This window comes from Theobroma cacao, chromosome 9, assembly GCF_053813885.1.
Source record: "Theobroma cacao isolate CCN51 chromosome 9, ASM5381388v1, whole genome shotgun sequence".
In the NCBI taxonomy this organism is placed as follows: Eukaryota; Viridiplantae; Streptophyta; class Magnoliopsida; order Malvales; family Malvaceae; genus Theobroma; species Theobroma cacao.
Genome location: NC_142647.1, coordinates 33,846,868 through 33,918,956, shown reverse-complemented (window position 1 = coordinate 33,918,956; position 72,089 = coordinate 33,846,868). Strand labels below are relative to the sequence as shown.

The window sequence follows — 72,089 nt, the reverse complement described above, 5'->3', positions numbered from 1 at the left end:
ATGTTTGTTTACTCGTTGGGATTTTATAATCTCACTACCCTCATTTTCACCCATTTCAGGCTCAGAATAGACTATAGATAGCTGATATCTTCGAGGATTACAATTAGATTTGCATCATCTAAAAACTGTAGGTTCATTTCTTTTGATACTTTTAGTCATTCGTGGGCCCATGTGTCACTGTAAATTAAATTTTATACTTTGGTTATCTGTATTACAGTATGTATGAATTTATTTAGCTTTTAAGTTACAAAAATTATTTACCGGTAACTCAATAAATATTGTTTTATAAGAAAATAGAAAATTTTATTGAATATTTTTGTTATATTCAAATAGATATAGTTTCGCTTTAAATGAATATTTTAGATATCTAAATTTATTTTTGATTATGAAATATGTGTTTTCCACTCGTATACTACATTTTTAACTGGTTTCAAGATTTGTGAGGAAAAATGACCAAAATGCCCTTGTGAGACAAAAATTATTTTTCTATTGGTTTGATTTGGAAATAGTTTATAACCTATCAAAACATGTTATTTTACAACTGTTGATCACAGGGGAGGTGAGAAAACTGATATTAAAGCCTTGCGAGGTTCCAATCGACATTCCAAGCGATGAATGTTTATCGCGACATCGCGACGGTTGTCACAAGCTCGAAAAGAGTATCGGGTCGTGACAATTAAGTTGGTATTAGAGCTTTTGGTTTTAAAAGATTAGAACTTTTGAGTTTAAAGTTATTTTAAAATTTACAGTGTCAGTGTGGCCTTAAGTTAAGTTAGGTTAGATTGAATAGAATGCATGCATCTACATATAGAAACTTACCTACTCTTGTGATGCATGAATGATTAAGTAATTATTACTTGGTTGCGTATAGGTTTTGAGGTGCATTGGTGACATACACACCATGTCTAGAAGAGGCAGTAGTCCCGATACCCCTCATAGTACTAGTGAGGGATCATTAGATTCCACTGCTAGAAGCCAATGGCGCCCTGATCCAGGTAATTTGAAAAGTGGTCCATCCCGAATTCCTATTAATAGAATTCCTCCGAACTTAGCAGAATGGTTTCGTAATAAGGAAAGCTTTGAGAGTAGCGAGAGTCTTGAAAGTGAGGATAGCTCCAATACTCTAGAAACTGTCAGAAATTTTCTTTTGAAACAACCTGAAGAGTACCATAGCGAATGGACGAGGGAGGAAATTGCAAGGGGATATATTTGTTCTAGGAAAAGAGTGTCAGTTGTTCAACACTATCCTCCAAGCTGTGGGATGAATGTAAATGAACAACAAGAAAAGAATAAGGAGAAAGTAACTGTTGCAAATTATCCCCTTAGGAAGGTGAACGTTGTACGACATTTTCCTCCCAGTTGTGGAAGAAATGTTGCATCGGTGAGTTATGAGGAATGTAGGAGAATACAACAAGCTTGGATTGAGGAGCAAAGGAGAAAATCATAAGAGGAGGAGAATCCAAAAAAGGATCTTAAGAAGGACTTGGAGTAGAATCTTCCGATAAGATCAGATTAAGATGATGATCCCAATGACATGTAATATTTTCGTAGGATTTTGTACTACTTTAACTCTAGGTAGACGTAAAATAAAGGAGATAATAGTTATCTATACAAAGAAGTTAATAGTTTGGTTTTTAAAGTGTATGACTAGAATGGATTATAAAGTAGCTGTTTAAATGACTGGATGTGTATGGGAATTTTTTTGTATGACAAAGATAAATTGGTAAGATAATTATTGAGGAAGGGTATAGGAGGAAGCAATAAGGTTATCAATAACATTCGAAATGGATAATGTGATTAAGTTGATGATTGTAATTTAAGCATGAAAGGGATTACTCAGTGATGCCATGACACTATGAGGTAATAATTGGGCACAAATATAGCCCAATGAAGTTAAATTATGGAGTATGAGGAATATGAAATTTTGATCTAGTAAGGATTGCGAGAATAAAGTGAGGAGGAAGCTGAGCTATTTTCGTAGTTAATTATTTCGACAGTTAATAAAATTATTGGAGTACAAGACAAGGAAGATAATTAGATAGGGATGACAATAAATTTGAGGAAAGCTGTAGACAGTAAGCAACTTATGTGTGAGGTGGTATATGTGTTATGAATTTATTACACCGTATAGAAAGGATGTTTTGAGGTGGGATTTTATGAAAGATGATGGAAGTCAAAAGATGACATGAGTTGAAAGTATAAACTTGGCTTAGTGTGTATGACAAGCAAAGAGAAGGTACTTGAAATACCCCATACTTTGATATGGTGATAAATAAAGTTGATCGAATGCAAATTGAGGTCAATTAAAATGTTTAGAAGTGATAAAAGACGAAAGGAGTAGTTTAGGATAAAATATTTCACAAGTGAGAAAATAATAATAAAATAATAATAATTTTATCGGAGGAGAATTTGTGAGATAAAAGGTGATTTGGAAGTCAAGTGAGGCATAATAAGGTATTTTGGGTACCAAGGAGACAAGATAAAATTTTTAGAATAAAATAATATTTTATTAATAAAATAATATTAAAATATTAATATTTAGCCGGATGTCGAAGTCAATCAAGAAGAAGGATCATATGGTTGATCCAAGTGGGGTAGAAGATGATAAGCCCGACTCTATAAAAATATTTATCATGACATACATGTGATGGATAGCATGTTTGCATGCTAGGAGAGTCCCGAAAAATTTACAAAAGTCGGTATTGTACCTAGAGGTACAATAAAGTTGATTTAAGCCTCGAACTAGATCAAATAGAGAATTTAAAATGAAATTAAGAATTTTAAAGTCCCAGAATGGTTTAATATGGTGATTCGGAGTTCGAGGATCAATTTGGAGTCAAACCAAAATTTTCGCTATCTAGGGGCAAAATGGTCATTTGCCACTTGGAGACAAAATGGAAATTTTAGAAAAGATTTTTTTGGCCCCATTTGACTTATTGGAGTAAGATTTGAGGTTTAGAAGTGAAAAATTTTAATTTCGGTATAATTTGGAGTAAAAGGGTAAAATGGTAATTTTGCCACCCTAGGGGCAAAATTGTAATTTTCCACCACCAGGACATTTTTTCAGCACATGGTCTTCCTTTATCCTCATTTTGACCATTGACTAATTGTGTGGTGGAGATAAAAAAGATTAAAATTTTTAAAGTTTTAAAAACGGGCTAATGACATGATGCCACGTGTCATGCCTTTATTAATTTATTATTTTCCTTTTTAAAAGGCAGAAAAATCAGCTCATCTTCCACCCCATGGCCGGCCAAACCAGCAAGAAGAGAGAGAAAATAAAAACAAAACCCTAGAGAGAGAAAATAAAAAAAGTGTGAATTTTCAAGGAAATTAAGTGAAAAAGGTGAGATTTTTTCTATTAAGCTTGAGTTTTCTTATTCCCAAGCATTTCTCTTTATTTTCCATGATTAAATTACATGTTTTCATGATGAATTGATGGCTGATCAAATGGGTTAGGAGAGAGAAAGTTGTTAGATTAATTTGATTTTAAGTTATGTTAGTGTTTTTAGTTAGTTTAGCATATTTAGGAACAAAACAACAAGAAAAGAATTTATTTTCCTCCATTACCATTATTGGCCAAATTTTCTAGGAGAATATTGACTGATGATCTTGATGTTTATTTGAGGAATTATGATGAATAATGATGAATTATGAGCCTAGAAAAATAATGGAAATTTTCGAAGCAAAAATATGAATTTTTACCCACTAAGGGTATTTTCGTAATTTACTATCGAGACTGATAAATTGAATCTCATTCACAGTCACTAAGGTAATTTAAGTATAATTGGAGTGTAGAAAGTGAGAAGAATTAATTTGGAGTTAAATTGGAGATAATAGGTCGAATTAGGTCAGCACCGCATTTAAGCGGTAGTCGGATAAGTTGTATATCATATCATGCATATATACCGAGCCTGAATTGATTTTATAATGGTCAAGCATTGATGTGGTGAATTGTGTATTGTATATTGTGGATAGGTGGTGAGCAAAGTACACTGGTAAAAGTACAGAGATTGTGCTTGGAGACTGGGATTAGGAGTACATCGACTCCTAGAACTGTGAGTAAACTTATTATCGTCTTAATTATCTAGAGTAGTTTTATACAATTGTGTGATTTCATGGAAAATGGGTTTAAATGGTAAATTACTATGTTTTAAGAGAAATTGTAATTTTATAAAATGATTTTATAAATTTTCTAGAAAATCGAATATTGGTTTTGAAAATAGAGTAATTGGAGACTGCTAGTTTGTGTTGCAAATTTATGATTTTGAATTGAATGGCTTATGATAATAAATGAGCATGAATGGCTAAACTAATTTTAGTGTTAGAATTATTTATACTGTGTATTCAGCCTTGAGAGGCTAGGTTGCGATAAATTGCCATGTCATGCTAGAATGAATTTTATTGATTGGTGGATTATATATTAATTATTTATTGCAGAGGGGGTTCCGTGGACCAGCCTATTAGAGGGGCACGGTAAACTCCATTATATTATTACCTCGAACGGAGAAGCGCGTAGGGTATCTCCTGGGGTAAAGCTTAGGGTTCACTTCACGCCAAACCACCACGTGAAGGGAAACTCAGCCAACGCCAATGAACGACTGTATTTTTCTCAAACTAAAATATATTTTAAGTGTATACAAAATTTTAACAGCCTTGGCGGACTCGGTTAGATGCCCTGCGTAAGGTATCACCGAGTATGAGTTTTGGCACGAGCCAAAGTTTTAAGAAATTCATAAGCCAAATTGATTACTCGATTTTTATGGATTGATTTTATTTGGTTGAAATGAGTTGAAAGGTAATGAAATTACAGTATGATGATTTATTTTAATTGTCTCCATTTACTCAACTTTAGATAGTTTAGATGGTATCTGTTTACTCATTGGGATTTTATAATCTCACCACCCTCATTTCCTCACATTTCAGGCTCGAGGAATTTCATAGTTAGCTGACTTTGACAAGGACCTTCATTTGGACTCGAATCGGTAAAAGCTGTAGGTTTCCAGCTTCCGATGCATTTTGGATAGATGTGGGCCCACGTGTCACTGTAAAAGAAATTTTATACTTTGGTTATTTGCTTTATAGTATATATAAATATAATTAACTTTTACGCTATTAAGAATTATGTACCTACAGTTTTATGAAAATTATTTTATAAGAAAATAGTTTATTTTATTGAATATTTTATTATATTCAAATGGTCAAATTTTCACTTCAAATGAACGTTTTAGATATTTAATTTGTTTTTAAATCATTAAATATATATTTTTTGCTTACCTATTATATTTTTAGCAAGTTTCGAGATTTTTGACAAAAATGACGAAAATGCCCTTGTGAGCCAGAAAACAATATGTTATGTTCTGATTTGAAAATGATTTGTAATCCCTTGAATTTTGATATTTGATAACTATTGCTCACTGGGGAAGTGCGAAAGTTGATACAAGAGCCTTGCGAGGTTTCGATCGACATTTGGGGTGAAGAATGTTTGTCGAGGCCTTGCGGCGGTTGTCACGGGCCCGATGGGGAGTTTCGGGTCGTGACAATTTAGATTGGTATCAGAGCATGGTTTAAAGATCAGATATTTTGATTTTAAAGCTTTAAATTTTAAAGTTTTTGATTTTAAGGTTGTTTTAAGAAATCTACACTGACACTGCGTGGCCCCAAGTCCAGTTAAGTTAAGATAAGTTAAGTTAAGTTAAGTTAGGTTAGATTTAATAGAATGTATGCATCTACATATAGAAATGTACCTACTTTTGAGATGCATAAATAATTAAACAATTACTATTTGATTGCATATAGGTTTTGAAGTGCACTAGTGACATACACACCATGTCTAAAAGAGGTGGTAGTCTCGATACCTCTCATAGTGATAGCGAGGGATCTCTAGATTCTACGGCTAGGAGCAAATGACACCCTGATTCAGGTGATTCGGAAGGTGGTCCATCCCGAATTCCTAATAATAGAATTCCTTTGAACTTAGTAGATTGGGTTCATAATAAGGAAAGCTTTGAGAGCGGCCAGAATTTTGAAAGTGAGAGTAGCTCCAATATTCTAAAAACTGAAATAGATTTCATTTTGAAACAATCCAAAGAGTACCATAGAGAACATACGAGGAAGGCAATTGCAAGGGGAGATATTCGTCTTAGGAAGGGGGTGAATGTTGTACGCCATTTTCCTTCTAGATGTGGAAGAAATGCTGCACTGGTGAGTGCCGAGGAAATTAGGAGAAGACAACAAGCCTGGATTGAAAAGCAAAGAAAAAAATCTCAAGAGGAGGAAAACCCGGAAGAGGATCTTTAGGAGGACTCGGAGTAGAATCTTTCGATAAGATCAGATTAAGATGATGATCCCAAGGACATGTAATATTTTTGTAGGATTTTACACTACCTTAACTCTAAGTAGATGTTGTGTAAAAGAGATAATAATGATCTGTACAAAGAAGTAAAAATAGTTTGGCTTTTAAAAGTATATGACTAGAATGTATTATAAAGTGGCTGTTTAAGTAACTGAAGGTATATAGGAATCTTTAGTATGATAGGGATAAATTGGTAGTATAACTATTGAAGAAGGTTATAGAAGGAAGCAACAAGGTTATAAAGGACATTCGGAATGGATAATGTGATTACGTTAATGATTGTAATTTAACCATGAAGGGGATTATTCAGTGATGTTATGACACTATGAGGTAATAGTTGGGCACAAATATAACCCAATGAAGTTAAATTATGGAATATGGGGAATATAAAATTTTGATTCAGTAAGGATTGCGAGAATAAAGTGAGGAGAAAGCTGAGCTGTTTTCGTAGTTAATTATACCGAAAATCAATAAAATTATTGGAGTATAAGACAAAGAAGATAATTAGATAGGGATGACAATAAATTTGAGAAAAGTTGTAAATAGTGAGCAACTTATGTGTGGAGTGGTATATGTATCATGAATTTATTACACTGTATGAAAAGGATGTTTTGAGGTGGAATTTTATGAAGGTTGATAAAAGTCAAAAGATGACATGAGATGAAAGTATTAATCTGGCTTAGTGTGTATGACAAGAAAATAGAAGGTACCTATACTTATGGAACTCATGATATATATCTAGAAGGGAAACCACTGGTTGAGAATGATTGATGTGGTGACTTTGAATGCAGACAAATAGCTTTGATAAGAAAATTTCCAATAGCTACAGTACTTTAGCATTGATTGTTCAACGCTGTAATGCTTCGAATACCTCACGCTTATGATGCATGAGTAAGATGGGAGTGACACGATAATGAGCTTACAAATTGAATTTTGGTTGTTGGTCATTATGTTTTGTTATCTGGGAGTCTTAAATATTCTGGAGAATGTTTACCCAAATGAATTGAAAAACTTCTTTATTGCCTTGTATATAGGCATATAATTAAAAGAAAAAAATTGAAAGATTCTTGAAATGACTATATTGAGATGAGATACCAAATAATGAAAGTGTGAAGGAAGAATTACGAGATTGGTATAGGAAATCAGTTTATATATAATATCATTACGAGAATTTGTAATATCTATTTTGATAGAGTAAAATGACAAGAGTTAGGAACAACATGAGGCCAATTGTGTGACACCCTAGAAACCTATGAAGATGAGTTAGGGATTGAATGGATGAGTATGTATTTATATATCTTTAAGAGTAAGTGTTTTAGGAATACATAAACATCTTTGAAAAGAGATTCTAATCATACACAGCAAGTATGAAACGTAAAATTTTTAAAACTTGCTGAGAAGCCTAACGGCTAAATCACAAGTTAAGGGATCACATGCTGTGAGACATAAGTTTAAGATAGATATTCCTAAGGAAATACTCAAGAGAAGTTTTACTCTGGATCTTGTTAAAGCAAGCACTAAGTTATGTGATTATAAAGAAGAAGCTGTAAGCTGAGAGTGATATTAGAATTAATATTGAAAAATACTTAAGGAGAATCTAGTTTTAAGTTTTACAATTTCAAGTACAATTTATAAATTGATTAAGGAAGAATGATGTTATGTTCATATGAAAGAGTGGAACAAAAGATGATAGAAGTTGACCTTGAAAATGAAGTCAGATAATGAAACTTTCTTAATATATTATGGAAATTGGAATTCAAAATTTGTGTTTACGTTAAAAAGTACTTAAGAAGAACTTTGTTTCAAGCCTTGCAGTTCCAAGTACAAACTACAGATTGGTCTAAGGAGAATGATGTCACATTAGTATGGAATAATAGAACAAAAGATGATTGAAGATAATTTGGATAATGAAGCCAATAATGAAAACTTCCTAAGGTAGTATGGAAATTGGAATTTGGAAATGCTTAAGGCATGCACGATTCGAATGAGTCTAAGTTTTAAGTGATTCATTAAAGTCGAAATGCGACAAGAATGTAAGGTATATATTAGAGGTATGAAAAAAATAATTGAGAAATAAAGATGACTTTTAGAAATTGTGGTATTGCATAAGATGAATGAATCAAGGTTGAGAAATTTGGCAAGGAGCAAATTAATAAAATGATGATTAGGTATACATAAGTAAGTATAATATGTGATCAAAATCGGTATAATTGAGATGAAGTTATGGTTCAAATTTAATAAGGGTGATAAAGGCATGCTTAGTGACTCAATATAAGAGATCATGATTGTGAAAGGTATTGCTGATCTAGCTCCAAAGGATGATAATTGACATAAATGAAGCATTTAAATTGAACTGAAGGTGAACGAGGTGAATAAATTGAATGTCCCTATAGAAGGAGAAAAGGAATAGGATCATAGAAGGAGATTGATAACGCAACATCGACGTGAATTCGAGGACGAATTTTATTTAAGTGAGGGATATTGGGATACCCCATATTTTGAAATAGTGATTAATAAAGTTGATCGGATCCAAATTGAGGTCAATTATAATGTTTAAAAGTGATGAAAGATGAAAGGAATAGTTTAGGATAAAATATTTCGCACGCGAGAAATAATAATAAAATAATAATATTTTTATCGAAAGAGAATTTGTGAGATAAAAGGTGATTCAAAAGTCAATTGAGGCATAATAAGGTATTTTAAGTACCAAGGAGACAAAAGGAAATTTTTAGAATAAAATAATATTTTATTAATAAAATAATATTAAAATATTAATATTTAACCGGATGTCGAAATCAAAATCAGTCATGAATAAGGATCATATGGTTGATCCAAGTGGGGGAGAAGAAATACAAATAAAGTTTTGGAGATGAGCGACAAAAGTAAAATATGCGATTTTGCTAAGTCGAGCCAACACGGATAAGTAAATATTTAAATATTATGGTAATACCGCATTGAAGTGTAATTATGATATTTTGGTGATACATGTACAGAGGAAGGAAGATAGATGAAAATTGAAATTTTTAGAGGTATTAAAAGGATCGAATTTAAAATATAAAGATTAAAGGATTATGTAGTGGAATTAATGGAAGAAATAAAATAAACAAATAGTGAAATAATAATATAAGTATATATATAAAGAAGACCAACATAGGTAGCCGCCCATGTGGTTAATAAAAAGAGTCAAAAAACTCTTTAATTTATTTGATGGAAGGAGGTCGGCCATGTGGAATAAAAATGAAGAAGGAAAGAAAGATGGGGGGGTCGGCCAAATTGGAAGATTCATGAATCAAAAACTAAGTAAATAACAAAGTAAAGAAGAAGGGAGAAAAGTCATTTGTGAGGGAGAACAAAAGAAAAACAAAAGAACAAAGGAAAGAAAAAAGAGAGAAGCAGTCGAACGGTGAGGAAGAAAAAAGGAAGAAAAAAAAGGCTGAAAAAGCTGAGTTGAGGGGGGCGATTTTGCTACAAATTTTGGAGGAGGAAAGAATTGATTTTGAGGAAGGAAGGAGCAGCTTTGGGTGCTGATTTTTGAGGCTTTAATTGCTTATTTTTAAGGCTGAAAGGTGCAGTTTTGGTTACTTATTCTGAAGGCTGAAAGTTGCAATTTTTGTTGCTAATTTTTGTAGCTTTGGCTGTTGATTTTTGGAGGGAGAATAGAGCAGCGTAGTTGCTGATTTTTAGGAGAAATAGAGCAGCTTGGCTGTTGATTTTGATGTGTATATGAGCAGCTCCAACTACTGAAAATTTCTTGGTTGAAAGAACAAGAAATTGTTGTCGAGGGTGAGAAGGAGAGAGAGAAGAAGTTATGGACAACTTTTGTACATGAGAAAGGAAAAAAAATAAGACAAGCAAGGAGCAGCTGATTGGCGGGAGAGAGGAAAAAGAGAGAAAAGAAAAGAAAAGAAAAGAAAAGAAGAGAAAAGAAAAGAAAAGAAAAAAAAAATATATATATATCTACATATATGCATAAAAATGGACATGACCCAATAAGGAAAGAATGGGCATGGCCCAATTAGAAAGAGATGGGAAGAGTCCATGAAAAAGGGTCCAAAAACAACAAAGGAAGAAAAGTCCAAAAGAGAAGGAAGGTGGAAACTTGAGCCAACCTAGCCTAATTTGGTAAAATTGCTTTACTCTTCTCCATGGCTTATTGTGAAATTGGACTGTTTAGAGGCTAGCTCACTTTATTTAATTATACATTAGTTATTTGGTGATATGAAGTAAATTTAAGTTGCTTAGAAGGTTGAAATAGGCACTTAATATCATAAATAAGTTACCGGTGTTAACAATCTAAAGAATTATGTGAGCAAAGGATGTAATTAATTTTAGTAAAAATATATTAAGAAGTGAATTAAGTGAATGGATTTATGATAGAATGAGAAAGAGAAGTGGAATTCATGCACTAAGTACATTGGGTTTAAATTGTTGCTAGGAAAGTTTATTGTGGAAGCGTGCTGAACGAAGTATGTGACTGGAAAATAGGAATAATTATACGTGTACGAATTAATAGCGACGTAGAAATCCCGCTTTTGTGAAGTGAGTAACCTTATTATCATTTTAATTATCTAAAGTGGTCTTTTTATTCGATTTTGTGAATTTTATGGAAAATGTGTTTAAATGAAATGATTTTATAAATTGTCTTGAAATTGAATGATGACTTTGAAAATAGAGTAATTGGAGACCACTTGATATGTTGTAAATTTATGGTTTTAATTGATTGGCTTATGGCAATATTGGCATGAATGGTTGAATTGCTAAATGTGCTGAAAATGAATGAATTATTGATTTTCCTTGAGAGGCTATAAAATAAAATAATTACCATGTCATGCTATTGCAACTTTTATTGTATGGTGGGTTTAGCTTGCTGCAGTGGGCGGGTTCTGTGGACCAGCCTATTAGAGGGGCACAGAATCCAGTTTTATTCGTACCTCAGTCGGAGAGGTGCGTAAGGTATCTCCGGAGGTATGGTTAGAGTTCACGTCACGCCGAACCACCTCGTGATGATGAACTCCGCTAACGCCAAGGAACGGTTGTGTTTTCAAAACGAAAAAATAAATAAGTTTTACGTGTATACAAAATTTTTAACAGTTTTGGCGGGCTCGAGTGTACGCCTCTGATCAAGGTGTCATCAAGTACTATTTGATGGCATGAGCCAAATGTTTATGAAAGTCATAAGCCTTAATGAGAAATTAAATGAAATACAACCGTTTGCATGGGTTGGGATAAATTTTCAAGTTGTGAAATACGTAATGTGATGGGATATTTTGATTGTCTCCTTTTACTCGGCTTTAGCTGATTTAAATGATGTTTGTTTACTCAATAGGATTTTATAATCTCACCACCCTCCTTTCCACCCATTTCAGGCTCAGAATAGACTATAGATAGCTGATATTGTCGAGGACTACAATTAGACTTGCATCATCCAAAAACTGTAGGTTCATTTCTTTTGATACTTTTAGTCATTCGTGGGCCCACGTGTCACTGTAAATTAAATTTTATACTTTGGTTATCTGTATTACAGTATGTATGAATTTATTTAGCTTTTAAGCTACAAAAATTATTTACCGGTACTTTATAAATATTGTTTTATAAGAAAATAGAAAATTTTATTGAATATTTTTGTTATTTTCAAATGGATATAGTTTCGCTCTAAATGAATGTTTTAGACATCTAAATTTATTTTTGATTATGAAATATGTGTTTTCCACTCGTATACTACATTTTTAACTGGTTTCATGATTTGTGAGGAAAAATAACAAAAATGCTCTTGTGAGACAAAAATTATTTTTCTATTGTTTTGATTTGGAAATAGTTTATAACCTATCAAAACATGTTATTTTACAACTGTTGATCACAGGGGAGGTGAGAAAACTGATATTAAAGCCTTGCGAGGTTCCGATCGGCATTCCAGGCGATGAATGTCTATCTGGACATCGTGGCTGTTGTCATGGGCTCGAGGAGAGTACCGGGTCATGACACCTTAAGCAACAATTTTTAGCTACTACACGCTCTTAGATTTCCTGTTCATCCTATTGATCAGTCATTGTATTTATTGGAGCAGCACCTTGTTGATTTTCTTGTCGAAGTTTGCAAAATGTTCTCTCAATTTCTGGATCACACGAGATAATCTCCAACTAATTTGCTTTTCTCATACAACTACCAAATACACTTGCAAAACAAAGAAACAAAACTTCAATTAAGACTAATCTGTAAAATTTTAATATTAACAAATAATAAAGAAAACAAAATCCCTAGCAATAGTGCCAAAACTTGTTGTCGATTTTAAACATGCAAATACACGTATTGAACAAGTAATATAGATAGTAAGTTTAGATTATTGTTCCCACAAGGATTTGTTTCTAAAGTTTCACGAAGTGCTAAAATTATATAACTAATTAATCTTATTTAAGCAATCCAAAAATTGAAAAGTTAAATTAAAGACGAAATTAAAATAAACACTAAATTAACTAGCAAAAATTAAATATGTTGAGAAAAGTAGTAGATTAAAGACCTAGGATCATGGGTTCATTCAACACTTCATCTGATACTAACTTTTCTTGTTATTTATCTTTCCTAGGTAGTTTTACTACCCTAGAATACAAAGCTATGGACAAGTATCCATCGAGATGCTTGCACATACACCTAACTTAATTAGTTTACTATATGTTTATAGGAATTAAGCAAATTAAGTTCATTAAGCAAGTGTCCTAATTTGGCTATGTATCTCAATTTGCGTATGTCTACCCGAATCGTAAATCAGATCACCTAAGTGACGTGAATATATACTATTCAAATCTTAGTCCAACGTAAAATCTCTCTGTCAAGGTTTCAATTAAATTCATGAATCAATTAATTGTTGATCAGGCAATTAAAGGCATTAAGTGTCACGACCTGGAACTCCCATCGAGCCCGTGACAACCGCCGCAACGTCCCGATAGGCACTCATTACCCCAAATATCGATCGAAACCTCGCAAGGCTTAGCAACAGCTTCCGCATCTCCCCGGTGAGCGAAGTTATTAAATCTCACATTTCAAGAAATTATAAGTCATTTCCAAATCAAAACAATAAAATATTACTTTCTGGCTCACAGGGGCACTTTCGTCATTTTTCTTCAAAAATACCGAAACTTGCCAAAAATATGGTATAAAAGCTAAATATATTCATACATACATTAAATCAAATAACTGAAGAATAAAATTACTTTTACAGTGACACGTGGGCCCCCAACTGACCAAGAGGATGTAAGATTGTGACTACGAACCCTTACTTTCTAGGATGCAACTCCGAGATTAATTCTCGTCTTAATCAACTATCAATAAACTGTCTTGAGCCTGAAAAATGTATAGGAAGAAGGGGTGAGATTTTATAATCCTAGTGAGTAAATAGATACCATATAAAGTATCTAAAGCCGAGTAAATGGAGACAATAAAATATCCCATCCCAATATGCATTTCATAACTTAGAAATTTGTTCCATCCCATGAAAACAATTATAATTCAATTAAAATGATTTTCAAGGCTTATGTCTCTCATAAAATTTGGCTCATGCCAAAACTCATCCTCGGGGATACTTGATCGTCATCAAAGCATCCACTCGAGTCCACCAAGACTGTTAAAACGACTTATTCATATAAAACAACTGTCCCTTGGCGTTGGCTGAATCTCACTTTCACGTGGTGGTAAAGCGTGAAGTGGACTCAAACCCTTCCACAAGAGTTACCCTACGCGCCTCTTCCACACAGGTAAAATAAATTAGCCGAGTTTACTGAGCCCCTCTAATAGGATGGTCTACGAAAACCCGCCACTGCAGTGTAGGTCAGCCCCACCATAATCATAAAATAGTTTAACAACATAACAAGGTAATTTTTTTATAATAACTAATTTGCACGGCTAGCCACAATTCAGGTAATTTCAATACAATAAATCAGCCAAGCATGCTCACACTATCATAAGCCATTTGAATTAAAAATACAATTCATACTTAACAACCATAGTCTCCATGTGCTCTATTTAAAAAAAAAATAACATTCATCATTAATTTCAAACAATTTATAAAACCATTTTATAAAAACACATTTATTTATAAAACACGAAATTTATCCTTTTTAAATCCATTTTTCATAAAATTTTTAAAATTTCATAAAAACTACTTTAGATAAATTAAATGATAATACGTTTACTCACAGTATTAGGAGTAGAAATACTCCTATCCTCCGCCCTCGAGTGCAGTCTCTTACCCGAAACAATTGACTCACCATGAAATACCCCATACTTTGATATGGTGATAAATAAAATTGATCGAATGCATATTGAGGTCAATTAAAATGTTTAGAAGTGATAAAAGACGAAAAGAGTAGTTTAGGATAAAATGTTTCGCAAGTGAAAAAATAATAATGAAATAATAATAATTTTATCGGAGGAGAATTTGTGACATAAAAGGCGATTTGGAAGTCAAGTGAGGCATAATAAGGTATTTTGGGTACCAAAGAGACAAGATAAAATTTTTAGAATAAAATAATATTTTATTAATAAAATATTATTAAAATATTAATATTTAGCCGGATGTCGAAGTCAATCAAGAAGAAAGATCATATGGTTGATCCAAGTGGGGGAGAAGATGACAAGCTCGACTCTATAAAAATATTTATCATGACATACATGTGATGGATAGTATGTTTGCATGCTAGGAGAGTTTCGAAAAATTTACAAAAGTCGGTATTGTACCTAGAGGTACAATAAAGTTGATTTAAGCTTCGAACTAGATCAAATAGAGAATTTACAATGAAATTAAGAATTTTAAAGTCCCAGAATGGGTTAATATGGTGATTCGGAGTTCGAGGATCAATTTGGAGTCAAATTGGAATTTTCGCTATCCAGGGGCAAAATGGTCATTTGCCACCTGGGAACAAAATGGAAATTTTTAGAAAAGATTTTTGGCCCCATTTGACTTATTGGAGTAAGATTTGAGGTTTAGAAGTGAAAAATTTTAATTTCGGTATAATTTGGAGTAAAAGGGTAAAATGGTAATTTTACCATTCGAAATCGAAAATTTAATTTTTTGAAAGGATTTTGATCAAATTTAATTATTTGGAGTGTGAAATGAGTATGAGGAGTGAAAATTATGCATTATGGAAAATTTTCAATTTTTGGGGTAAAAATGTAATTTTTGAAAAGTTCAGGGGCAAAAGTGTAATTTTGAAAAATTTGCTCCACCAAAACTTTGGAAAAATCTGGAAATATCACTTAAGACTTGGATAAGTCAAAGGGAATGCATGGTGAAAGAAAATAGGACAAGTGGATGGCTAGAAAAAAGAAATGAATTCATAAAATATTTAAAATATGAATAAAATAATATTATTTCATTAAACAATAAAAATGCATAAAAAAAAATCAGCCCACCCATTCTTCTTCTTCAACATTCGGCCAAGCAAGAAACAAGAGAGAGAAAGGAGAAAACAAAACCCTAGAGAGAGAAAATCAAAGAAAAAAGTGTGAATTTTCAAGGAAATTAAGTGAAAAAGGTGAGATTTTTTCTATTAAGCTTGAGTTTTCTTATTCCCAAGCATTTCTCTTTATTTTCCATGATTAAATTACATGTTTTCATGATGAATTCAATTCTGAAAAAAATGGGTTAGGAGAGAGAAAGTTGTTGGATTTATTTGATTTTAATTTATGTTAGTGTTTTTAGTTAGTTTAGCATATTTAGAAACAAAACAACAAGAAAAGAATTTATTTTCTCCCCCAACCATTAATGGCTGAATTTACCATGTAGTGAGTGAGGATGAGTTTGATTTTATTCTAGGAGAATTGGTTAAGGAATAATGAATTATGAGCCTAGAAAAATAATGGGAATTTTCGGAGCAAAAATACGAATTTTTACCCACTAGGGGTATTTTCGTAATTTACTATTGGGACTGATAATTTGCATCACACTGAGGGACATTAAGTTAATTTGGGTGCAATTGAGGTATAGAAACTGAAAAGAATTAAATTGGAGTTTAAACGAACCCGTTAGGAATTTAATCGGGTGATAAGACGAATTAGGCTAATACCGGATTTAGATAGTTACCAGTGCATTTTTGCATTCCATATCATGCATTGGTAGTCCAAATTAGTTTAATTTTGATTTAGTACCAACTTAGTGAATTCTCGATTTTGTACTGTGTCAAGGTGGTGAGTCCTCCAATAAAGGCAAGAAAATTACATCCGAGGACCAGTAGACAGAGTGCTTCGAAAGTCTACATTTTAGACATTGTGAGTAAACTTATTATCGTCTTAATTATCTAGAGTAGTTTTATACAACTATGTGATTTTATGAAAAATGGGTTTAAATGGTAAATTGTTATGTTTTAAGGGAAATTGTGATTTTATAAAATGATTTTATAAATTTTCTGAAAAATCGAATATTGGTTTTGAAAATAGAGTAATTGGAGACTGCTAGTTTGTGTTGCAAATTTATGGTTCTGAATTGAATGGCTTATGACAATAAATGAGCATGAATGGCTAAACTGATTTTGGTGTTATAATTATTTATACTGTGTATTCAGCCTTGAGAGGCTAGGTTGTGATAAATTGCCATGACATGCTAGAATGAATTTTATTGATTGGTGGATTATATATTAATTATTTACTGCAGAGGGGGTTCCGTGGACCAGCCTATTAGAGGGGCACGGTAAACTCCATTATATTATTACCTCGAACGGAGAGGCGCGTAGGGTATCTCCTGGGGTATAGCTTAGGGTTCACTTCACGCCAAACCACCACGTGAAGGGGAACTCAGCCAACGCCAAGGAACGACTGTATTTTTTTCAAACAAAAATATATTTTAAGTGTACACAAAATTTTAACAGCCTTGGCGGACTCGGTTAGATGCCCTGCGCAAGGTATCACCGAGTATGAGTTTTGGCACTAGCCAAAGTTTTAAGAAATTCATAAGCCAAGTTGATTACTCGATTTTTATGGATTGATTTTATATGGTTGAAATGAGTTGAATGGTAATGAAATTACAGTATGATGATTTATTTTAATTGTCTCCATTTACTCGACTTTAGATAGTTTAGATGGTATTTGTTTACTCACTGGGATTTTATAATCTCACCACCCTCATTTCCTCACATTTCAGGCTCAGGGAATTTCGTAGTTAGCTGACTTGAACAAGGACCTTCATTTGGACTCGAATCGGTAAAAGCTGTAGGTTTCTAGCTTCCGATGCATTTTGGATAGATATGGGCCCACGTGTCACTGTAAAAGAAATTTTATGCTTTGGTTATTTGCTTTATAGTATATATGAATATAATTATCTTTTACGCTATAAGAATTATGTACCGATAGTTTTATGAAAATTATTTTACAAGAAAATAGTTTATTTTATTGAATATTTTTATCATATTCAAATGGTCAAATTTTCACTTCAAATGAACGTTTTAGATACTTAATTTTTTTTAATCATTAAATATATATTTTCGGCTTACCTACTACATTTTTAGCAAGTTTCGAGGTTTTCGATAAAAATGGCGAAAATGCCCCTGTGAGCAAAAAAAAAAAAAAAAACAATATGTTATGTTATAATTTGGAAATGATTTGTAATCCTTCGTATTTTGATTATTTGATAACTATTGCTCACCGGGGAAGTGCGAAAGCTGATACGAGAGCCTTGCGAGGTTTCGATCGACATTCAGGGTGAAGAATGTTTGTCGAGGCTTCGCGGCGGTTGTCACGGGCTCGATGGGGAGTTCCGGGTCGTGACACACCACCTATCCATAATCCATGACACAAAATTCAATAAATTGTGTCAATTTATCATAAATTATTTCAGGCTCTTATCCATGCGTATGCACTAGATAGGGTTTGAAATGTTTGGATAATCGCTTAAGTGTGGTGTCCGACCTAACTCCCCTATACACGGTGTAAATTCCTAAAATCCCCAATTCAACTCCAATTCCATCCATTTCAATTTCAATTATCCAATCATATCCACAATACCTCAATGACTGTAAATTTGGTCCAATTTATCAGTCTGGACTATAAATTATGCTTTTACCCCTAATGGGTAAAAATTTTAATTTATTGCATCGAAAATTCCCATTTAATTTTCAACCTCATAATTCATCATTTTTTCACCCAATTCTCTTAAAATAAAGTCAACCTCATCCTCACATACCATTGGCTAGATTCGGCCTAGAGAAATTTATGGAGAAAATAAATATATTGCTTGTTGTTTTACTCATAAACATGCTAAACTAACACTAAACACTAACATAGCTCAAAATCAAATTTATCTAACAACTTTCTCTCTCTAAACCCATATGACCAGAATTGAAATCATCCTCAAATCACATGATTCAACCATGAAAAATGATGGGAAATGCATGGGAAAGGTAAAGCACAAGATAAATTTAAGAAATGTTACCTTTTTTTCACTTGATTTTTGAATTTCCACTAATTTTCCCTTTAAATTTGTTGGCTAGGGTTTTATTTTCTCCTTTCTCTCTCTTGTTTCTTGCTTGGCCGAATGTTGAAGAACAAGAATGGGTTATGGGCTGATTTTTTTATGCCTTTTTATTAGTTTAATGAAATAATATTATTTTATTCATATTTTGAATATTTTATTAATTCATTTTTTTTTCTAGCCATCCACTTGTCCTACTTTTTCCACCACTCATTCCCTTTGACTTATCCAAGTCTTAAGTGAAATTTTTAGATTTTTCCAAAGTTTTGGTGGAGTAAATTTTTTAAAATTACACTTTTGCCCCCTCACTTTTCAAAAATTACATTTTTGCCCCAAAAATTGAAAATTTGCCATAATGCATAATTTTCACTCCTCATACTCATTTCACACTCCAAATAATTAAATTTGATCAAAATCCTTTCAAAAATTAAATGTTTGATTTCGGGTGGCAAAATTACCATTTTGCCCCTATACTCTAAAAATACCGAAAACTCATATTTTTCACTGCTAAATCTTCCAATTGTACTTCAATACTAATATCATACTCAAACATGTCAAATGGGCCTAAGAAAATCTTTTCTAAAAATTTTCATTTTGTCCTCAAATTGCAAAATGACCATTTTGCCCCTAACCGGTCAATTTTTCGGATTGAGTCCAAATCGGACCTCGAACTCTGAATTACCATTTTGAGTCATCCCTGGACTGTGAGATTCTCAATTTCATCTTTAAGATCTCGATTTTATCTTGTTCGATGTTTAATCGACTTAACTGTACTTCTAGGGGCAATATCGTCTTTTGTCAATTTCTCGGGCTTTCTCAATATACAAACATTCTATCGAGTATGTGAATGACACCGTAATTACTTTATAGAGTAGGGTTTGACATTAAGAATATATTTGAATAAGCAAAATGATACCCATTCGTGATATAACAGAAAAACAAGTATTTAGACTACATGTTGAAATCCACGATAATCCTAGATAAGCAAATTAGTTCATAATATCTAAATAAAACACTATCCAAGGAAATTTAGTCACGAATTATAAACAAGAAAATAAGAATAGTATAAAAGGATAGAAAAACGAATCTCTCTCAATTGTTCTTGAATTCTTGATTGAATCATAGCTCCAATTCTCTAGAAAAGCTACTGCTATCTCTCTCTTTGAAAGCTTTCCAAAAAGCTTTTAAATATGTGCAAGATGACCTACTTTCTAATTTCTTGTCAGAATTTTTAATTTTGGAAAATGGGGTGGCACCACGGCCATGACTTCTTAGTACCTTGGCTCCATGACAAGCTTTAGTAGCACCGTGGTGCTCATTTTTTGTTATCGTGGCTTTGTGTTCTTGACCAATTATATGGTGCACCGTTCTAGCTTAGCACTGCAATCATGGTTCTCCCAATGTTGCCGTCATAGATTCTTTAGCATTGAGGCCATGAGGAACTTAGAGCCGCAACCTCAGTCACCATACTGCCTTATGTGCAGAATTTCATATGTATATCAACTTCGAATGTGATTTTCACCTCGATCTGGTTTGAACTGGGAAAAGTGGTAAATAAAACTTGTAGCTCATTCTCTTAGGTTTCCAATGAATCAAAAATCACATCAATTGGACTTTTGCTTCTCAAGTTATCTTTAAATTACTGCAACATGTATGAGTGACACCTTCACCATACTTATACTATTATGCCTCAATTTCACCTTGCTCATCACATATCCTGCACATAACCATGAGAGAAATTGACATCAACTTTTTTTAAAGTAAATTAAAACAAAATAAATTAAAATTAAACTAAAAAAGCTTAATTTAAATATTCAACATGTAATCTAACTTACATTAGAAAAACACCGAAAATGCTAGAATTTAAACCTAAAACTCAAATGTTTAGCTACTAAAGCCTCCAAAATGTGTTAAAAATAACTCTGTATAATAGAGTTATCATTAAAGCCCAAAGTTGGAGCTATGTCAATTGGGGGACAAGGCTTTCGACATCGTAGTGCCAAGTTAGAGCGCCACGATGGCCAAGCCACTATAAAAACCCTTTTATGTTCTCCTTTCCCCTTCGTTAGCCACCTCCTCCTTCTCTCTCTAGAAATTTTCTTCTTTCATTTTCTCTTATTTCTCTATACATCGCACTCAATTCCTTATTCAAACCAACTTCTGCTTTCAACCAATCAACATTGGGTCTTCAATATTCAAGTAAGTCCACCTTCTTACACTTATGATTTTTGAGATATTGTGCATTATGATATTGTGGATTGTGGGCTTTTAACTGCTTGAGTTGATAATGTCTGGTGAGTAATTGTTAAGGTATTTATTTGGAGTTTGAATTTTAGATTGTTGTGTGGAGATTGATCTATTGAGTATGACACCTAAGAGAGTTAGAGCTAGTTCTAGTAGTTCATGGGATTGGTCTAGATTTATTTTTGCTAATGCTAAAAAGTGATATAATAATGAAGTAATTTATAAATATCCAGTGCTTGAAAAGGGATTTAATGTTAGTGAAAGTTGGTACCTTGATATTCTTGCAATTATTCCTACTAGGTAGTGGGCCACATTTTGTAAACAGCCTCTTGCAGCTATGATGCCTATAGTTAGAGAGTTTTATTGTAATGCAAAGGAGCACAATAATGGGCCTATTTTTGTTTGAGGTAAATTTGTGCCCTTTACTATAGATGCTATATATACTTATTTTGAGATTCCAAAAGTTGTGATTGGTGAAGATTTTACTTGGGAGCTGAACTATAATGAGGTTCATAGTTATCTATGTAAGGTAATAGGGAGTGTAAAATATCTAAGGGGTTGCCTATATCTTTTAAGAGTAGCCAACTTCATGGTGCCTACAAGTGTTGGTTACATTTTATTGATGCTAGGTTGCTTCTAGTTAAGCGAGTGATGTTACTAAAGATGGAGCTTTGTTGCTTTATTGTATTATGACTGGAAAGGCAATTAATATTGGACGATTGATCCACATCACCATCCTTAGATCTGCTACTACACCTCATGAGGGTATCTGGTTTCCTTCTTTGATCATGGAGTTGTGTAAGAGAGTTGTTATTGAGTGGGGATCTGAGGAAGAGTCACTATACCCTAATGTTTCAATTAATGATGGAATAATGGAAAAGTTCATGCAACAAGATTCATCTACTGTTGGAGGTAGTTTGCCCATTGTAAGGCCCCGAGTGTCACATCCCCAAACTTTGTCCATGGCATAGAGGATGGAGTGACTTCAGGTCCGCATGGACCATCAAGCATAGTGCACTTGCGCTAGTGAATAGATAATGAAAGCTTATGCAGAACATGTGGGCATGGGTATGGCTATTTTCCCTGTGTTACCAGATGATCCTACCATTGTTACTTGAGTTGATGTTGATGACGAGGAGGAGGATGTTTAGATTCTCTTTTTGTGGCTGAATTGATACGGGAGTTTTTGTTTTCCTTTCTCTTGATTATATTTTTATTTCTTTTTTTTTCTTAAACGTTGGGGTCAATGTTTAGTTTTAAGTTTGAGGTGTGTCTTTAGATTTTGTTATTATGTGTCTTTATTTATTTTTATTTTCTTGTCTTTATTTTATTTACGTTAAATTTGTCTTTTGTTTTGCATGTTTTGTTAGTTTTAATTTTTAGTTTTTATCTAAAATGAAAAAAACAAAATGAAAAAAATAAAAATATATATAATCAGAAATATGCTTGAGATGATTTAAAACCTTGTTTATGATTTTCCTTATCCTATGATGATATTTTGATTATTTTATAATTTTAGCTTTTGGGAAGAATATGGATATGATTTAAGTTTGTGTTAATATACTTGTGTTAGCTTCATTGTAGGATGTGACTTCCAATAATTTGAGCACTATATTCTTTTATTTAGAATTGTCAAGTGATTCAGAAAAAGTTTATGTTAATAAAAAGTATAGTGATGTAAAGAATTCTAGAATTTCTTCGATTTTCTCTTGAGGCGAAATCCTAGATAACATTTAGGATAGGAAATGATTTAGGTCATCTTTGGACCATTTGAGCCTTTTCAAGCCTACCTTGTTTTATAATTTTATTCCTACTAACACTTTTTGAACTTAATTTCCCTTTTTCTTTGTTTAGCCATATAATTAACTTAGCCATGCCTTTGAAATAAAATTCTCAATTTTGTAACCCTCACTCCTAAGCATGTATATTGTTTTAGGAAAAATATATTGAGCTAGGTGCCTATGGTAGAAAGATGATATTGTAATGAAAAGTAAAATTGTATGAGTATTCACCCCACTACCTATAATAAAGGAAATAAGTTTGGCGGTGTAGAATTATGATAAAAAAAAGGTAAACAAAAGAAAAAAATGCAAAGAAAAAGGAGTTACTTGAAGAAGAAAAATGGAGCTTTATATAGGTCTTAGAATGATTATATGCTTAGGGTGATTTGAGCCTCCTTTATCATACCTTGACTTTAACCTTTGTTACAAGCTTAATAAAGACCTAGTGATCCTTGAATAAGTGTTAGTCTATATTAGTGGACAGAGAGATGAAAAGCAAACCTATGGGATCTTAGTACTAATCTGTGCTTAGAATTGGCATAAACCAAACCAAATTGCATATTGTTTTTTGTAAGAGATTATTCACCCACACACATGAAGTCCATTCAAAAGTGAGCTTTCATTTGAATTGATGCATGAATTTGAAGATTATATGTGTTTTACCTTAAGTTAGAATTGTGGGATAACTTCTGAGGAAAAATTGAGAAATCATGACTTGGTGAATTTTTATATCTTGCAAAAGTTTTCTCTTATTACTTTTCTTTGTTTTCTTTGTTTTGTTTTATTTTGCTTAAGGACTAGCAAAATCTTAAGTTTGGGGGTGTGATAATTTTATTTTATAGAATTATTTTTATCTTAATTTGTTCTTAAAAGTTAGTTAAGTTCTTAAGTTTAGGTTAAGATTTAGTTATTTTTCTAGTTAGTTTATTTTTATTAAGTTATTTTATTTTATGCTAATTTTATGTTTATTTGCCTTAGTTTAGTTATTATTTTTTAGTTTTATGTTTTTTAGGATTCTAAAGGAATAAGGCTCGATTTGGTGAAGAAAAGTGTTTAAAGAGCCAAGATTTTGTTCATACATGTTGTGGTATTTCGAGCATAACTTCCACTCCAGATGTCCAAATGACATGATTCTTAGGCCATTGGGAAGTTAGGAGACAAAGATACAATTTTTATGTGAATAACTTTGCCCAGTTCAGCATCAAAGATGGAGAAAATTGCATTGAAAGTTGACAAAGTGTAGTACTTGGTGCGAGAAGATCTAAAGACAAGTGAGCGCCACGGATTTAAATGGCTGTGTTGCGGTGTCAAGATGAAAAATTTGAAGAAATAATGTGGAGAAAAGAAAGCTATGGGCTAATTAAGTTTTTATTGGGTTTCTACACTAATTCTAAAGCCATATTAAGAGCCAATTAGGCTCAATTAGGGAGAATAGGTTAATTTAGTGGTATTTAAAGAGAGTTTAAGGAGAAGTTAGCAGTGATAAGATAATTCCTAAGAGAGATTCGAGAAGTTAGAAATTGAGGCTAGAGGGAATCAGTTTTAGGTTATTTTAGGAAGAGATTAGCCACCAAAAACTCAAGAAAAACAAGATTAACCATGGAAGATTGAAGATTGAAGATTGAAGATTACCATAATAATATCTACTGCACTTGATTATTATGAAAACTAGAGGCAATGGCTAGGTGAAAAATATCTGATATGTTTAGGCAATGTGTTATCACCTAGTTGTTCTAGGACTTGTATAGAGATACAATTGGTAAGCTTAGTTACCTATCATGGTTTGTTGATCACACTCAAGATCATGATTAAAATGGATAAGGATCCTAGCTCACTAAGAGAATCCTTGTAGAGATCTCTCGAGGTGATATGGGGGGTTATCATCTTGAAGTAAATAGTGGGAGCAATCAATTTAAGATTTATGATCTCATCTTAATTGATTATAATACGTGATTACTCATAAATGATCTTTAAATGTCTAGGTCGTTAGAATGCGAATACACATCACTTTGAGTAGCATACTTGATGTCATCATGAAATTTGGGCCAAAATGTTTGGACTGGTATATCAAGTTGAGAAACTTTCTCAAATATCTATTAAGAATAGATGTCATTAAGGAAGACATCGTTGCCTTCTTGACAATGTCAAAGAATTAGAAACTTCTACAAGTTTCACCTTTGACCATATATATGATCGAAGTAAATCTGTTTACTATTCATCCATCACCATGGGTATTAGATACTAGATGTTGGTCACACTTATGTAATGACATAAAGGTGCTAGAAACAAGTAGAAGATTAACAAATTGAGAGGTGGTCTTAAGAGTAAGAAATGGAGCAAAAGTTACTGTATCGGCTATAGGGATAGTTACCATACCTTTACGTTCTGGGTTGATTTTGGAATTAAGAGACTGCTATTGTGTTCCAGCCATATCTCGAAATATCATATCTGTGTCATGCTTGGCACAATATGATGATATTGAATTTTGCATTAGGGGCAACTGTTGTTCCTTCTCGAAGGGAGAAATGCATTATGGTGTAAGGACACATTTGAACGGTCTCTATATTCTCAAAGGGAGAGATGCATTATGGTGTAGGCTTAGACACATTAATGAGACTCACTTAACTAAGTTACACAAACAAGGTTATATCAATTCATTTAATTGTGAATCTTATGGAACGTGTGAGTGTTATCTCTTTGGTAAGATGACCAAGTTGCCTTTCACCAAGAAAGGTGATTGAGCTAAGGTGTTACTAGGACTTGTACATTCGAATGTATGTGGTCTTATGAATACTAGTGCTAGAGGAAGATACTTATACTTCATCACCTTCATAGATGACCATTCTCGCTATGTTTATGTATAGTTGATGATATATAAATCTAAATCCTTTGACAAGTTCAAAGAATATAAAGCGAAGGTTGAGAAACAAACTGGGAAGAGTATTTACACTTTTAGATTTGATCGAGGAAAAGAATATCTTATCTAAGAGTTTCAGAATTATCTTAAAGAGAATGAGATTCCTACACAATGGGCTCCTCTAGGGACTCCACAGAATAATGAGGTGTTTGAAAAAAGGAATCGAACATTATTGGACATGGTTTGATCCATGATGAGTCGTTCAGATCTTTCTATATCTTTCTATGGATTTGCGTTAGAAACTGCTGCTCACATATTGAACCAAGTTCTTACCAAATCAGTTGATAAGACACCATATGAGATATAGAGTGGGAAAAGGCCCAACTTGTCTTATGCCAAGATTTGGGGATGTATTGCTTATGTGAAGCGTACAATGTCTGATAAGCTAGGAGCGATATCAGAAAAATGTAAAATTGTGGGATATCCTAAAGAAACACACGGATATTAATTTTATAATCCCACTAAGCAAAAGGTGTTGTCTCAAGGCATGCCATTTTCCTTGAGAAAAAGTTCTTAATTGAAAGGGTTATTGATAGTAAAGTTGTACTCGAAGAAGTTCAAGACCCACAAATTGACATACCATTGTAACTTGAGCTTAAATTTGTGACATCTATTGTACAACCATAATCTCAAGAGGCATAACCACTCAAAAGGTCTAGTAGGATACATCAAGCTCCAACGAGATATGGATTTCTCTTGGAAAGGGATGCATTGCCTCTAATGATGAGTCTACAACTTATGAAGAGGCCATGTTGGACATCGATTGTGAGAAATGGCTGAAAGCCATGAAATCTGAAATGGATGCTATGGATACCAACCAAGTATGGACTTTGATGGATCCACCTGAAGAGATAAAATGTTGGAGTTGGATCTAAGTGGATTAATGTGATTGTGTAAAGCATGGATTTCAAAAAATTTCTTTTATAAAGGAAGCAAGTAATCTAATTACACAAGTAGAAATACACACTATTCTTATTGCAAGTAACGTAATCACATCCTAAAAATAAGAATCTATTAAGTAAGAAAAAACATACCTTTTTTTTTTAGATTCTTATTTTCAGACACCACCATTCTGGACCAAACAAGTTTACCACTTATTCTTCAAGAATGCTTTCAGCTTGAACCTTAAGTGGACAAGGTGTGGAATGCTAGACTACAAGATAACAACCAATTTTGTCTCTTTTTACTTTCTAAAATTTAATGGCTATTTTTCTTTCTAAAAATTCAACCAAGAATGGGAGAGAAGAAGAGAGATATAGAAAAGTTAGGAGGAGGAAAGAAGTGATGGATGAAATATTTTTCAAGAAAAGTATGTACGTTTTTTTTCTTCCAATCTCTTCTCTTTTTATTAAAACTCTTACCTCAAAGGTTTAATCAATATCAAATACCTTTGAATCAATCTTGACCATCCATTTAGAGTTATGGAAGCATCAAACATGCTCCATAATTATCAAAATTAAAATTAAAAAATAAATAATTTAATTCTTTAATTATCATTTAGAGTTCTTGATAAAATAAAACTCTTTGTTGAATAATAACTCTTATTCTATTATTTTTCATATTTATTTAAAAAAATTAATAAAGATTGATAGTCAAACATGGAGTCTCCTTTTATCAATATGGATGTCTGAATTCATTTTGCAAGAATCCTCCTAACATTATCTTAATTTAAGACAACTCGTCTTTAATTAAGACAAAAGTATTTTATCTTGTCTAAATTGAGATAAATATGTTTTCTTGTCTAGATTAAGATAAAAATATTTTTTTCTTATCTTAAATTAAGAAAAAATATATTTTCTTGTCTAAATTAAGACCAAACATATTTTCTTGTCTAAATTAAGACAAACATGTTTTTCATGTCTAAATTAAGACATAACATGTTTTCTTGTCTAAATTAAGACAAACATGTTAAAGTTGCCATTTTTGTGCACAATTTAATTAATCAAATAAAACATGCATTCCAACTTAAACAAGTTGAATTCTACGAAGCTAAGTGGGGATTCTATTTGGACATAGATATTCCAAACTCTAATAAACTTAGAATTATTCATAATCTCATTAAAAATAATTCAAGCTTATTAACCATGAAATCACGCCACCATAAATTCATTGTTGCACTTTGGATTAACTATAATTGCAAGAAATAATTCAATACTTGATATTAATTGTTAGTTGTCTAATTGCAAACCTTATATTGTGAACCCTCATAACCATCCAATGATAAAAGGTGAAATTACCGTTTTACCTTTTATGTCAATTTTCTCCTCTAGTCTCAAATTTCATCCAATTAGTGATTCAATACTCTAGATCTAATCTTTTGAGTATCTAGATGTGATGAGTAGCTAATTCATCAATCCACAGGAGCCTAGATTAATCACCAATTTTTCTGTAATCATTATAAGTGATGTTAATGCTATGAACTACAATATTTGGATATATGTTCCCATATGTTCATCTCGATTATAATCCCAACGTATGGAGTCTAAACCAATGCTTTATGATGATCATGCTCATGGTATATCAAAGATTATAAGAAGATTAAACATGAGTCCACTATCCATCAAGATTTCAGTTCTACTATAAGCAAATGCATAAGTGTGAGATCATGATTTAAATAATAGTTAAACTTAAATTTGATTCTCACTTGATTCTAGTTCATGTTTGTTAGTTAAAATTCTACTACGCAAATATACGTATCGAATATATAGTATATAAGCAAGCAGAGTATCCCACAAAGAATTGATCTAAAATTTTACTAAGTACTAAAATTATAACAATTTAATCTTATCCAAACAATCAAAATTAATTGATTAATTAAAACCAATTAACTAAAATTTAAACCAACAAGAAAAATCAAAATAATAACTTGAGAAAATATCAAATCAAACAAGCTTATGATTACAATATCCTTCAAACTTCGTCTAAATCCTACCTCTTTTCCTTAACTTGTTTCAATGGCTTGAATTGCTAACCTAGAGTCCTAAATTATTTATAAAGGTCTCCTGACTCATCTTATAAAAATATCTATTTTAACCAAAACACTACATCCCTATATGAATTGAAATTAAAATAGACTCATTAAGTTCAGGCTCTAATCTAGCTACATATGGCCTATAGGTATATCCCTATCCTATACGCAAATCAATTAATATGATCATATGCTATCCCGATTTTAGTTTACACTAAACTCCCTTTTCCAAGTTTGTTTAGGTTCCTAAATCAATTTAATTAGTGATCAGGCAATTAAAAGCATTAAGAACAAATTGGAATAAACAATTCTAATCCCATTAAAGATAAGCAAGAAAGAAATTAAAAATTTAGATTACATGTGAGTTCAATTGCAATCTTAGAAAAAGAAAATTAGCTACTCATAATCGCAAAGACAAATAACATTGTATATAATGCAACTATTGAGAGTAACAAGAAAAATAAAAGCCAAGGAAGAAAACAAAACAATATTTGCCACCTTGATGTTCAAGTTTCAGCCTCAACTTCTAGCTTCTTGAATCTCCTAGAAGTTGTCTACCTTAATGTTAACCTATACTACCCTAAGTTGACCTATGGTTTAATTGGGCTTAAAACTGTAATGGAGGCCCAAAAAATCAATTGTCAGTCTCTACAAATTTCCATTCATGGCATAGTACATCGAGCCATTTTTTGAAGCAATTTTCTCTATCTTCTATGTAGAACTGGGTAAAGTGATCTCATAAAAGTTTTATCTCTGTCTTTTAGCTTTCCAATGGTTCCAGAATCTCATCATTTGGAGTTCTATAGCACAAGTTATGGCCAAAACACTGAAGCATATGCAAGTAGACTTTTGGATCTTTCAACACTTCACTTTCCAAAATTAAGCCCAATTTTTTTTAGCCCTTGCGAAAAATATAAAAACTAATAAATAACAATTAAATTAAAAAAAATAACATAAAATTAAAATAACTTACTTAAAAATAAACTAATTATAAAAACAACTAAACATAAATAAATTATAATTAAAAATTGAGGACTTAGCTAATATTTCATAACAAAATTGGGCTAATATAATTTTATAAAATAGAATTGTCAATGTTATAGCGTCATTACTCAAAGATAACTATTTCGATAATTTGAGACACATCATTCCCTTGGAATCATCACATTTGTTTCGTTGGAAGTAATCTGGACATTACAGCCTTAACACAATAAAGTGACCAGCTTTATGATATGGTTGTGAACAATTTTTAGATTCAATTAAAATGTATGTCTTCTATGCATGACTCTTCATACAAATGTATTTTAATATCTCAATAGAATCATGGTACCTTAATAACTAGATAATGAATGCTTACTTAAAACAAACTCTTCGTCTTATTATGAAAATGTACTTTCATTACAAATAAAATTAAATGATATTAAACAGGAGAATATAATTGCTCTCTTAGGAACCATATTCTTAAAATTCCTAACATAAAACCCATTGGGTGCATAGGGGTCTTTAAGAGAAAGACTGATGTAGATGGCAAGGTACAAACCTTTAAAAGCTAGACTGGTTGTAAAAGGCTACAAACAAAGACAAGGAATTGATTTTGAAGAAACCTTTTCGCTAGTTGTTATGCTTAAATCCATTAGGATTTTGCTTGAAATTGATGCATACCATGACTTTGAAATATGGAAAATGAATGTGAAGATGGCATTTCTTAATGGGAATTTGCAAGAAGAAGTGTACATGACACAACCTGAAGGTTTTATATCTAATGCCAATGCTAATAAGGTGTGCAAGCTTCAAAAATCCATTTATGGACTGAAGCAAGCTTTTCAGAGTTAGAACATCCATTTTGATGAAACTGTAAAAGGGTTTGACTTTATCAAAAATGAAGATAAACCATGTGTCTATAAAAAGGTTAGTGAGAGTGCCATAATTTTCGTAGTGCTTTATGTTGATGACATATTGCTCATAGGAAATGATATACCATTGTTGCAATCTATGAAGATTTAGATGTTCAAACAATTCTCCATGAAGGATTTGGGAGAAGCAACTTACATTCTGGGAATAAAGATCTATGGAGATAGATATGAAAGGTTGCTAAGTTTCTCCTAATCCACATATATAGACAAGGTGCTAAAGAGGTTTAGCATAATGAAGTCTAAGAGGGGACACTTACTTATGTTGCAAGGCATCTGTCTCTCTAAGGACATGTGTCTAAAGAATCAAGAGGAGAGAGATCGCATGAATAAAATCCCATATGCTTCAACAATAGAATCTATCATGTAAAAGATGCTTTATACTAGACCAAATGTATCTTATGATGTGATTGTCATCAATAGATACCAAGCTAATCCTGGTGAGGGTCACTAAATAGCTGTGAAAAACATCTTGAAGTATTTACGAAGAACTAAGGATGTATTTATGGTCTATGGAGGAGGCGAACTCCAAGTTAAGGGTTATGTGGGATGCAAGCTTTGAAATTGACAAAGATGATAGCAAGCCAGAAAGTGGATATGTGTTCATACTCAATAGAGGCATAGTGAGTTGGAAGAGTTTCAAATAAGAAACACCTGCAAATACTATATCCAAGGTAAAATACATCTTTGCATATGAGGCAACGAAAAAGGTAGTTTGGATTAAGAAGTTCATTACTAAACTAGAAGTGGTTCATAGCATTGTTGATCTAATACCTTTCTATTGTGATAACAATGGAGCCGTTGCACATGCAAAGGAGCCAAGCTCTCATAAGAAATCCAAACATGTATTGCGACGTTATCATGTGATCAGGGAGATCATTGAAAAAGGAGACATTTGTATAGAGCGTATACCCACTAAGGATAATATTTCTGATCCTCTCACTAAAGCATTGTCCTAGCAAAAGCAAAATTGTCATGTTGAGAACATTGGCATTAAATACATAGGTCATTAGCTTTAATGCTAGTGGGAGATTGTTAGTATTAGCCTTGTAAGCCAATCTCTAGTCATATGGGAATTACATTTTGAGTTATTCATGTATGACAATTTATTACTTTATAATAATTATGAGGTAGTTCATTATCCATAAGTTTTTGATTTAATTTTTTTTTTTTACTTATGTAGGTAAAGCCCATGGAACTATATATGTCTTGCAAAAGAATTGTATTGGGATACAATTATGAGATCCTTATGCATCAAAGCATTGTTCCTAAAAGTTCTTAATCATTCTATTATTGAGACGGGGCATCAATAATACTAAAAGATCTGCACATGTTATGCTCCTTACTTGTGAAGTAAGCAACAGTTCTCATAGGTTAGAGTATAGAGATACTTGGAACTAACATGTCGGTGCTTGCCATGGGAGAGTAAGTTCATTGAACATGACTCGCCATGAGAAGTGTATTTGGTACCTCACTCAAGTGTCTATGCAATACTTCTCATGTGTCAGTTGTGTAACTACTCTCTAAACTTGAGACACCAAGTTGTCTTGTGTATGGAGTACTATGCCTTCATTTCATCCCTACAAGTGCCTAACCAAGGATGCCAAAATAGGATTTTTTTGGTATAGTATGAAGCATATGAAGGCAAATGAGTGATCAAGGTAGGAATCATCACCCCAAGTGATTCAAGGTAAAATATCTTATTAGTTCTTGGTTGACATTATCTTAATCAAATCCTTGGCCACGCTGATTAAGAGATTATAAAATGAGTTTCATAAGTCTCTATACAGCTAATGATATTATTACAAGAGCAAAAATGGAGGTTAATAAAAATAGGCACTGCACCAAGCTTTTATTATCTTTGGGATATATAATGAGGGAATGAATTACACTAATAAATTGCATAATGAAAGGTTGTCAAAGAATTCTTTGACTCTCTTAACAATTGGATGGCCATAATACATTTCTAGATGCCAATCTTGGTCTAGTAAATTGAATTAGTTAATTTAAAATTAAATATGATTCATTTATATTAATTAATTAATAAAATTATAATTCAATTCCATTGCCAACATGTTAAGAACCTAATGGGTCACACACAAAGGTTGCAATTTGGATTAAATTAGGAGTATGATCATTTAAGTTAGACTTAAATCAAATTCTAGGTTTTAATTACTAAGAACCTAAGTAAATTCTAGGTTTTAACTACTAAGGACCTAAGTAAAAGAGTTTAATTAGGCATTAGTTAAATATTATAATTGTTATAATATTAAGGACTTATTTTGAAAATTTTAATAAATCTAATAATAAAATTAAACCTAGATATAAATATCACATTATAGCCACTATTTTCTAAGGCAACAAAAGAAAAAAAAACTAATAGTTTTCCTCTTGAATGTTGCCACTCTTGAGAAGGGTTTTTTAAAAAACTTCTCCATTAATTCTTTGCTAAAAATAAAAGAAGAAAAAAAGACAAATCGTTGTCCACTTGCTAGCACAAGCCCGTGGCATAAAGCTCTCTTCTTGAGAAAGATCCGTTGCAATCGTATGTGTAACATTGGAGGCCAAGCAATTGAGTGTAAGAGATTTTTTCACACAAGAAGGTGTTCACCTTTGTCAATACCAAAAGGAATCCATTTCTTTATGTTATCACTTGGAAAGGTAAAATCTCTTTCTGATTTTCTATGGTGTTTAACTTTGCATTAAACGCCAAGGTGATCTAAAGGTAGGAGGCATGCTTTTTATTTTGCTTCAATTTTTGTTAATCCACTGTGTTGATGCTCTAATCATTGGTTTCCTAGCATGATTATTTTGAGATTTTGATTTTAGGAATTGATTACAATGAATGTTGAGTGATAGGTACACTTGAAAACTCCATGGATTTTGCCAAAACGGAGTTGTGATGGGAGCTAAGAATCAAATCTCCAACTAGGTGAGTGTATACACCACTTTCAAATTATTTTGATATGTAAAGCTAGCATGATTTCTATGAAAAGATTATTAATGTATATTGAAATGATATCTCTAAATTGGTTTATTAAAGGATTTGAGTTTCAAGAATGAAAATGATTTTCTAGGGAAATAAATTGTTAGCGATTGTGATATGTTTGACACAATGGTTTCAAAATGTTTACGAGTCTACTATGTATGCAAATATTCTACTATGTATTAGTTTTCAACAAGGGGGAACAAGCACCTTATGTTTAAAGTCCACTCGGTTACTTCAGTCTATGGACTAGTGTAGGTACAAGATATTTTATGCTTATTTATAAATTCTATAATGTGCATGTTTGGTATGATGAATACCATGAGATTGCGTATATGATGTAAATTCTATATACCATATAAGATGATTAAGTATGCATGATGAATACCATGAGATTGAGTATATGATGTAAATTCCATGTACTATTTAAAGTGATTAAGTATGCATGATAAACACCATGAGATTATGTATATGATGTATATTCCATACACTACATAAGATGATTGAGAAAGCTTGATAAATGCCATCAAATTATCTATATGATGCATTTTCCATATACTTTATAAGAAGAGTAAGCATGTATGTGTTGGACTTTCCACATACTTAATGCTATGCATGTGAGAACTCAATGAGTGTGATTGATTGCATTTCCACAGGGTGTAAGTGACAACTTCACTCCTATGATGCACCATAAATGTTCAAGGTGCAATATGTTGTCGGCCCAAGGTTGATGGGGGATAAACCATCACATTGTATGATTTATGATAATTGAATTAGGCATTTTAATGTTAATGGGATGATCATGATTGTCATGCATTTATGAAATGTTTGTATGTTGAGTTATTTGAGTATTGTTTATGATTTATACATTATGTTGGCATGGGAATAAGTGTGATGGAATGAATTGAATACTAAAGGTAGTCCCAAGAGGTAAGGGGACTTAAAGAATGGGAAAAATGCTGAATTTTACCCAAAAACTTGGGTTTTGTGTTCAAAGTATCAATACATATGGGTCACGTATTGATACATTCTAAATAGAACACTTCAAGAGGCTTTTTGTGTGAAATGTATTTATACATTTCACTAATGTATTAATAGATTCTTGGCAGTATCGATACATTGTATCTACACATTCGTGAATGTATCAATAGATTCATTGCAGAAAAGGTTGTTTAGTTGAATTTGATGAAAATTTCAAAGATAAAGAGGCTTCTAAAGGTTATGCAAACTTGATTTCATGCAAATGCTATTTAAAATGCATTTAAATACCATGTTTCATGAACTTTATGATTAAATTGTTTATAAATGGCATGAGATTGTAAGTGGATGTTTACAAAATATTCTTATCCCCTAACTTGTCCCCTTTTCGTATCCACTCACAAAGTCTTTGTGACTCACACGTTATTTTCCCCATTTATTTTGTTTATAGATCAGTGATAGTACTTTTGATAGCCGCTAGTGTCATGAAGATGTGATTCGTTCCTCTTTCGGTAGAAGATCTAACAAGTCTTTTACAATCTAGAGGTCGAGTCATGTTCTACTGACAAATCAATCTTTGATTTCATTTATAAATAATTCTTTACATTGGAATATTAAGCAATTATCTGGCAAGTTACTTTTTTGTTAATATGTGAATGTTAAGAATGTTGAGCCATAGAATGGCAATTCATTTGCATAAGATTATGTGAATATTATGAATCATGGTCTACAAGTCTATATGAGCATCTGGGATGCCTTTACAAATTTCATGTAAATTGAGTTGAGTACATATTTTATGAATGTGAAGAGTGTACATCTTTATGTTGAAAAGTCCATAATTGTGTACTTACGCCTATGCATAGATGCTTAGGTTTACAATTACCTGTGCTCATATGTGATTGATGATTGATTGAGGTTAGTAGGCTTGCTTGGGCCTAACGGGTTATACCCATTTAGGTCCATGCATCAGTCACAATTCCTCCAGAAAATGGGATGTGACATAAAATATGAGTCCACTATCCATCAGGATTATGGTTCTACCATAAGCAAATGCATAGGTATGAGATTAATATTTAAGGAAATGGCCTAACTTAAACTTAAATCTCACGTGATTCCAGTTCACTTTATAGTGTCATTACTCAAAGTCAACTACTTTGATGATTTGAAACTCATCATTCCTTTGAAGTGAATCACATTCTTTTCATTGGAAGCAATATGGACACTACAGCCTTAACATAATAAAGTGACCAGCTATATTATTCAATTATGAATTATTTTTGGATTCAATTAAAATACATGTCTCTTATGTATGACTCTTCATACAAATCTATTTTAATATTTATATAGAATCATGGTACCTCTATAACTAGATAACGAATGCTTACTTAAAACAAACTTTTGGTCTTATTATCAAAATGTATTTTCAAAATAGATAACTTAAATGGAATTTAAATATGAGAATATACTCGCTTTCTAAGGTACCATATTCTCAATTTCCTAACAGTGAGAACTTGTTGAGCTAATTAAGGGTTGCAAACCCATTCGTTGTAAATAAGTATACATGGCCAAGAAAGATCTTGAAGGAAAGATTGAAAGGTTTAAAGTCAGACTGATTGCTAAAGGTTTACTTTGAGATAAGGTATTGATTATAATGAAACCATGTAAATTGTATCATTCAAATATGTTGTTAGCATAATTGTGGCACTAGTAGCTTATTATGATTTATAACTACACTAAATGGATATTAGGACTACCTTTTTGAATCTTGTTGAAATGGTTTATATGTTGCAACTTGAAGGATTTAAAGAGGAGGGTAAAGATCATCTTTTGTGTAGAGTCAAAAGTCTATGTATAGGTTTAAACGAGCTTTTCACTAATAGTATCTTAAATGAGATGAAGTAGTCACCTTTTTTTGGTTTTGTTAAGAATAAGGTAGACTAATTCATATATCTCAAGATCAATGAGAACAGTTGTATCTTTCGTATTTTGTATGTTGGTGATATTTTACTTGCTAGTTGTATCTAAGAAATTTGACATGAAAGATCTTAAGGAGCATTCTATGTCCTTGAGATTGAAATCCATAGAGATAGATCTCATAACTTGTGGAACTCTTTTATTGTGCATACAATGATCGAGTGTTGGATATATTTTCTATGCTTGAATGCTAAGGTGAAGATGTGCTAGATGTTAAAAGTGATAAATTGAACTTAGAACAATGTCTTAAAATGATGTTAAGAAGGAAAATATGAAAGTGATGACATATGCTAGTTCAATAAGAAGTTTGATGTATGCTTAAGTGTGCATAAGGCTTGACATTGCTTATGTAGGGGGTCTTTTAGGAAGATATTTATCTAATCCTAATATAGATCATTAGGAAACTGCAAAGAAGGGGATGAGATATTTGTATAAGACTAAGGATTATATGTTACCTTATCAAAAGGTTGAAGACTTTAAGTTGGTGGCTTATATGGATTCTAACTCTGCCAATTGTTCAAATGATAAGAAATCCACATTATGATACATTTTTTATGTTGGCAAGTGGCGTAATATCTTGGAAATGTATTAAAATGAAACTTATGACATCATCCACTGTGCAAGCAAAACTTATAGCATGCTATATAGCAACTACAAAGCTATCTAGTTGAGAATTTCTTAAAGTAAGAACTCAAATGATGGTGAGTTTCCAAGAGGGGGTGAATTGGAAATATTTGAAGCTTTTTGCAATTTCAATTTTATAAGCAAATAAGAATTTAGAAATCAAAATTTTAGAGATTGATTTGTAGTCAAACTTTTAGCAAAGGATATGGTTTTGATAAACACAAAATTAAAAGTTAAAAGAGAAGAGCTTAGCACAAAGAAATTTATAGAGGTTCAACCTTTTGTCTACATCATTTCCCCTAGCTTGCTAAGTAATTTGTAATCCACTATGTATAAAAATGCCTTTAAAGGTTTAAGCATAACCTTTACAATAACCTTTTCAAGGATAAGGTTTAAAACCTTTACCTTTTCTATGGTTAAGGTATAACCAACCAATGTACCTTTTAAATGGTTAAAGTATAACCAATATCAATTACAATAATGAGAGAAACGAAAGAGCTATATGCCTCTTAATGGTTGGTAAGCAAGGTAGGAATAGGTATTAAATTAGTGAGGGGTAAAGAACTTAAGTACAATAAATGATACACCTGAAGACTTTAATGATTAGAGAAGAAGTAAATGAGAAATAAATGCTTAAAGCTTTCATCTTTTCTTTGTCTTGTGTTACAGAGTCTTCTCACTTTCTTAAATGTTGTAGGAGCTTGTTTTTATATTGTTGAAGACTTTATGAGGTGGTTAAAGTGGCATTAAATGCAAAAAGAGCTATTTTGTTGTTTATACTTCACTTTAGCAATCATAAGGTGTAAGACCCCTGATCTTGATGTTAACAATGTATAATTTTGGAATAGCATATGGGTTGATGTGATCTTGATGTGTATGTTTATGAATTCAACGGATGCCTATGTCCATAGAGAGGTGGTCATGAAATATATGAGTATGTAAAAGTTAAAATGATGTTATGCATATGCTTGGCACATGAATGATACAATACATATGTTTGGCACTAAATTGACTATGATATGTATGTAAGTTATGCTATGCTTAACTAATATACTATGTGACATAGAGCATGAATGAGAATTGGTGTCCATGATGGACTTGTGTGTTGGTTTAAGTGAAATATGTATGATTGGAGGTTGTGGGGAAGATTTAGAATGAGTTTAGACTTCAAAAGATCAAATTTTTATGAATTTGGACCTTAGAATTCAATCCTAGCACAAAGAGGATCAAATCTACGCAACAGAGAGTAAGGAAAAGAAAGTGCATTGGCCCAAGATTGAGTGTAGAGCTTTCGTAGTCAATCCTAGGCAATGGAATGGGAGCGGGGGTAAACAATCTGATCCAAGATCGACTCTAAGCCTCCCATAATCCATCATAGACTGTCAGATTAGTTAAATTTGGGCTTAAAATCCCTAAAACTCGATTTTCCCTATTTTCTTCCAATTTCCTCATTTCTCCACCATTTCCTCTCAACTTTTGCACCCTTCAAACCCACTCAATCCCAATGATAAATCATAGATTTTAAGAGCTACAGGAAGGAGATTTTACCTCCTAAAAGGCTTGGTTGGTGATTTTCACTTTCTCTCTCTAAAACTAAACCCTAGCTTCCAAGAATGAATTTTTTATGCACTTGGAGTTGTTTGGAGTAAATATGGAGCTTGGGAAATGCTTCTAGAAGTAAGATAAAGCATTATTACCGATTGATTTTCAATTTGAATAGTTGATAACTTAAATTTAAATTAATGCAGCTTTAGTGGAAAAATTACTCACTTGAGTTAACTGGATATTTGGGGTAAACAATAGCACAATCCAACTTTTAAGGTATGGATTAGCCCATTGTTGAAAAATTTGAGTTTATTTGTTAATATGCTAAAGATTTAGCTATTTTTAAAAAATTTGGAAATAATTTAAAAGCCAGGATTTTGTTATGAAATTGAGAATTATGATGTAAATGCTAATGAATATATGTTGTTAGATGCTAGATGACTATTAGGAGTAAGAATTCTGCCCATTTGAAAATATTAAGTTGTTGAGCTAAAGTGTACAAGTGCTGACAAGGAACCTTTGAATTGTCAAGGTGAGTGGGGAATTTTATGCGTAAGAGCATTATGACTAGGGTGCATATATGCTTCAATGATGATAATGCATAATGTATGCCATGTGTGGACTATAAATATGTCTAAAGGTAGAATTCCTAAACTAAAATATGTTAGAGAATAATGTGATATGCCTAAGAAAACTATTCCTAAACTAAAATATGTTAGAGAATAATGTGATATGCCTAAGAAAACTATGTCTAGGCCAATGATGTTAATGCTACTATGAGCCAATGTTATGGAAATTATGATGCTATGATGAACGTGTATATGATGAATATGCCTAGAAATGCTATGTCTAGACTAGTGAATGTTATAAGAATTATGTGAATTGCATAGAAGGATTATGCTTAGGCTGAATGTAAAAGTGATAAGATGATGATATAAGTAAGCTATAATTAAACGAATGATATCATGAGTGACAAAGAATATTAATGATATGATGTGAGATATGTATGTTCCGTCCATGGATGGTTTCGAACAATGATCTGATGTGATATATGTATATTTTGCCCATGGCGAATTAATGGACGATGCATATTATAAGGTTGAGTAAGTCCATACCCTTTGTGACTATGTATGCTGCCGGCAGGGATGGTGGTTTTATCCCATCTGTGATTCTTGCTTGCTATGCGATGATGATTTATGATGCTTACAGGGATGATTGTAGGCAAGGATGGTGGTTTTGTCCTGCTTGTAAAGCTATGATGCCATTTATTGAGATTATTCCGAATGATGACCACAGACTTCATCATTTTCTTGGCAATGGGGCGTGACTTGACTCTATCATTTACCCTAGGAATGGGGTGTGACATGGTATTATATGATGACTACATATTTCATTGTTTTCTGTTACAATGTGGCACAATAAGACTCAATCGTTTGCTTAGCAATGGGGCACAACAACACTATTTCGTTTGCTCAGCAATGGGGTGTGACTAGACTCCATCGTTTGCCATGGCAATGGGGCATGACATGACTTCGTCGTTTGCTGCAGCAATGGAGCATGACATGATATTGTATGTTGTCTATTAGTTGACCACCGAATGGGACTATGCTATGTCTAAGGATGACCACTCTATGATATGATGTGATGACTACGTAGTGGCATGGCTTGGGATTTGAAATGTAAATTATGTGATATGATGTCTATGAATTGATGATGAATGTAAGGGCTTAAGGTAAAAGCCAAATGAAATGCTATATGCAAAAATTGACATGATGAAAGCTTAAAGAGCTTATGATTTAGCGTCGAGGCAAGCGCTATCAGGTATGTATGCTGAGTCACGTATGCAGACAGCCATATGGTGGGTCGGTTTATATGGTAGATTATATTGGCAAACAATTATGGTGGTAATGGTGTTGAATGAACAAGGTGAGGATGATTACACCCTTTTAGTATGCTAATAGTCATAGATACGCAGTGTAGGACTACTGTCATGATTATGGTAGACTATGCTCGACAAGTGACGATTGACTTGTCTTACATGTATATGTTTTATGATGTAGGTTTCCCACTGATGGACACTCCGCTACGTCATAGTCTGAGTCATGGTTTATGTATGCTTCTGCTATGTATATAAAGTATATCATAAAGGAAATTTGACAGCATGAAGTTGCCTTATGTTATGTAATGAGATGTTTAATGACTTAGTGAATTACCCAATGAATGGCTGTGAGACCCTGCCAAGCTCGATTAAAATACGGTATTGTACCGAGTGGTACAACTAAGTTAAATCGAGCCTTGAACTAGTTCAAATGAAAATTCTAAGAGGAAATTGAAAATTTTGAAAACCCACAGAATGGCTTAAAATAGTGATTCAGAGTTCAAGGTCCAGTTTGGAGTCCATCAAGAAAATTGATCGATTAGGGACAAAACAATCATTTTACCATTTCATGATTAAATGGAGATTTTTAGCCAAGATTTGATCACATTTGACCAAGAGTAATTATATGAAATATAATTATGATTATTGGAGTATAAAATGATGTTTAGCAGTGAAAAAAAATTATGATTCCTGGTATTTTTGGAGCACAAGGGCAAAATGGTAATTTTGCCACTAGAGGACTAAACGAGAATTTTTATAAAACGAGTTTTTTGCCCCATTTGGTTAATATTGATCAATGTTAGTGTTATTTGAGGTTGAAAAGTAGAAATAATTTGATTCTGGTACATTTCGGAGTATAGGGGTAAATCGTAATTTTTCCACTCCAGGGGCAAATCGGTAAATTTTTTGCCCCAGCACTTGTCAAGGCCAAGGGATTTTATTCATCCTGTAAATTGATAAACATGAGAAATGTGTGGTGGAGAGAGATTGCTTGATGGCTAAGTATGACACATGGACCAATGGAATGGTGACATGTGTCAAAATCTCATCCATTCATTATTTTCTTTATAAAAGGCATAAAAATCAGCCCATTTCTCCCATAGTGATCAGCCAAACTAGAAGAGAAGAGAAACCAAGGAAGAACAAGCCCTAGGTGGGAAAAAATCAAAGAGAAAGTGTTGGAATTCAAGGAAATAAGCTAGGTAAGTTCAAATTTCTTTAATTCTCCTTGATACCTAGCTTACCCATGCTTTTGTTCTTGATTTCCATGGTTGAATATTGAGTTATCATGATGAATTCAATTCTGAAAAATGGGTATGGAAGAGGAATTGTTGTTGGAATAATTTGATTTTAGACTGTGTTAGTGTTTAGGGATAGTTAAGCATGGTTATGAACAAAAACACAAAAGAAATATTCAATTTCTCTAGGGTTCCTTGTTGGTTGAACCATGAGGACTGAATATCAATGGGGGATTGTTTTTATTTCAAGGAAAATGGCTTGGAAAATGATGAATTAAGGTGAAACGGTTATGTAGAAAAATTTTCGGTGCTAGTGCACCAAATGATCGAATTTTTCTATAAGGAGCTGTGAGGGTTCTAATGCTGAATTTGGCTCTATTTTAATGGTATGTGGTAAATTAAGGTATTAGAGGAGAAATGGATTAATTTGGAGTGAAATTGGATGCATTGGCCAATTGATCGAATGAAAAATCGACTTAGACCACTACCGGGTCTAGATGGCTACCCGTGCATTTTTCATTTCATATCATATATATATCGAACCTGAAATAGCTTATGACTGTTAGACACAATTTAATTGAAATATGTGTCATGGATTATGGCTAGGTGGTGAGCCATTAGATACGGGTAAAGGACTGTACCCGCAGACTGAAAATAGGAGTATTTCTACTCCTAATACCGATGAGTGGACTTGCATTTCAAACTTGTTTTGGGGAATATGAAAGATTCTATCTAACTTGTCTTAGAAAATGTACCTTGGGAACAAGCTTTTAGTAAAATGATTTTATATTGTGAAAATGTGCTATACAATGGTTTATGTGTTATCACAATATGATAAAATGCATGATATGAATTGGATGCTTCTTTATATGTTGATTTGAACCCAGCTATGTGCGAGTAGGAGTGCACATAAGCCGTTGTTGCCTCCTTAGCTTATAGGGCTGGATGCTTCGTGATCTTCAACCCTATGAGTGCTTTGATAGGTACGATCTATGGTGAAGTATGACTCTCCGCCCAAGAGCTTGGAAGTAGAGGGAAGGGACTGCTCCGTTGCTTCGTGATCCGGAGTGAAGTGCACCTCTTGCCGAGTGAAGGGGGGGATGCTTCGTGATCTCCCACCCCTTAGTGACAATAGCATAAGCCGTTGCATATGAAATGATGATGATGGGATGATGTGCATGATGATGATGATGATGGGATGGTGTGCATGTTGATGATGGGTATATGGTTGTAAATGCAAATATGTAAGCATTTGTTTTGTGGAAATTTGGAAGTTTACATGTGTTACATGTTGCTATTGTTATTTTAGCAGGATGACTTGTTTTAAGGGAAAAAGGAGACTTTTTCCTTGATGTTCTGGTTCTCACTGCAGCGAGAATGAAGTTCGCTACAGCGAGAAACTTTCTGTCCATTTTGCTAACTTGTGGGTTTTTGCCATATTTCCCATTTCTTTGGTACCATAGTTGAGCATGGATTTTCTTAAAGTGATTTACTCATGTGGGGTTTACATGAGGGGTTTAAAGGAGCTAAAACAATTGCATGGTTTTGAGAAAACAAATGCATCATGATTTCGATAAAACATTCCTTATGGTATGCTTGTTCCCTTCTTGTTCACTCACTGAGTATTGTACTCACGTTTTATAAAAAAAAATTCATGTTTTCAGATCAGGTGACTGTTGGACCCTAGATCGAGGAGTCCCCGTAGTGCATCTCCTGGGTATATATCTGGCATTTGATAGTAATCCCTTTTATTGTAAATGTCTCCGTTGGAAGTCATGGGTTCTTTTGTATTGTGAATACAATCTAACAATATGAATATGTGTATGTAATGTAAATTGCTAAATACATGACTGGTATAGTGCATGTATATTATTATCGATAATGCCATTGTGTTTTGGCTATGTTCACACCCGAGAAAAGGTGTGTGTGTATGCATGATATGATAAATTTGTTAAGCAAAGGTAAATAGATAGGCTTGCTTGGGCTTAGTGAGCTATGCTCATTGAGTTCATGTGCCGATCATGGCCCGGGAAATTGGGTCGTGACAATGGCTATGTGTATGTTGTGTTTAAGTCTTAAATGTCATCATGAGCCGAGGGGCTAATGTTGAATGATAAAAGATTTAATTTTAATGAATTAATGTTGGCTATGAGGCCTTATGATTATGGTATATGTTTATTAGAACTTAATTATGTAGGCTTCCTCTTGCTTGCCAGTCTCGTATGTGCTGGTCATGGCTCTTCGGATTTGGGTCATGACATAAGGTATCAGTACATTTACAAATGTATCGATACTTTCATTGCATCATTTTTGAAAACCTGTGAAAATTTATCGATACATTTTCATCTAGAATCATTCTGTTAAAAATCTATCGATACTTTTGGGCAAAGTGTAGATACATTTTCAGCCATAACCATTGTATTAAAAATCTATTAATACTTTTGGGCAAAGTATCAATACTTGTAACTCAATTTGGGTAAGTTCTCATTTTGTAAAAACTCTATCAACACATGTAGGCTAAGTATTGATACATGAAGTTTGACTTTTGAAATTTTGACTTTATGAAGAACAAGTATGGAGACAAGACCAAATATATCAATACTTGCATGAATGTATCCAAGTATCGATGCATTTCATGCAAAATCCATTTTTGAAACTTTTGAGTTGGTTTTCTTTTTCAAACACTTAGTCATTTCATTTAAAAGGAACAAGAGAAATTTTAGACTTTGTTCAAAACATATAAAAATAATTTTGATCACTTGTCTTTGTCATTTCAAAACATAAGATCAATTTAAAGCTAATAGAATTCTCATAAAGAATTATTGGTGGTTGGCTCTATTGTTAAAACTGTACAATTGTACTATGATAACGCTAAAATGGTTTCGTTCACTGACACCAATAGAGGTATCACAAGGGCTACACATATAGAGATAAAATATTTGACAACTAAAGAACTTGTGAAAAGGGTGACATTTCAATAAAGCATATTATAACTAATGACATGGTAACTGTGTGAGGCCTCGACCTTCACAGACATGTAGTAGAGGTAGACCCTATGATATGGAGCAGAGGTAGTTTGGTCATTTTTCTGGAGAGCTCCTAGAAGTGGGTTTTCTAATATTATTAAAGCCTAAGTAGGCCTAAGGCATAAATGAATGATGAAATTAAGGATAAAGTGTCAAAGAAAATAAAAATAATGATGATTTCCAAGGTAGGGGCAAAATGGTCATTTTTCATCTCGGGTCGAAATTTTTAAGTTTTGGTGAACCCAAGTATTTCTAGACTATTATGGACTTTATCTCATTCTCGAAAGAGTAAAAAAATTGCATAAAGGATTAGAGGAAGACAAAGCCAACTTGTTAAAGGCATTTTCGTAATTTAAATGAAGCTTAGATAAGCTTTAGCTATAAATATCATTTTCTAGCAGCTTCTTCTTCTTCTTCCTCCCATCTCACATTTCTTTCATCCTCCATGGAAGCTTGTTTTGAAACCTCCATAATTTCTCTCAAGTTAGCTCCAATTTTCATGCTTTTGTGCACTTTTTTATAAAACCTTTTGTGCTCTTTTACTCTCTCACATGAAAACCTTTGAAAAGTCTTACTCCCATACTTTCTCTCACTAGTTAGGTATTTTAGAGAGAGAAACAGAGAGAGCTTCCATAATAGCTTGAAAATTTTTGGAAAGGAATTCACTTACAAAGCCACCAAGGTGAAAGATGAGTTAGGGTTGATTTTAGGTGGTTAGAGATGGCTAATAATTAGAATTGTGGGCTATTATATTTTTTATGGTTATATTGTGTGCGATAGGTTCCAACGAGGCCTCACATGTCCGTTTGAAGCAATAATCAAAGTTAGAGTCAATTAAAGATTCAACAAATATCGGTGAGTGAACTTGCATTTCAAAAAAATATTTTAGGGAGTGTCCACATGTTTAAATAAATCATTTGAAAGTTTCATTTGTTTTTGCTTCAAAAATATACTTGGGGAACAAGCCCTTGATGAAATGTTTCTATCTTGTGAAATGTGCAATATGAATAGTTCATGCATTATCACATTATATTGATATGTGTATTATGCTTTGGATGCTCCTTTGTGTGATAATGATGACCCAGCTATGTGCGATGTGGTAGTACACATGAGCTGATGATGACCCGGCTATGTGTGAGTAGGGAGTGCGCATAAGCTGATGATGACCCAGCTATGTGCGTTGTGGGAGTGCACATGAGCTGATGATGATGACTCGACTATGTGCAGTGTGGGAGTGCACATGAGCTGATGATGATGACTCGGCTATGTGTGAGTAGGGAGTGCACATGACAATAAATGAAGTAGGGTGGTGTACGTGTTTATATATGTTTATGTATATGTGATAGAAAGTTTATTATTATAATATGTGATTGAAATGAATAATGAGAAACTTGATTATTGTCAATGTGTTCACTTTGATGTGCAATATGGTAGGAATGGATTTTGTCATCTGCCTTGAATCTCGCTGCAGTGAGAAACTATCGAGTGGTGGGGGCACAAACCAACCCTATTTCTCGCTGCAGTAAAAAAGAATTCTCACTGCAACTAGGAATTTCACTGCAGTGAGAAACTGTCTAGTGGTGGGGGCACAAACCAGCCCTATTTCTCACTGCAGTAAAAAAGAATTCTCACTGCAGTTAGGAATTTTGCTACAGCGAAAATGGATTGTCGCTGTAGCGAGAAACTCTCAGGTGGTTCCAAATTTTCTAGTGCAGTGCCTTTGCTTTGACATAGATTTTGACCACCTTCTAGTCAGAAATAGGAAAAGTGTAAACATAAAAGTTGTATCCCAGCCTCCTAGCTTTCTAATGGTTCAAATGTCATGTCAATTGGACCTCTGTAGTGGGAGATATTCTTGAAAAACTTAAACATATGAAAACTAAGACTATTTCTCGCTGCAGCGAGAAACTTGCTGTCATGCTTGCTACCTTGCTTGATTTTGACATATTTTTCACCCATTTAACTTCATGGATTGATCATGGGTTTTTGCAACACTATGAGGTTATTAATCAAAGTTTGAAATGAGGGGTTTTTAGTAAGAAATTAACTCAATTGCATTGTTTTTGAAACAAGTGCATCAGGATTTCCAAGTTCTCCTTATCAATTGCTTGTTCCCTTCTTATGTTCACCCACTGAGTTTTATACTCACATTTTTAAACTTCATATTTTCATATTTGGAGGCAGTTGGGACCTAGATTGAGTGTCCACATATGCTTGGCTTCTTGGTAGGTACTATGGCATCTCAGTAGCGGTACCTTTACTTAAAGTCACTCCGCTAATGGTTGAGAGTCTTTTGTCTATGTACCCGTATATGTAATGTATACTACTAAGAGTCATATTATAAATGAAGTATGTATATGTTGGATGGATGATGATGCCTTTATGAGACGGCAATGAATGACAGTACTTTGAGATAATACAAATATGAATATTCGGTTGTTATAAAATATTACTGAAACATTCATCGTTGAGAATTACAACACATGCTTTTAAAGATGATGGATGGAATGAGGAACAAGATCTCATAAAGAGGCTTGCTTGGGCTAGTGGGCTATGCCCACTAAGCCCATGAGTAGGTGATAGCCCAAAATTTAGGCTGTGACAAACTTGGTATCAGAGCTCTAGGTTTAATCGAGTCCTAGGGATTCTCGTGTCAGTCAGCGAAGTTGTTGGAGTTAATGTAGAGTCTTGTTTATGGTTTGTGACTACAGCACAATTCATAGACAAGAAGCTATATAAACTCTTATTCCTAGTAACTTACCCTCTTGCTAACATTATGCAAAGGTTATAAGTAGTGTCGTTGTTCGAGTTTAAGATGCCACCATCTATCTAGATTGGAGAATGATACTCAAGGTAAAGATTTCACCTTAATTAATGAAACTTTTCTTGATAAGCAATTGTTGCAAATTGGTCAAAAGTAGTTGCCTTGGTATGCTAATTATGTTAATTACATTGTGAGTAACCTTCTACGTACTAATTTAAATTTTCATCAAACAAAGAAATTTCTTCATGATGTTAAATTTTATGTTTGGGATGAACCTTTCTTATTTAATATATGTGCTAACCAAATTCTAAAAAAGGTGCATTCTAAAGGAAGAAGTTGAAAACATTTTGAAGCATTGCCACTCTTCAAATTATGGAAGACACTTTGGAAAGGATAAAATAGCAGCAAAAGTGCTTTAGTCCAATTTTTATTGGCCAACTTTGTTCAAATATGATCACAATTTTGATTTACACTGTGATACATATCAACGAGTGGGAAATGCCACTCAATAATATCCTTGAAGTAGAGATTTTCGATGTATGGAGCATAGATTTCATGAGGCCTTTCATTTTTTCATTCAATAATCGATATATACTTTTGGCTATGGATTAAGTGTCGAAATAGTTAAAAGCTATGGCAAAGCCTACAAATGATGCAAAGGTGGTGTTAAAGTTTTTAAGGAAGAACATCTTCACTAGATTTAGCACCCCACGGACAATAATAAGTGATGAAGGTAGTCATTTTTGCAACAATTATTTTGTTACAATTCTAGCTAAATATAGAGTGACACATAAAGTTACAACCACCTATTATCCATAAACAAGTGGACAAGTCGAGGTTTTCAATCACAAAGTCAAAAGGATTTTGGAGAAGGTTGTGTCTCCATCGAGAAAAGATTGGAGCAAAAGACTTGATGATGCACTTTGGGCATATAGGATAACTTATAAGACTTTAATATGTATGTCTCCTTATCAGTTAGATTTTGGAAAACCATGTCATCTTCTAAAAAAACTTGAACATGATGCTTATTGAGCAATCAAGAAGTTGAATTTCGGCATGAAAATAGCCCGTGAGAAGCAATTACTTCAACTCAATGAAATGGATGAAATTAGATTGGACGCATATGAAAATGCTAAGATCTACAAGGAGAAAACTAAGAAATGGCTTGATAGGAGAACTGTGGAGTGTTGTTTTGAGCCAAGTCAACATGTCTTATTGTTTAATTCTCAATTAAGGTTATTTCTAGGCAACCTGAAATCAAAGTGGTCAATACCTTTTCTTGTTTGAAGATTGTTTCCTTACGATGCAGTGGAAGTTGATGGTTCAACCAATGAGAAATTTAAAGTGAATGGGCAACAATTGAAGTACTGTTGTGGAGATGTTGTCGAGTGTCAATGTTCCTCCATCAATCTTTCCAATCCCAAATGAGCTTGAAGAGAGACCAACTGATGATTGTAAAGAAAACACTTCTTGGGAGGCAACCCAAGTTCTTTACACTCAATTTTTTTGTTTTAAGTTTTTCTTTATGATTTATTTCATGTTTTAATCTCTTTTTCCTTTTTCCTTTTAATGTTTAAGTAGTTAGTATCACTTACTAAGGGTTTATTTTCATTATTGTAGGAGGAAAAGATGCTTGTTATGGGTTGGATATTGTTATTAAAAAAAGGTTTGTTCTTACTGTATTAGTGGGATATATTCTTTGCTTGTTATAACTTTTGTAATTTTTTTTTTGAAAAGAAACAGCTTCATATATTGATTAAGATGAGAATACACAAATGCCATGAAAATCTATAGCCATACAATAATTGACATTAGGCTTGATGTGGCATTATAAGTCTCTCAACAATTACCTTGTAAAAAAAAAAAAAACCCTAACATTCTCGAAGTCAAAATGCATTTCCTATTTCCTCCTACTTCCCATTAATACAAATATCACACTTCTCCTAAGATCTAATCCTAATGATACTAGACCTCCATTACCACTCAATAATTCATGAAAGCACAACCATTTCATGCAAGCCTATAATGTTTATTGGCCCAGATTATTGTCAGTTTGTGCATCTTCTAGCTATTAAACTTAGCAAGATTACACCAACAAGATATCACCATAAACACTTTATACCCTTTGTACCCATTTGTGCATGGCAGCAACTTATTCTAACAAACCTTGAGTGTTAAGCTAGATGTCCCTAATAATGTTAAAGTTATAAACGCTTACATGAATTGGAGTAGACTCCTCTTTCGATGTAGCATGTTCCCTTAGTTTATGCTTTCTCGCAACTATGCACTCCTTGGTCATTCTCAAGTCTCCCTTCTCCCTTTTGGCCTTTGTTGTCACGACCCGAAACCTCCCTCGGGCCCATGACAACCGCCGCGACGCCCTAATTGACACTCATTACCCGAAATGCCAATCAGAACCCGCAAGGCTTACATATCAGTTTCTTGCCTTTTCTGTGAGCAATCGTTTTTAAACATTCCATTTTAAACAATTTCTAGTAGTTTCCTGCTCAAGTAATCAAAAGACAAAAATATTTTAAAAGGATTTATAGATAAATATCACTATTCAAAATATTGATTAAAATATAGCATTTTTTTATATAAAATAATATTTATAGAAACACGTGTAAGAAATCTTTTGTAACGTGTAAGTAAAATAAATTCACACATACAAAAATTTACAAAGTTATAATGTACAATAATGGTTACAATGACAAGTGGCCCAAAATACACCCAGTGTTGGTGCTAGAAACCTACTGTCTGTGTGGTAGAGATGTCAACTGGAATCCTCGACAAACTAGGATATCTACAAGCTACCACAGCCCTGAAATGTTTGGAAAGGAGGTGGGTGAGATTTTGCAATCCCAATGAATAAACAGACATTATCATAAATATCTAAAGGCGAGTAAAATGGAGGCAAGTTTAAACAACAAATTACGAATCATTTCATAATGTTTTTAATTTATTTTTTAAACCATAAAATATTTGTAATTTACCAAAACAGTTGTTAAGGCTTATGTCTTTTATTAAAAACAAGGCTCAAGCCAAAACTAATCCTCAGGGATACCTTGGTCGAGGCATCTAACCGAGTTCGCCAAGGTTGTTATAACATTTACATGTGAAACACATTTTTATTTTAAAAACAAGTCGTTCCTTGGCGTTGGCCGAGTTACACATTCACGTGGGGGTTCGACGTGAAGTGAGCTCTAATACTACCCCGGGAGTTACCCTCCTCGCCTCTACAACCGAAGTAACTATATAATCGGGTTTACTGTACCCCTCTAATAGGCAGTCCAGGGAAACCCGTCACTACAGTGACTAACCCACCAATTTTAATAAAATTTCGACAGTATAACGTGGCTTTTATTTATTTATCCAGTCTGCATAGTAAAAACAACTTACATAAATTTCTCAATGAACTTACAAAATATAGCCACATATACTTATCTCATAAGTCATTCATAGGAAAATATATAATTTTCAAGACAGTTAACAGCCTCTAATTACTCAATTTCATAATCAACCCAATATATTTTTATTTGTCACATTTATTTGTAAAACATCAAAAATCTCGTTTTAATCTCGTTTTCATTTCATAAAATACATAAAGAGCATTTAAAAATAAACTCTAGATAATTTACAATAATAATAAGTTTACTCACCGTTTATACAAACTAAAAGCTTTCTAGGTGCCCCGATAACTACTCATCGGGTACGATTTTCTTGCCTTTACCGGAAGGCTCTCCTCCTAGACACATTGCCAAAAATTTACTCAATTCATCACATTAATGCTAAATCACTATATATTTGACTTAAATCCTATACTAATGCATGGTATGAAATGCAATAGCCAAAAATGACTTAAACGCGGTATTAACCTATTTTTGGCACTTTACCCGATAAATTGGTAACACGCTCCATTTTAGCTCTAAATTGTCCCATTCTCTCTCCAACATTTCTAACCATTAATTATCAGCCAATATTCCTCTAAAATCACCAAAATCAGCTCACTCTCTTCCTTGGAAAATTCGGCCAAAAATGGGACATTAACTCGGTTAATTTTCTACTTTGTTTTTCTATCACATTTAACCATTTTTCATCATTTTCTCTTCATTTCTCTTAGAATAAAAATCAGATCATCATCATTGTACCTCATTGCAGATTCAGCCAAGGGTGGGTATTGTGGAAATTTAATGCTTTCTTGCCCAATTTAATTTCTAAACACATTTAACTAACTAAAACTATCAATTTAACTAAAACTCAAAACCTAAAAATTTCAATTTCTCTCCCCTAGAATTTCGTCCAGCCCTTGATATCACTTTTTCATCTCTCTCCTCAAGCATGCTAAATGGAAACAAAGGCATAAGAAAGGTAGAAATCAAGCTAAAGTCGAAAAATCTTACTGTTAGACGCTTAAACGGGCAAAAAACGCGAATTCCCCTTTGAATTTTCTTGTTTCCCTTTGGTTTTTCTTTTTTTCTTCCTTTCCTCTCTATTTTTTCTCTTGTTCTCCCATATGGCCGGCCAGCACTTAAAATGGGGTTTAAATGGGCTGACTTTTCATTAAAATAATATTATTTCATTTTAAAAATGCCACGTGTCACTTTCCCATTGGCCCATTTTTAAAATTTCATCCATTTGTTTCCAAATTTTCACCATACACTTGTCCCACATAATCCATAGCTTAGATAAAATTTTCAGACTTATCCAAAGTCTCGGTGGAGTAATTTTTGAAATTTACACTTTTGCCCCCGTAAAAGTGAAAAATTACATTTTTGCCCAAAAAACTGAAAAATTGCCCATAGACATATTTTTCATCCCTTATACTCATACCGTTCTCCAATTTGTCAAATTTGATCTAAATTCTCTCAAAATCTCAAATTTCGTCCGCTAGTGGTAAATTACGATTTTACCCCTACACTCCAGAAATCACCAGAATTAAACTTTTTCACTTCCTATCATTAAATTATACTCCAAATAGTTAATCTTGGTCAAAAATTTCACTCCATGATCAAATTATTATCTTAGGTGGCAAAATGACGATTTTGCCCATAAACATCCAAATTTCCAATTTTACCCCAAATGAACCCTCGAACTCGGAACAATTATTTTTTTTAGTCATTCCTGGACTATAAAATATTAAATTTCATCCTACAATTTCTATTTTAACTAGTTCGAGGTTAAATCAACTCAAGTGTACCGTTAGGTATGATACCGGGTTTCGTCTTTTCTTAGGTGCTTTCCTAGCATAATAACATGCTACTCAGTGCATGTATGTCATGACATGTATTTATAGGGTCGGTTTTTACATTTGTAAACCAGTTCCTTTCCTTATCCTCCTATCATGATAACTTGCCATGTTTTTTCTTTTCTCCTTTATGCCTAACGATGTTTCGTTATATCAATATTTTTGCTTCCTTTCCCTTTGTCTTCCTTAACTAGCTTCCATTTTTTGCTTTATTTTCTTTACATTTCTTGTTTGTTTTTTTTTTCAATTTCCACTTTATAGTTCCTTACACTATGGACACACCTCTCTTTGTTTTTTTCTTTGGCTTTCCTTCTTCCCTTTTTCCCCCTTCAGGTTCCTCTACTGTTCCTTATTTACTTTCTCTCTCTTTTTCATTCATTTTTATACAATCTAACTTGTCCCCTCTTTTTTCCTCTATGTGTGTTTCAACCTATCTTAAGCTTTCCACATGTTGTTTTCTATTTCTTTCTCTTTCTCTTGCTCTTTGACATTTTCTTCTTTATTTCTCTATTCCTTAAACCTAGTTGCTATAATTCTTTTCCTAAATGCTACTACATGTCACAACTCCATTGTCGTCCAGTGCTTTCAGCCACTAACATGTATCAACATCCACAAATAGACATATGCCCTTCAATCACACATATGGCTATAATAGCAATTGAGTAGACATGCCTTCTTATTACACATATGGCTATTCCCATAACTTACATAATTGGGTGGTCATATGCCCTATTTTCACACACATGACCATTCCCATCACATACACAACATATCCTATACTAGAATTTAACCAATTTATTGTCATATAACATTATTGCTTGTCCATAATGGACCAATTACACATTCATAAACATCAAGGGTAATATTCTTACCATGCCAAATGTGAGTAGCCAATCTCATGACATTTCCACCACATTCTCATACATTTATACATTTTCACTTATTCAAGCATATAGCAATTATATTCTCAATATCCTATCTTTCATAAGCATCATATCAACTTTTATCATTTCATTTTTGAAACGAAATCGTATTTAAAGATACTTGTTCCTATGTATAAAACTACTATATAGATATACATATTTACAAAATATAAATATATGCTAAAGCAATTAAAAAGGCATGCTTAGATATATATCAAAATACTTTAAAAATATTATATCTACTCACCTCAAGTGTAACACTTGAATAGCCACAAACGATTCACTAATACTTTACCTGAATTGGAATCTTGGAGTTTCAATAGACTCTATAATTGCTGCAATCAACATAAAACTCAATTAAATTCCATAATTTTTTTCAGAATTATTGAACTAATTAACAAAACTCTATCTCAACCTAACAATAAACCAATTTTTTGCCCTAATATCTCTTCTGGAACTCATACCCATAGTCTAAATAGCTTAAACTTAAGTTTATCTTATTACCTTGGACAGCTTGTAGAAGGAAAATCAAGCAAAACCTAACATTTTAGGGAGAGAAACATTAAAATCTTAGAGAGAGGAAGCTCAGAATTTAAAACCCATAAATATAAATGTCAAGAAGCTAATTTCCTACCTTGAATGAGCTAAAATTTTAAGATTTGTGGTTAGATTTTGAGCAAGCATGAAAGGATGAAGAAAGGAAGAAAAAAATAGAGGAAACGAGAAAAGAGTGAAATAAAAAAAAAGGTGGAGGAGGAAAAGAAGCAAGGGTGGCCAGCAGGAAGTTCTAACCAAGTCAAAAAAGTCAACAAAAATAAATAAAATTACCATTTTACCCTTATCCTGAAATACATTTGTTTTTTTATTTTTCTCATTCTTCTTTTTTTCAAATAGATTTAATAACTCGAAAATATAAATTTTTCAAAGAATAATTTAAAGTTTTTAGTTGAAAATAATATTTTATAAGCTTTACCAAGGAATTTACTATTACTCCTATACTAAAATCTCGGGTTTTACACTACATGATTAAAAGTTACAACCCTAAAATGGGGATTCAATTGCTCGACTGATGCTCCTTTCTCGGCTCACTTTCCTCTTTCGATGACTCTTAATACTTAATGTTCTCATATTAATCTTCTTCCCTTTCACTACCCCAACTTGAGAACACTTTCAGTCTTTTACTGCATATCACCCCATCTTGTTCCTTACAACCTTCATCCTTTCCTAACTCTCTATGCTCCCTTAGTATTTTCTCTTCACTCTCTGCAATTTCCCTCATTAACGTTAAGCCCCCATATTATCTATCTTGCCTCTTCCCTTCTTGTCTACTTCACATTCTAGTTACCTTACTCACCAACTCTGTTCCTTCCAAAAGTGCATGGGACTCCATTCTCAACAGATAGTTACTCCCTCGAAACACTCTTGGCACTCTAAGGCTTGGGAGCTCTTTTCCTACTATAAGCCTTTAATAGTGTTGCATTCCTTCACTGATGCGACCTTTTTCTTGCCTTTGGCCATCGATGATAACCTTTATTCCTCAGAAAACTTGTTCCCTTTTTTTTTATTTTCTTCTTTCTTTCTTTCTTCCTTCCCCCAAAATTTGTTTTTTCTTCCTTTCTACATTCCCCTGCTTCTTCTTCTTTTTTTTTTCCATTTTTTAATCTCTTCAGTTTTAATGAAATTTTATTATTTTCACCAAAGAAATATTATGATTAATTAAATGGATTAGGCAGATCATGACTGGAGTAAGTGGATTGATTAGTCTAAGATATTTTTTTTTTCATCATCCTTACCAAACACAAAAATTTAAAAGTAAATTTTCTTAATTTCTTTCCTTTTTCTTTCACATCTTTTTCCCTTCCCTTGATTTTTCTTCCTTCCTATGATAATGTTAGGAAAAACTATATATTTGATAGGATGAAAAGAAAATATGGGGAAAGGATAAAGGTGAGGAAATAAAAACTAATGAAGAGGAAGGAAAGTTGTTTTTCATTATAATTGGTAAGAAGGATGGAAAATAGAAAGAATGAAAAAAAAAAAGTTAAAAAGGGTAGAGTTGTACATTAATCATTTAACTTAAGTTGAAAGAGTCATTTACTTTTAGAAGAATTAGATTTGAAGAGAAGAAAAAAGTACAAACTCACTCATTTTCTTTTCCTCCTCTTATTTCCCTCCTATATATTGAAGGAAAGAAAAAAAAAAAGAAAAAAACGTATTGTGAATGACTTTAATCCTTCTTTCAAGTATCCTCAAATTTTCGTTAAGCAATAAAATGATAAAACCTAATTATTTACTTACTAAACACTAGGTTGATTAGTTGGTTGTCGTGTGTGATATATTTAAACTGGCATTACTAATCATAGTTCTAATTTTTCTTGGAAAATATGAAGACTCACAAAACCTCAAGCTACATAAAGGAGGGAGCCTACTCGCTTCCCATGTCCCCATTCTTACGTCAAAAAATTTAATATAAAATCTCGAAATTGGAATCTCCCATTTTAACCTTGTTGGATAGTCTCATTGAGAACACAATAGATTATTACTGGTAGTTAAATTATGTTTGATTATTAAATGATGTAGTTTATCAATTTTTGTAAGATTTATTTATTAATTTAGTAATATCTTTGTTTTTTAAGACAAAATTAGTGTCAATTAGGGGCGGAGCCACGGCCCCCCCAAAACTTTTTAAATTTTTTCCATAACTTATAAAAAATTTAAATTTTTTTATATATTCTATTACTAGCTCCTTCAAAATAATGTTTTATTTAATAATTAATATAAATAAAAAATAATAAAATGATTTCACTTATCTCACTCAATTTTAAATTTTTTTAATTTTTTTTATTATTATTATTTTTATTTTTTTATTTTTTTATTTTTATTCTATTTGTTCATATATTATAAATTTCTATAAATATTCTTTCCCAAATTTCTACAAACCATTAACCATATTCTTTTTCTTTCTTTTTTGTTATGTAATATGTGGTATCTACTTGCTACTTGCCATGTTCTTCTTTTTTATATAACATAAATTTTATTTTTTATGATTTGAATGTTTAAAAATTAATAAATTATTATATAGTTATCAAATATAAGTTGTAATATTATATTGTTACTTAAAATTTTATCAACGTATCATTTTTTTTATTAATCCTGATTATGTAAGAGGAAATTAACTTGAGTATATATTTTTTATATGCTTTACATTTTATGTTTAGTTAAAATAAAATTCTCTTGAATATATAGTATTTAAATAATTCTAATTATATAAGAAAAAATTAATAATTTTATATATCGTTTTTAACTATTTATATTTTACAAATTATAATTTTATATTTAATTTCATATTTCTATTATCAATATTTTATTGTTGATTGAATTTAACATATTAGTTTTTTAAAATTTTTAACTCTTATTTAACTGTGTTTGACCCTTTCAATAAAATTTGACTAGCTCCGCCCCTGGTGTCAATAATATATATATATATATATATATATATTTATGTGTGTGTATTCTAAATTGTGTATGTTTTATATGTATATTCTATTAGTACTGGATTCAGCATTTTAGTTGAAGATTTAGAAAGAAAAAGGCGAAATTCTAGAAAAGAGTTGTTTACGTAGTAAAATCTGTTACTGTTAAAAATAGCATATATTGAAAGCTAAGGGATGAAATGAAAGGAAGGGCGTAATGTAAGGATCTCGAGTGAAGAGTGAGCACAGGGATATTTGCGGGAGTTGCGTGGTTGACAATACATGTGCAGGAACGGATCCCCTGTATAAAAAGGCATGAGCCAAGAACCCACTCAGTTCATAGATCATCAAGGCAAACAAAATCTTCTTCCACTAGGGATAAACAGAGTAATCAAGAAATTAGCTCTTTCGAGACTAGTTTACTGAAAGCTGCAGGCAACGAGAGAAAAAGTGACGATGAATGGAGTGATGTTAATATTGTTGTTATGCCTCTGGGCTGCATCAATGTCGGCGGTCCGTGGCGAAGACCCTTACCTTTTCTTCACTTGGAACGTCACCTACGGTACCATCTCTCCAACGGGTGTTCCCCAGCAAGGCATTCTTATCAACGGTCAGTTCCCAGGGCCAAATATCAACTCTACCAGCAACAACAACGTAGTGGTCAATGTCTTCAATAACCTCGATGAGCCATTCCTTCTGACATGGTAAACAACTAGTACAATTCGTGATCAAATTGATTAGACTTCTTTTCTCTGAACTAATTCTTTAATTATGAAGAAATCGAGTGAATTATATGACAATGGAATTGGTTGCAGGACCGGCGTACAACAGAGGAAGAACTCCTGGCAAGATGGTGTGCTCGGAACCAACTGCCCTATCCCCCCTGGGAAGAATTACACCTATCACTTCCAGGTCAAGGACCAAATAGGTAGCTACATGTATTATCCATCGACAGCTATGCATAAGGCAGCCGGAGGTTTTGGAGGCCTTCGTATTAACAGCCGCTTGCTCATTCCTGTTCCCTATCCTGATCCGGAAGACGACTACACTATCCTCGCAGGAGACTGGTTCAGCAAAGGACACACCACACTCAAGAAAATGCTGGATAGCGGCCGTAACCTCGGCAGATGTGACGGTGTCCACATTAATGGGAAAGTTGCCAAAGGTGATGGTAAGGATGAACCTCTCTTCACCATGGAACCTGGCAAGACCTACAAGTACAGGATTTGCAATGTCGGGATCAAGACATCTCTCAACGTCAGGTTCCAAGGCCACAACATGAAACTGGTTGAGATGGAGGGTTCCCACACAGTGCAGAATACGTACGAATCCCTTGACGTGCACGTCGGACAGTGCTTTGGTGTGCTTGTAACGGCCGACCAGGAACCAAGGGATTACTATGTCGTGGCCTCCACCCGATTTACGAAACGAGTAATCACAGCCACTGGCATCATACGCTACACGAATGGCAAGGGACCTGCCTCACCCGAGCTGCCTCCAGCACCTATTGGTTGGGCTTGGTCGCTCAACCAATTCCGTACCTTCCGTTGGAACCTAACTGCCAGCGCTGCCAGGCCTAATCCTCAAGGCTCCTACCATTATGGTGCCATTGACATTACCCGCACCATCAAACTCGCAAACACCGCCGGAAAAGTAGGTGGGAAGCTTCGATATGCCATTAATGGGATTTCTCATGTCGACCCACCGACTCCATTGAAACTTGCGGAGTACTATAACGTGGCGGACAAGTCTTTCAAGTATGATATTCTTAGGGACGACCCACCGGCGAAGATCTCAGAAGAAATCACTGTGCAGCCTATTGTCGTCAACTTGACCTATCGGACCTTTGTCGAGATTATCTTCGAGAACCGTGAAACAGCCATTCAGTCCTGGCACTTGTCTGGCTATTCATTCTTCGCTGTGGCGTAAGTAGTGTTATCATTATTGAATGAATTTCGTGTTTTGAAAGTTTAAAGTATATAGGCACAGGCTTCAATTAAAAGATTAATTTGTGCTACTCATTGCTTGGCAGCGTCGAGACTGGGACATGGACTCCAGAGAAGAGGAAGAACTACAATCTTCTGGACGCGGTGAGCAGGCATACCATTCAGGTCTTCCCCAATTCATGGGCTGCTATCCTTTTGACTTTCGACAATTGCGGAATGTGGAACATCAGGTCCGAGATATGGGACAGGCATTACCTTGGCCAACAGCTCTATGCAAGCGTTCTCTCCCCGGAACACTCCCTGAGGGACGAGTACAACATTCCCGATAACGCATTGCTTTGCGGCGTCGTGGAAAGCATGCCCAAGCCTCCGCCCTACAGCATTTGATCGAACTCATTAATTTAATCAGTATTCCAATTCCGCTTCAAATACATTTATTGGGAGTGAGAGAGGGAGAGTTAGCTGCTTGAGATCAACAATGTTTTTAAGTACGTAATTCATTGTACGCAATTTCCTAGGCGGACTACTAAACAAAATGGTGACCAATAAGAGGGTTGGAACATGCATGTACGTTTCGATTCCTCCAAAATGCCATGACATTTTTGTTCTCTTTTATTCCTTTGTTTTTTATATAAAATGTTTATTAATTTGTCCTTACTTGGAACTATGTACTTTCTCATCCTTCTTTATTGACGTAATGATTCTCAAAAATTTAATATCATGTAGAGCTCATACATGGTAAAATTTCATCAAATAACAAGTGTATAGTTGATGGAAATGTAGTATTTTGCATTTTAGTCCAACTAAAGTAAAGGTTTATTAGTAACTAATTCTCCTAACATTATGTATATTTGGCAAATTTGGTTTCTACTCATTCACATCAACATGAAAAGGCTTGGGCAATTAAGAATTCTTTTTTTATTTTTGAAAAAAAATTATTTGATGAAATTTTTAACTTTATAATTAAGATTTTTTTTATTTAATATGAGGTTTCTTGACTTCACAAACCAGGATTTTTTATGTTAAAGAATATGAAACTTTGGTAAGGTTAAAACTACCATTTTTGTTTGTTTATTTTTTTATTAATTAAATTTATTTCATATCTAATAAATATTTTTATCGTTGTTTTTTTGAAAAATGGATTTTATGCAAGTGTTAGTCTTATTAGCTTTAAAATGATGATAGTTTTGAAATGATAAAATATCAAAATTTGCATCAATGATCTTTGAACTTTTGAGTGATCCTTGAATAGTCTTGAAATTATTGAACTCTCATACACTTGCTTTTGAAATATCTACAAGATTGATTGATTTAGTGGTATGAGTGTCAAATTTCATTGAATAAGTTTCATGACCTCTCTAACACTTAGTTTTGAGATATTGAAGTGTTTGCTTTCCAAGATAGGTTCACAAAGTGAGGAGTTTACCTTAAGAAATTCAAGAAGGATCAACATTCACAACATCAAGCTTAATTCAAAGTTAAGAAAGCATGTGTGACAAAGTTACTGAACCAGGATCGACTTTTAACTATTTCATATTCAATCCTATATGCACCAATGAAGAAAGAATGAGGAGAAGCCTTGGGTTTGGGATCGACTTAAGATTGTGAAACTCAATCCTAAGGCAGAAACCTAAGAAAAAAGGAAGTTTAGAGGATCGACTCTAAACAAGCCATACTCAATCCTATAAGGAAGAAAAGAAGCTAAAGTACCCTTGGAAGCTTAGAGGATCGACTTTCACATTACCATACTCGATCCTATAGATAGAAAAAAAGAAATGAAGCAAGCCTTGAGTTAAGGATTGACTCCCACTTTAAGAACTCAATCCTACAAGCACAAATTTGAAGAAGCAAATGCTTTAAAGCCATAAAATATCAACTCCCATACCTTTATAGTTGATCCTAGATATCTGTTAAACATAAATTTCAAAAGACAAATGGCTAGCTTTTTCCTTGAATCAACTTAAGACCCCTCTAACTATAAAAAAGAACACCATTAGGAAGCATTCAAGGGGGTGGAAAAAGTGAGAAAAATATCAAACACTTGAGAATTAAATCTTACAAAGCAAAGAGAGAGAAACCAAGCAAAAAACAAGCATTCTTACTTGAGCCAAGAATTTCTTTGTCTTTTCACTCCAATCCTTGTACACACTCTTTACACATTCTTCCTCCTTTGTACTTACTTAGCAAAATCCACCTCATAGAGGTATTCTTGCTCCTTAAAAAGGCATTGTAAAGGTCATGTGTGCTCCTTGAAAAGGCATTGTAGAGGTTGTGCATGCTCCTTAAAAAGGCATTGTACACTACCAAAACACAAGCTTTTTTCGATAAAATTTTTTGTTGGAAATGCCTTTTTCAGATGAATTTCCAATGGAAAAATCTGTTGAAAATTCCATCGATAAAAACCTCATCGAAAATACTTTCTTTTGGAAATCTGTGGAAAATTTTCAACAAAAACTCCATAAAAAAAATTACATAATCCGTCGACTGTACCATAGCAATTCCGTTGAAAATTTCCAACAAAATTTTTCGTTTGTAAAGCATTTCCAACGGAATTCCATAAAAAATTTTCGACTAAATTTTTCATTGGAAAAGCATTTCCAACAAAATTCCGTTAGAAATTTTCAATGGAATTTTTTGTTGGTGATGTATTTTCAATGAAAATTCCTTTGCTAATTTTAGATGCAATGTTCAATTAGTAATGCCTTTCCGACGAAAAGTACCAATTAAAATTTCAATAATAAATTATCAATTGACATCTACAATTTGATATTCAAAATTTATAAGAGAAACACGCATTAAAAACTAAAATTCAAAGTCAAGTTCATACAATTAAAAATCGTCATAAACACACAATATCTAAAAATGTCAAACACATAAAGCTAATTGTGCTATTATATGCCCATACTAAAAAAGTATCCAGGTCTAACAACGAATTAAAGACATCATATAATGAAATGTTGCATTCTTACTTGTCAAGATTTGAGCTTGAAGTACCCACATTTCCTTGTTTAGAAAGTGCACTAGTCACGATCATTGTTTCCATACGTGCCATAAATTCACTCATGCTTTCCACCATTGCATTTTTAATTTTTTCACTTATTTCCACACGAATTTCCTCAAGTATCTTATCCAAATTTTTGATAGATTTTTCACCTTTTTTCAATACAATTGAGGGATTACTAACGTTTGAGTTGATAGGGGCACACCTTGACTCAAATGTTGCTACATTGCTGTGTGTTCCACTAGGTAGAGTTGTAACAGGCACTCGAGTACTAAACCCATACACGTGAGTGTGTGTAGTCTCTATCCTTCCAATTACTTCAGTCCAAGCATGTGGATCCAATTCTAGTTGAGAGGACTAATCTTCACCATACTTCTACAGTAATGTAGAATTATACATTTCTTACAAAAAAATTAAAAAAGATTAGTATTCAATTATATCGTCAACTTTGAAGTAAAAATCAATTAATTTTTTACATACACTAGTAGATTTAGACTTGTTGTTTATAAAATCACCGTGACCTGTTAAATGTTTATGAGTGCGGTTGAACACTTCCAAAAAGCTAACATCTTGTTCCATCTCAATTGCCTGCATTTATTTACAACTATATATAGTCAATCATAATCCATATATGTAAATAACATGTAAGGAAAAACCAAAGTGAAACTACTTAACATACAATTTAAATTTAGTTTGAAAGAAAACCATATATATAAATGCCAAGTAAGATTAATTCATACCATCTTTTTTAAATGAACAATAAATGGAATTGAACTAGATAATGTTTCAGATTGCTGGTGTTTATAGATTGCTCAAGCGTGGGGCCTAATGTTTTAGAAGGCATCCCCACCTCCGTCGAAAATATTCTCTTGGCACAAACCATTAACAAGTGAGTTCAAGTTAAATGTTGATGGTAGTTCCAAACATAATTGTCAAAATGCTGTTGGTGGTGGACTTCTTCGAGATCATACAGGTACCATGATTTTTGGGTTTTCTGAAAATTTTGGACCTTATAATTCATTACAGGCCAAGTTAATGGCATTACATAGAGGTTTACTTTTATGTATTGAGTGCAATGTGTCTAGAATTTGAATAGAAATGGATGCAAAAGTAGTGGTACAAATGATACATGAGGGACATAAAGGCTTCTCCCAAACTAGGTATTTGTTGGCCTTGTTGGTCCCTATAATATGTGCTAAAATGGGGGTGAATAGCACAATTTGGCTCTTGACAAGATTGGAAACTAATTTCTAGAACTTAAGAAAACAAAAATAGAGTATAAAATGCACAGCAATTTAGAGTGGTTCGGTCCAAGACCTACATCCATTACCTTGATTATCCAACCAAAGATTTTTCCAATAATTCACTCAGAATCCGATGAAATTCACAAGCTTTCACCATGCTTTTACAATGACTTTTCGCAGGCTCAGCCAAAACCTTTACACTAGTTTTTCACGGGCTCAACTAAAATCCAAAGTGGTTTTCCAAGGCTCAACCACAACTTATAACATTCAAGCTTTCCCAAGCTTGACCAACCACTTGGAGTGACTCCCTCACTCTAAGTATACAAGAGAAGTAATAAAGAAGTACCTATGATCACTTAATTGATCTAGATGGTACAAGATTGAGTGCTAAATACAAATGCAAATAGTAGGCGTGTAAGTGCAAACAAGTGTAGTGAAGCTTTTTTGGGTTTTTTACTTTTTATAGCTCAAATCTCATTCAAGGCTTCCAAAAACTTGTTTCTCATTGTTGGAAGACCCTTTTATACTTAAAGATGCAACTTTGATGGCAGTTTGACAGTTTATGGCCATTGGAAACAGTTGAGGATAAGTTCTAGTTATTAATCTGTCTTGTAGTGCTTTGGTTCAAATTGCAGATAGAGAGCTCTTAGTCGACTAACTTGGTTGACTAAGTTAATTCTGTTTCTGGTTTGCAGATTCTGGCAAAGGGCACTTAGTCGACTGACTTGGTTGACTAGGTTATGTTTCTCAAACTCTTCAGCCCGTCATTTCTCCAATTTGAAATTTGGTCAACCAATGTTATTCCTTGTTTCACCAACAAGTTTCCTCGTTATTCAGTTACATCTTGTTAATTTTATCCCTTTTTTTCTTTCAAAAATACTCTTTGAAGAGTTAAGAAATTAATTTCATATATTAATTTCCTGCACACTCAAATAATGGTATTAGACACAAATAAATGGGAATGTTTTGTTATCATCAAAAACTAATGGAGCCAACAATCTCCCCCTTTTTGATGATGACAAAACACTCCTTGATTAACAGAATAGTGCCATTTTAAATTCTTTTTAGTTTTTTGCAAGAATTGAGGATTGTTCCCCCTTAGTGTGTGCATATTTTATTTATTTTATTTCAGCCAGTTTTATTCTCATCATATAGAAAATGATATTGTATATTTAGAGTATATATATATATATATATATATATATATATATGTTCAGTAGCATGGAGTGATTTGCAGCATGTAAGTATTAGCAGATCATCATTAATCTTTCAGCTTTAAATGTTGACAGATTTTAATCACTATTCCAGCAGCTGTCAATAAGCTTATTGATTCCAGATTTTGTATACATTATTTATGTTTCAATTGATATGTTATATACACCATCTATATCTATTTTCAACTAGAAATTATTCACAATACCACAAAAAAAATCAATTATCAGCATATAATTCAATATCAGTGCAGTAACAGATTTTGTCAACAGCAATAAAAATACCAAGGATAGCAGATTTCAATTTCCATCAGTCAAGCATCATAATCATATCAGCATCCATTTGTTAAACAACCATATAAATAACAAGATTAAAACCAAGTGTTCAAGTGCCACCATGGCACAAATAACAATTAACCAATAAGTATTCTGAAACTGCCCCTGGACTATTTTTGCTTCCTATCTCCTATTTTTCTAAGTTCATTCATCTTTGATTCTGTCTTCTTTCCTTTCCTATGTTCCTTCCTGGTTCCTCTACCCTAACATTTTTTTTAAAATTTTATTCTTCTGGTTCCTGGTTCCTGCACCCATTCTATTCTACTCCCCCTTTTTGTTAGCATCAAAGAGAAGGGCTTCTATTCATCTGATGTGTCGGAGGGTGAAGATTCAGTATCATAGAAAGGGTTGAGAGGAAAAAGAGAGGGTTCTCGGAGAGGAGATTACTTTCTAAGAGAGGATTCTAGAGAAAATTTATCTGAAACATGAACTGGATTGTGAGGAAAAAAGGTTGAAACTGGTTTGGACTTCTCTGCCAATCTGAAAGACTTTTTTCTTTTGAGAAAAGCTGTCTAGTTGCCATAGTCTTCCTTCTTTTGGTTGGTTGTTTTGCCTCAACTGGTGGTGCTGTGGTGGCTTCTAGTTTTCCTTGTTTTTGCCTTTAGTTTGAGAGTTGAAGCAGGTTTCTTTCCTTTTCTTACATTTGCACCATCCTTCTAAGTTTCTGTCTTGACAGTGTCTTTTTCAGCTTGTTCCTCTCTGACCATTTGTTGAAAAATGTCCATAATGGAAACTTCCTTTGAATTTGGAGAAAAAACTTAATGTTTCTCAGTTTCTGCACTAGCTACTTTAATCCCTTATTCTGAGTCATTTTTGCTTTGAGGTTCAGGTGAGGGTGTTTTGGCTGGCTAATCAACTCCTTGTGAGGAGTCCTCAGTTTGCAGAACAGCACTGACAAACTTATAGGTAGAGCCTTCAGCTTGAGTGTCAGAACTTCCAATATGAAGGGCAAACTTCTCTGCTGGCTCTGCTGAACCTTCAGCACCTTGCTGTGCAGGTGCAGTGTTGGATGTGGCAGAACTGTCTGCAGCCACAGGTTCAGATGCCATGTTTTCCTTCTCCTTCAGCTTGTTTTCCAACTCAGTGATTTTATCTTCCATTTTCTATAGCTTCACTCCTTGGTCAGTTAGCTTACCATCAATCCTCATAAGCAAATTAAAAAACATCTCATTCGAAAATCTAGAAGGAGCTTCTTCAGGTTGAGCAGGCAAACTGTGATCTTTTCTTGGGCCAGTTTTGAAGGTTTTAATAAACTTCTCTCCATCGAGCACATACCCTATCTTAACTAAGCTGCCATAATAAATGGCTTGGTCTTTGGTTTTCACCAGGTCCATATCATACCTTTTAGCCCATATTCCTTTCTTTTGCACAAGGGATGTAATCACATTCTCATGTGGCAGATTGACCTTATCAAGTTTACAGGGACTTCTCATTTTCTCAATCATAAATCTCCCCAGATTTAGAGACACTCTATTAAAAGTAAGCTCCATCAGCCAAAGATCCTGGAGGCTGATGTAGCTAAGACTTCCACTCCTCCCTTGAATATTTGCTGCTATAAAGTAATGCAATATCCTAATATGTGGATTGATTATCAGACCTGAATTACTTTTAGAGGAGTATTTTTTTTTCCTTTCAATGATTATCTCCCACGGTGAAGACGGATCATATTTTTTTGGAAGTTCAAATTCACCTACTTCACCCTATATTTTCAGCAGGTTCCTTAAATCTCCAACAATCACAACAAACTCTTTTCCATTCAAATAGACATTCAAGCCATCTTTTACATAGTCATCAGAATCTATTAATTCCTTTTCTTTTAGAGCAATGCCAGAGTAAAATTCTTTAACCAGACTTGGACTATATGACCTATTCTTAAAGGTGCTGTAACCTTTAAGTTTTAGCTCATCAAAGTACTCAGATATATTGTCTAGATTTCTACATTTTCCTCAAAACTCTTCCAATCAAAAAACTTTTTGCAGGAGATTGGTGCATTTTCTATATTCTTGAATCTATACTCATGCAGCCTATTTCTAAATTTCAAAGAAAAAGAGGAACTGATACCTTTCTGAAGTGAGCATTTTGTATCTTTCTTCTTGTCTGTTTTTTGCTTCTTTTCTCGTAGTTTCTCTGTTATTTCCTTTATTGAAGCGGCACAATTTTTTATTTTTTCTTCTGACTTTTTGTTCCAGTTTCTTCCTCAATTGGCCTTTTTCCTTTCTTATTCTTTGATACTTCTTTACTTTGAGATGTTCTAGCCATTTTGGTTCAAGAAATTTTTGAAGGTCTGAGTCGGTTTTAGAGGCAACTAGAAAGATTTAGGTTTCTGTTTTTAGAGCAACGGGTTGCAGAGGAGAGGGAAGAAGAGGTTGGCAGTAATTATTGCTCAGAAAACTTCTCATTTTCCTTTAAGAATTGCCTTACTTTTATTTCTTCATATTTTCAAATCTCCCTCTAAATTTTTGATTATTTACCTTTGGTAGCTCTGCTCTATTCTTCTTTACACCTGATAAATCAAATTTTTACCACAATTTACTCCTATTTCTTTAAACTCATTGAGTTTTATTATTTAAGGATGTCAGGCCACTCTTAGTTGACTAAGAATTCCTTAGTCGACTGAACACATTCTATTTTCAATGTGAGAGCCAAAGATTTTCTTATAATTCCTTCACATTAACCATCCCTAAATTTCTTCTAATCTCACAAAATCTATCTTCACTTAGTGGTTTGGTAAAAATGTTTGCTAATTAATGTAGAGTATTCACAAAATACATTTTAATGTCATTTTTCACTACATGGTCTCTAATAAAATGGTGTCTAATTTCAATGCGCTTTGTCCTAGAATGTTGCACAGGATTTTTTGATATATTGATTACACTTGTGTTATCACAGTATATCGGTACATTATGCATAATTATTCCATAGTCTTTTAATTATTGCTTGATCCAAAGGATTTGTGCACAGTAACTACCTAATGAAACATATTCAGCCTCCGCTGTAGATAGTGCTATTGAGTTTTGCTTTTTGCTTGACCAAGACACAAGCATCCTTCCTAAAAATTGGCATGTTCCACTAGTGCTTTTCTTATCAATTCTGCTGCAAGCAAAGTCAACATCTGAATATCCAACTAAGTTAAGAGTTGAGTTTCTAGAGCACCATATTCCTAGTTCTTGAGTGTTTATGAGGTATCTAAAAATTCTCTTAACAGCTGTTAGGTGTGATTTTTTTGGCTGTGACTGAAATCTAGCACACAAGCACACACAAAATTGAATATCTGGTCTACTTGCTGTTAAGTAGAGAAGAAAGCTGATCATACCTCTATAGAGTTCTACATCCTTACATTTTTCATCTAAATCGAGTTTGGTGGATGGACTCATTGGTGAGGAAATTGATTTCAGCTTTAGCATATCAAATTTCTTGAGAATATTATAAGTATATCTTTCTTGGTTGATGAAGATTTCTTCCTCACTTTGTTTGATTTGAAGACCAAGGAAGTATTTCAACTCTCCCATCATGCTCATCTCAAATTCACCTTACATTTCCTTTGCAAAGTTCTTGCATAAAGCTTCATTAGTTGCACCAAATACAATATCATCCACATATATTTGCACAACAATTAAATCATTTAGATATCTCTTAATGAACAATGTAGTATCGATGTTGCCTCTATCATATCCTTTTTCAACTAAAAATTTTGAAAGCCTCTCATACCAAGCTCTAGGAGCTTGTTTCAATCCATACAATGTTTTATGAAGCTTAAAAACATGATCAGAGTTTTTAAAATCTTCAAAACCAGGTGGTTGTTCTACAAAAACTTCCTCTTGAATTAATCCATTTAAGAATGCATTTTTTGCATCAATTTGTACAACTTAAAATTCATGAAGCGTGCAAAAGCTAGCAACAACCTCATGGCTTTAATCCTAGCTATGGGAGCAAAGTTTTCATCATAATCTATTCCTTCTTCTTGGTTATATCCTTTTGCTACCAGCCTAACTTTGTTTCTAACTACATTTCCTTGCTCATCTACTTTATTTCTAAATACCCATTTAGTACCAACAATAGGATGATTTGAAGGTCTAGGTACCAATGACCATACATGATTCCTAGTGAATTGATCAAGTTCTTCTTGCATGGCCATTATCCAACTTTCCTCCTTTTCAGCTTCTTCAAAGTTTTTAGGTTCAATTTGAGATATAAAAGCTAAAAAATCACAAGTTTCTCTAGTTGCTTTCCTAGTTCTAATTCCTTGTGAAATGTCACTTATTATTTGGTCTTGTGGGTGATCTCTTACAAATCTCCAATTCCTTGGTAGATCATCATGTTGATTTTCTGCTCTTTGCAGATTTTCTAGAAATGGAGTTTCATTTTCTTTTATTTGTTTTTCTAGGATTTCTATATCATCATCATCATCATGAACTTTTTTTGTAAAGCATTTGACTCATCAAAAACTACATGGACTAATTCTTTAACGCTTAAGGTTCTTTTGTTAAAAACTCTATAGGCCTTTAAGTTTAATGCATTTCCTAAAAATATTGCTTCATCACTCCTTGCATCAAACTTCCCTAGGGGCTGTTTTCCATTGTTCAATACAAAGCATTTACAGCCAAAACTCCTAAGGTGAGAAATATTTGGTTTCTTACCTTTGTAAAGTTCATATGGAGTCTTTGAAATCAAGGGTCTTATTGAGACTCTATTAAGAATATAAGCTGCTGTATTTACTGCCTCAACCTAAATATATTTAGGTAGGTTGTTCTCACATAACATGGTCCTAGCCATTTCTTTTAATTTTTTGTTTTTCCTCTCTACAACTCCATTTTGTTGGGGTGTTCTAAGTGTAGAAAATTGTGATCCAACCTCTTTTCATTGCAAAATTTTTCAAACTCATCATTTTCAAATTCTCCTCCATGATCACTCCTTATGCTAACTATGGCTAGTCCTTTTTCATTTTATACTTTCTTACAATAACTTAAGAATGCTTATAGAGCATCATTCTTATAAGCAAGGAAGTATACCCAAGTATATCTAGAATAGTCATCAAATATTACAAAGCCATAAGATTTACCTCATGAGCTAGTTGTGCTTATTGAACCAAATAGATCAATGTGCAACAATTCAAGAGGTCTAGATGTTGACACTATTTTCTTAGTCTTAAAGGATGTTCTAACTTGTTTTCCTAGTTGGCAAGCATTACATATCCTATCATTTTCAAATTTCAATTTTGACAGTCCAGCAACAAGATTTTTCTTTATTAATTTAGACATAGTATGCATGCTCACATGTCCTAATCTCCTATGCCATAACTGGCTATCATTCTCAGCATTTGCAACAAGACATACTTCACTATTCACATCAAGGTCTTCAAGAAAAATTACTTACATGTTTTTCAACCTTTTTCCTATAAATGAGATTTTATTTGTACTCATATCAATCACTTCACACTTAGTTGAATCAAAACATACTTTAAATCCTTTATCACATAATTGACTAATACTTAGTAGATTATGCTTTAAGCCTTTAACTAGCAACACATGAATAATTTGCGTTTGGGAACTCTTACCAACCGTACCTATAACATGGATTTTGCCTTTAGAGTAATCTCCAAAGGATACGGGTCCTCCCTTTCTCTTATCGAACTGAGCAAACAACATTTCATGTCTTGTCATGTGCCATGAACAACCACTATCCAACTACCAAGGTTGTTTCTTCTTGAGTTGAGCTCTTGAACATGTCTCTTTTAAGTCCAGCTCAACCTACAAAACATAATTTCAGTTTTTCTTTATAAGTACCCATACTTTGATGGTCTTTGAGTGTTAGTTGTAGCAAAGGATCCCTTAGGAACCCAAATTTTCTTAACTTTCTACACTTTTCTTTTCTTAAAACAGTCATATGACAAATGACCATGTTTACCACAATTATAACATCTAGGTAATGCTTTAGCTGTATATTTATTGTGGTATGCATCTATTTTTGAAGATTCATTTTTCAAACATTTAAGAGCTGTGTTTTCATCAAGAGTTATTTGCAAGGCTTCAGACTTGTTTTCCAGCTCTTGTTTTAAAAACTCAAAGTCTGTTTTTGAGTGTTCTAACTCAACTTGCAAAATATTTCTTTGCTAAAAAATAGAGGTGAACTCTTGTTTGATTTGTTCCAAATCATTTTCAAGTAATGCATCTTTTTTCTTCAATGATTTGTATTTTGAAAAAAGTTTTTCAAATTTATCATAAAGGCATTCATATTCATCTTGTAAATCATCATAAGAATTACTATAAGAGGATGAGGATACCTCTGATTCATCTTCTTGTGCCATTAAACAGATGTTTGCTATTTCCTCAGATTTTTCATCATCAGTTTCAAAGCTTGAAGTGTCACTGTCCGACCATGCAGTAGCCACAATTGCTTTCTTGGATTTCTTAATTTTCTTTAGGGTTTCATCTTTTAGCAATGGACACTCGGACTTGAAGTGACCAAGTTTCTTGCATTCATAGTAGATCATTTCCTCCTTTTTATTGGAGTCATTTTTGTTTCTTATTTTTCATGAAGCACCTTGATTTTTTCTGAAACCTCTTCTAGCTATCCTTCGGTTTCTTCTGCCCATTAGCATTCATCATCATCATCACAAGAAAGCTCTTCCAACTCTTCTTCAAGGATGCTGGCTTTAAGTGCAATACTCTTTTTCTTTTCCTTTGCTTCCCTTCAATCTTCTTCTTTTTCTTCTTTCAGCTACAATTCATGAGTGAGAAGAGAACTACAAATCTCATCGAGTGTGATGATGCTTAGATATTTAGCTTCTCTAATGGCAGTCACTTTTGGTTTCTAGGATTTTGGTAGGCATCTAAGCAGTCTTTTAACTAATTCATGTTCAGGGATAGGCTTGCCTAGCTGACTCAATTTATTTGTGATGTTTGTAAACCTATCAAATATGCTGGTGATGTCTTCACCAGGCTTCATTTTGAACATTTCATAACTATGTGTTAAGAGAATAATTTTGGACTCATTTACTTGAGAAGTCTCTTCATGGATTATTCTAAGTTTTTCCCACACTTGTTTAGCTCTTGTATAGCTTGAGACTTTGT

At 33.2% G+C, this 72,089-nt stretch overlaps 1 protein-coding gene and 1 long non-coding RNA gene across 2 annotated transcripts; both read left to right on the top strand.

Annotated features, from left to right (window-relative positions):
- Positions 1–15,610: 15,610 nt before the first annotated feature.
- Positions 15,611–17,849, top strand: LOC148760875 (uncharacterized). Its single transcript, XR_016028560.1, has 3 exons — positions 15,611–15,879; positions 16,529–16,612; positions 17,481–17,849. It is a non-coding gene; the product is annotated as an uncharacterized LOC148760875 (long non-coding RNA).
- A 39,888-nt stretch (positions 17,850–57,737) lies between these two features.
- On the top strand, positions 57,738–59,614 carry LOC18589568 (L-ascorbate oxidase homolog). The gene is made up of 3 exons (XM_007014599.3): positions 57,738–57,985; positions 58,097–59,206; positions 59,314–59,614. Exons 1-3 carry the CDS (start codon positions 57,738–57,740, stop codon positions 59,612–59,614), a joined length of 1,659 nt encoding a protein of 552 aa, XP_007014661.1.
- Positions 59,615–72,089: the final 12,475 nt, after the last annotated feature.

Excerpts from the sequence above, each read along its gene's own strand:
- LOC18589568 (XM_007014599.3), top strand. The coding sequence starts at position 57,738 with ATGAATGGAGTGATGTTAATATTGTTGTTATGCCTCTGGGCTGCATCA. Across the intron at positions 57,986-58,096 it reads GAGCCATTCCTTCTGACATG|GACCGGCGTACAACAGAGGA; the intron begins GTAAACAACTAG and ends AATTGGTTGCAG. Across the intron at positions 59,207-59,313 it reads TATTCATTCTTCGCTGTGGC|CGTCGAGACTGGGACATGGA; the intron begins GTAAGTAGTGTT and ends ATTGCTTGGCAG.